At 42.7% G+C, this 51,011-nt stretch overlaps 2 protein-coding genes across 7 annotated transcripts; both read left to right on the forward strand.

Moving 5' to 3' along the window:
- The first annotated feature begins 792 nt into the window (after positions 1 to 792).
- On the forward strand, positions 793 to 26,084 carry LOC106562526 (lactadherin). 3 transcript variants are annotated; one of them, XM_014127457.2, is made up of 10 exons: positions 793 to 989; positions 7,758 to 7,883; positions 9,042 to 9,173; positions 16,536 to 16,649; positions 16,833 to 17,014; positions 17,577 to 17,732; positions 18,004 to 18,148; positions 20,225 to 20,427; positions 22,120 to 22,275; positions 23,579 to 26,084. In XM_014127457.2, exons 1-10 carry the CDS (start codon positions 911 to 913, stop codon positions 23,720 to 23,722), a joined length of 1,437 nt encoding a protein of 478 aa, XP_013982932.1. In that variant the 5' UTR covers positions 793 to 910; the 3' UTR covers positions 23,723 to 26,084. The 3 variants fall into 3 exon arrangements, with proteins under 3 accessions (XP_013982932.1, XP_013982933.1, XP_045545356.1); XM_014127458.2 differs by having other exon boundaries at positions 20,243 to 20,427; positions 23,579 to 25,166; XM_045689400.1 differs by lacking the exons at positions 793 to 989; positions 7,758 to 7,883 and adding an exon at positions 8,585 to 8,660 and having other exon boundaries at positions 23,579 to 25,166.
- A 2,727-nt stretch (positions 26,085 to 28,811) lies between these two features.
- On the forward strand, positions 28,812 to 46,393 carry LOC106562426 (hyaluronan and proteoglycan link protein 3). 4 transcript variants are annotated; one of them, XM_045689397.1, is made up of 8 exons: positions 28,812 to 28,947; positions 32,460 to 32,597; positions 32,889 to 33,111; positions 34,196 to 34,341; positions 34,740 to 35,042; positions 39,642 to 39,920; positions 44,521 to 44,823; positions 45,172 to 46,393. In XM_045689397.1, coding segments are annotated over exons 1-8 (1,683 nt in total). In that variant the 5' UTR covers positions 28,812 to 28,946; the 3' UTR covers positions 45,462 to 46,393. The 4 variants fall into 4 exon arrangements, with proteins under 4 accessions (XP_045545353.1, XP_045545355.1, XP_045545352.1 ...); XM_045689399.1 differs by having other exon boundaries at positions 28,813 to 28,951; positions 32,460 to 32,655; XM_045689396.1 differs by having other exon boundaries at positions 28,813 to 28,951.
- The last annotated feature ends 4,618 nt before the right edge of the window (positions 46,394 to 51,011 follow it).

Here is a 51,011-nt window from a genome sequence, read left to right on the forward strand (position 1 = left end):
TAAAAAGTACAATTACATCTTAACAATACCACCCACTTATGAGTAACCTCTAAATATACATTATTCATGAACAAAACACTGTGTGTATGACTTTGTACTTAAAATAATCTAACTTTTCTGAACACGACAGAAAAAGTGTGCCTACCTCTCATAGTGCATCAAAATGATTTGAGCACGAGCACGAAGGGCAAAACGTATGTACACACTCCCCTACTCCCAGGATGCAGGCATGCATAATAACAAATCAACATGACATATTAATATATGAACCTGGTGAAATTCCCATAGAACTTTAACAACTGTTACACTTAACCCATAGGAAGTCCCTACCCAGTAGACTACTTCAAAATTGCGAAAGTTCTCAATGGCACTGCCCATGCTAAAATGTGCTTTTGGGCACTATAGAGTCCTCTATCTATCTCTATGGTTTGACCATAGCCACAAGTTGTTATATTTCATTGGGCAAAACGTCCACTAGGAAGCGATAAAACTCCAAATGTGGACATCAAACCCCCCAGGTCCAGATCTGCAGAGAGAAGGGTAAAGGAACCCACTATAAAGGGTAAATTAGTTACTTATAGCGAAAAATGTTTGCCTACCATTGTTCTTATACTATAGCCAGACTTCACCAACATAGTAAGTTCTCTGAGTACATATGTCTATTCCAAAGTGTTTATAAAAAAAATATATAAAGTGAAACACAAATGTTAACACTAATTTTACAGTACAAGGTTTATGGATCTATTCCAGCCATAGATGCGCCCACCCGCGCATTAATCCATGGAATCAGCTAATTTAGAACCCGCCTACTTTCCTTGTCAATCTCAGCCGGGAAACTAGCGGTATCGCTGTACTAGGTTATGCATCTGGTCTACTCTCGGAAAGAGTGGGGAATTCTCGAGAAATCAACATGAAACGTCATGGGTTTTTGTGCCCTTTGACATTTATTTGCGCTTGTGTCCTTATCGCTGCCGTCTGCTCAGTGAAAGGTGAGTCCCGTTTATTTAGTTGGTTAACTCATCCAACCCTATCGCAAGAATCTACTGTTAAAACCTAATCCTTCAAAGGGACAATCCGGAGTTCAAACAATAACAAAGCTGCTGATCCGCTACTTGTTTTGGTACACAGCTGAAAGATGTGGCTTGAGAAATATAACCACTCTCAAATTCACAGATCGACTAACCATCCATGAGGACTGACCATCCATGACATCAAAATGATAGTTTTAACCATGTTTTGACGCTATAGATCTACAGTGTATATTTACATTGACTTTGTTTACAAACATTGGAGTAAAACAAGCTTATATTTTGGGTTCTGATGAAGTTCATGAAGCATTTATAAATGCTATTCTTTAATAATCAATGGCTATATGTCATTCATTTAACAGTCCAAAAATGGATGTAGCAACTCCAGATTGTCCCTTTAACATGCAAGGACCTTATGTGTTACATTCAGAGGTAGACTGGCTCTGACAGACAAAACAGCCAAAGACTCCATCTAAGGTTCTAGAAACATAAAGCCCTCTACTTTTATATCAGATACAAATTATTTCACAAATATAAAATATACACTTACTGTACAGTACACCGTTTCAACCAACAATATTTTTGTGTTACAACAAGTTTCTGGCATCCTTCTTCAGTAACACACATACTGGTTACTCACAGGTGTTCATATTTGTATCATTTACCTGTATTGATTTTATTCAGATGACTATTTTTCACTGTAAAAGAACTAAGCAAAGTATCTGTCTGTAGGACAACACATCATTAATGCCAGATATAACTGCTGATTTTGCCTGTCACTCTCATGTCCAACTCTTGTATTTACTGCTCTGGCCCATACCTCTTGCATCAGACACTTATAATGCAATGTCCCAACTTTTCACCTGTAGGTTTCAGTGAAAAGGTTAAATGTCACAGGAGATGGACATCCAAATGTGGGCTGGATGATCAAATCAAAAGCAAATTAAATTTATTTATATAGCCCGTCTTACATCAGCTGTACAGAAACCCAGCCTAAAACCCCAAACAGCAAGCAATGCAGGTGTAGATGCACAGTGGCTAGGAAAAACTCCCTAGAAAGGCCAAAACCTAAGAAGAAACCTAGAGGCTATGAGGGGTGGCCAGTCCTCTTCTGGCTGTGCCGGGTGGAGATTATAACAGAACATGGCCAAGATGTTCAAATGTTCATAAATGACCAGCATGGTCAAATAATAATAATCACAGTAGTTGTCGAGGGTGCAACAGGTCAGCACCTCAGGAGTAAATGTCAGTTGGCTTTTCATAGCCGATCATTGAGAGTATCTCTACTGCTCCTGCTATCTCTAGAGAGTTGAAAACAGCAGGTCTGGGACAGGTAGCACGTCTGGTGAACAGGTCAGGGTTCCATAGCCGCAGGCAGAACAGTTGAAACTGGAGCAGCAGCACGGCCAGGTGGACTGGGGACAGCAAGGAGTCATCACGCCAGGTAGTCCTGAGGCATGGTCCTAGGGCTCAGGTCCTCCGAGAGAGAGAATTAGAGAGAACATACTTAAATTCACACAGGACACCGGATAAGACAGGAGAAATACTCCAGATATAACAAACTGACCCTAGCCCCCGACACAAACTACTGCAGCATAAATACTGGAGGCTGAGACAGGAGGGGTCAGGAGACACTGTAGCCCCATCCGATGATACCCCCGGACAGGGCAAACGGGCAGGATTTAACCCCACCTACTTTGCCAAAGCACCGCCCCCAAACCACTAGAGGGATATCTTCAGCCACCAACTTACCATCCTGAGACTAGGCCGAGTATAGCCCACAAAGATCTCCACCACGGCACAACCCAAGGGGGGCGCCAACCCAGACAGGAACACCATGTCAGTGACTCAACACACTCAAGTGACGCACTCCTCCTAGGGGCGACATGGAAGAGCACCAGTAAGCCAGTGACTCAGCCCCTGTAATAGGTCTTAGAGGCAGAGAATCCCAGTGGAGAGAGGGGAACCGGCCAGGCAGAGACGGCAAGGGATAAACATAATGGGAGGAAAAAAGTTATTGGCACAATCTTTTTAATCAGGAAACAGTCATTTTCTTGTCATTACTTTTTTTGTGTAGTCAGGTCTGTAAAATGAAGGGATGTCAGTTTCTATGATCCATAATTAGTTTATCATTTAACTCTCATCGTTAATAAAATGTCCCTGCATTGCTTAGCTAAGAATTACATTTCAAGTGTGCTTTCAGTCAAGTGATTTTCTTTCTCACCTACTCAAACACACTTTTCAAGCTCTGCTTTCATTTCATTGTGTAAATCATATTTTAAACATTTATCACATATCACCACTGAAAATATTTTGTCTGTCTAATCTTAGCTAAAAAAATCACTAGAGCTTAGATAGTGAAGATTGCTGCTCTTTGCCTCAGACAATTCCTCGATCCAATCCAGAGGGCTGTACCTCTCTCAAATGGTCTAGGTGAGTGGAGTTGTTCACACCATGGTTCTAGTGATGACAACCCCCATAAACCTAAAAGATCATCAAAGTTGGCGCTTCAAAAGTGTGAAGGGTATTATTTCAGTCCTGTCTGCTACTTTTACAGTCAATATATGTAATTGAATGCCTGACTCAGACATATTGTTGCCATGTGATTTTTGATGATAGACTGTCAAGCCTGTACTTAAATGTTAAGATATGGTTAGCAGCACAGTCTTTTTGTATTGACTACAATCACAACTAGTGATTCTTGTAAGAGGCATGTTGTTTACTCTAAATCATTGTAGGTTGAAAAGGAAGAAGAGGAACAACACTTAATGTCTATTTTGTTTTTGGAGAACAGAAATGTATTTTTGTTACTCAACCCACCCCAATGCACACAGAAGGGTTGGAAGCACAGGGTCAGCCACTGTGCAGCACCCCTGGAGCAGATGGCAGCTAGGATATTCAATTCTCACCAGATTTTTACTGTCGGGCCTGTGATTCTACCCGGCAACCCTCCGCTTGCTGGCCTGTTTCTCTAACTCTTTAGGCTACCTGCCACCCCCTAACAGGATCTGTTCTCTACTAGTCCTAATGTACACACAGTATACTGTATTTCCATAAGATATGCTTCACAGAAAGTGTGCCACAGAAAGTGTATAAGAAGCTGTACCGATGGAATAGGAATCATCCGTATCCTGTTCCCACTAAAGCAGCATTATCTGCCTACAAAGCTGCTATCTACAACCTAAAAGGGTCCCCATAGAACTGTTTAAAGAACCCTTTTTGGTTCCAGGTAGAACCCATTTGGTTCCAGGTGAACCCATTTGAGTTCCATGTAGAACACTTTACACAAAGGATTCTACATGGATCCCAAAAGAGTTCTAGAAAATAAAGGAAAGCCGCACACTCTAAGAGCTCAGATGCAAAAATTTAATAACCAACGTTTCGACAGCGAAGCTGTCTTCATCAGGGTATCATCACAAACACTGCGAGATGAGTCATTTATGTAGTGTCAAGAGACACACAGGTGTTTGTAATCATGGCCAAGTATGGCCTAATATCATTGGTTAACTCAAATATTTAAAAAAAATGGCATACAAAGAACATACAAAAAGACAAACAAATGGATAGCATACAATCATAGCATTTGTAGTCCAAAATGCATCCAACAAACAATTACAATAGCAAAATCACAATAATCACAAGAATGGCTTCAGATCAAAGTCTATGTTGAGACCGAAGGGAGCAAGGGTCTTTAAATTAAAGATCCAGGCAGCCTCTCGTTTTAACAATATATTATCAAGGTCACCCCCTCTCCTCGGGAGGGTGACATGTTCGATGCCAATATAACGCAGAGACGAAATCGAATGGTTTGCTTCCAAAAAGTGGGCCGCAACTGGGTAAGTCAAGTTTTTGCACCTAATGGTGCTACGGTGCTCTGAGATACGTACTTTTAATTCACGCTTTGTTTTACCCACATCATTTTTACCACAAGGACAAGTTATAAGATAAATAACTGCCTTAGTGGAACACGTGATAACACCTTTAATTGGGATCGATTTCCCTGTTTGGGGATGTTTGAAGGATCTACATTTATAAGTGCCATTGCATTGAGCACAGCCATTACACTTGTAATTTCCATCCAGTATGGGCCCAAAAGAGTTCTACCTGGAACCAAAAAGGGTTCTCTTATGGGGACAGACGAATAACCCTTTTTCTAAGAGTGTACAGGTGTATGACTGTAATGAAAGGTCTACCTGTAAGCTTAGGCAACAATGTGCTCAATTATAGCCGCATCACTATACAACAAAACATATGTTTCTTTGCAACATCTCTTGGAATACTTGTAATGCAGAGATTTTCAGATCATCTTTAGAGCATTTAGAGAATCAGTTTCTCTCTGGTGATAGAATGAGCTCTGTATAGTCACTCTTATTTGTGTGCTAGGAATGTTTACCTCAACCACCTGTCCATGTTGTGTGTTCATCGGTTCAGGTGGTATACCTGGCTCAAGCCCCCTGACCCTCGACACACCTAGGTCGCATTCCACTGCTTAGACGTTGTCCGATCTTACAACGCCTGTATAGGTAAGTTACCTATCAGATAACCACATCAATCTGTCAGTCGATGACACAGTCAATGAAGTGGCTGGCACGCAGCAACCATTGGTTGATGCATGCAACGTCTGAGCAGTGGAACGCGACCGTAGTGTTGTGTACAAGCATTTCGCTACATCCGCAATAACATCTGCTAAATATGTGTATGTGACCAATAAAATTTGATTTGATGTGATTTGTAAGTGTTGGTCATTCCTGAAATGAGGAAAATGGAATCCACTTCGAGGTACAGTATATCCCTGGTCTGTTTATAATGTTGGGAATCCTGCATTCTTTTAGTCTGGCAGACAAACACATTCTATTAGTGAAGTAAAGCACAGGGGGAGGTGAGAATGAAATGCACAGTCCATTTAACATGTCAGTGTGTCTGTCTGGACCCAGAGCAATAATCTTTGGCTAGTTCTAATGGCAGACTGTTAACATACTGTAGCTGACCAGCCTGCACGCAAGTTTAGGTTCTGGGTTCCGAGATTAAACTTTCGCTGTGTTTAAATGTGTTTCTTCGTATCCAAGCAGCAGGAAAAGCAGAACATAAGTTATTTTGCACCCACGCACTTCATTGTTATTGCAGGTGTAGCGAAATGCTTGTACACAATACGAGGGTCATGTTCCACTTGAATAGCTGACAATTGGTGAAAGAAGCTGAAACAGGTTGATACCATTGATGATTTATTGTCATGAACCACAAACTCAAAGACAGGTGTCACTTCTGTTCCCCTTTCCATCCCCTCCCTTTCCTGAGTGTAATCAGCAGAGGAATTTTTGGGTTCCAGGTAGAACCCTTTTTGCTTTTTGGGTTCCAGGTAGAACCCTCTGTGCAAAGGGTTCTACATTGAACCCAAAAGGTTTCTACCTGGATCCAAATGGGTTCTACATGGAACCCAAAAGGTTTCGACCTGGAACCAAATGGGTTCTACCTGGAACTAAAAATGGTTCTCCTATGGGGTCAGTCAAAGAACCCTATAAGGTTCTAGATAGCACCTTTTTTTCTAAGAGTATAGGAATCTCCACAAAATCATGAAATGCCTTTAACTTGAAATGCCTCGTACACTTTCAACACAACACTTTCTCTCACCCCTATGTCAGCTCCTCAAAGGAAGTGTTTTAACGCTGGTGTTCAAGCTGTAACGTGTCTGTTGTTGGTTGGTATAAAGCCAGTATGCTCACTACAAAAGGTTGACCGAGGCTGTAAAACCCACTGATGAATAGAACAGCCCAGGTGAATGGTGAGAGGAGTGCACCATGCAGCCCTCTACATTACATAGACCTGGGTATCTAAAACACTTAGTAATTACATTGTACCAAGAGGGTAACTACATCAAGTAATCCTGTAACTATATAATAAGCTACTTAGCAATACTTGACAGGGAGCACACCAACTATTTTTGTCAGGCAGGGAGCTTGTTCATGATTGTCAACTCTAATGACCATTCTCAGCTCACCTCTTCAAACTCCTGTATGTCATTGAACCTACCCACTGTAAAGCAACTATGATTCTGTTTTAGTATGCTGGTATATCATGTCATGTCATGGAGGACTGTAAGGTCACTCTTGGCTTAGTGGAACCATAAAACCACCTTTCTCCCTCTTGATGTTTCTGTCCTCTCCTTCCTGTGCTCTGTGAGTCAGGACTTAGGCCCTCTATGACCTCCCAGCTAACATGGGCCCTCAACATCACCACATCTCCTTTGTGTTCATGGAGGGAAACGACACTCGTTAGAGTGCCAGTGCCTGTATTCACAAAGTGTCTCAAAGTAGGAGTGCTGACCTCGTATCAGGTCCTCCCTGCCCGTGTCATCTTATTCATTATGATCTAAAAGAATATACTGACCCTAGAGCAGCACTCCTACTGTGAGATGCTTTGTGAATACAGGGCCAGGAGTCCAGGGACGTCCCTTATCAAGCCTCCAACTCTTCATGCTGTGATGTAAGATATGTTTGATCACATGTAATGGAGAGGCCATTGGGGTGAGGTGTGACTGCCTTTTGACACAGAGATTGTCAAACTGTTTAAAACATGGCAGGTGCATGGAGGATCCATATCGTGCCTTTATGAGGCCACCCTGTGACACTCCTCTCTCTCACCTCATTTTATTTCCTCCCCCCCCTCTCTTTACCACTGTCTCTTCCCCCTCTCCCCCGTTTCCCTCTCTCTCTCTCGCTCCCCCTCTTCCAGGTGACTACTGTGAAGTGAATCTCTGCCATAACGGAGGGACGTGTGTGACCGGGGTGGGGGAGGACCCATTCATCTGTATCTGTGCTGATGCTTTTACTGGAGACACCTGCCACCTCAATGAGACTGGTAAGGAGGAGTAGAGCTAGCCAAATATGGTCAAGGCAGGTCAATGAGACTGGTAAGGAGTAGAGCTAGCCAAATATGGTCAAGGCAGGTCAATGAGACTGGTAAGGAGGAGTAGAGCTTGCCAAATATGGTCAAGACAGGTCAATGAGACTGGTAAGGAGGAGTAGAGCTAGCCAAATATGGTCAGGGCAGGTCAATGAGACTGGTAAGGAGGAGTAGCGCTAGCCAAATATGGTCAGGGCAGGTCAATGAGACTGGTAAGGAGGAGTAGAGCTAGCCAAATATGGTCAAGGCAGGTCAATGAGACTGGTAAGGAGGAGTAGAGCTAGCCAAATATGGTCAAGGCAGGTCAATGAGACTGGTAAGGAGGAGTAGAGCTAGCCAAATATGGTCAAGGCAGGTCAATGAGACTGGTAAGGAGGAGTAGAGCTAGCCAAATATGGTCAAGGCAGGTCAATGAGACTGGTAAGGAGGAGTAGAGCTAGCCAAATATGGTCAAGGCAGGTCAATGAGACTGGTAAGGAGGAGTAGAGCTAGCCAAATATGGTCAAGGCAGGTCAATGAGACTGGTAAGGAGGAGTAGAGCTTGCCAAATATGGTCAAGGCAGGTCAATGAGACTGGTAAGGAGGAGTAGAGCTAGCCAAATATGGTCAAGGCAGGTCAATGAGACTGGTAAGGAGGAGTAGAGCTAGCCAAATATGGTCAAGGCAGGTCAATGAGACTGGTAAGGAGGAGTAGAGCTAGCCAAATATGGTCAAGGCAGGTCAATGAGACTGGTAAGGAGGAGTAGAGCTAGCCAAATATGGTCAAGGCAGGTCAATGAGACTGGTAAGGAGGAGTAGAGCTAGCCAAATATGGTCAAGGCAGGTCAATGAGACTGGTAAGGAGGAGTAGAGCTAGCCAAATATGGTCAAGGCAGGCGGACGTATTTACAAAGCTTTGAGTTTCAAATGGGACAATTCAATATACTCAGTATACTGAGATTTTGGTCTTGTCACTTCATTTTTAGAAGCAAAGCTAATTTCTTGGACTGGCACCCAGGCGCTGGCTTCCATTTCTGTTCGTTAAACCTGACTGTTTTTCATTAAATGAAAGCATATTCTTGATTTTTTTCCTTGAGTGTGTCCCGTCTTTATAATTGGTCAATCCTACCTTAGGTCCCTGCATTCCCAACCCCTGCAGGAATGATGGGTCGTGTGAGGTCATCACTCCGACCAGACGAGGAGACGTGTTCAGCGAGTACGTGTGTAAATGCCAGCCTGGCTTCGAGGGCGTGCACTGCCAAATCAGTAAGTTCCTTACTTGTGACTGTACCTGTCCTGGCCTAATTCGCCCTGCCGACCCGGGCTTTCCTTCCTTCAAGTAATCCCAGATCTGAATTGGTTGGTTGGATTGGTGAAAGTAATAGGGAAGTAGTTGAACATGGCCAACATGTCTGTGCTACTCAGCGTTTCCCCTAGATTGTTGTCTTAAGATACATTTTTAAATCGAAAACAATGAATGCCAAATTGTTTTAGGTGAGGAGAACCAGAGCTTGGCTTGGGTAGGGTCCACTACCCCAATCCTAACTTCCACCATTCTGGTCAAAACAACAAACTGACAGACTGAATGGTGTGTCATGGCAGGTGGTGTTGAGGTATTATTAACATTAATGGGTGTAAAAGTTGGAAAAGCCTGAGACATTTTCCACTCTGTGAATGAGTGTAAGAAAGCATTGTGGTGAGCTCATGATTCATGAGACTTTCATTCAGCTCATTGGAGAGCTATTAGCTAATGAGGAAATGGCAACCCACCTAAGCCTCTTAGAGTGAAAAAGCGCTTTTCAGCCATTTTGACTAAATGCAGCATGACTGGGTGAATCGTGGATATGAATCTCCTTTCAATCTCCTGCTTGGAAGGCATAAGATGTTCAATGTGATCTCAGCTTTTGAAGAAATTGTGATTTAGCTCTTTAACCTTCAATGGGGGTCCAATCTGGTCCTTACTTTTTAAAATTAATGCTAAATATGTGAGTAGTACAGAAAAGACATGATACGAAATGTCCCTTTGGCTTCACACTATGACGTAACATGACATTAAAGGGGCAATCTGTGTTAAATACATCCATCTTTAGACTTTTAAAATGAATTATACATGCCCATTTCTCATGGGTTTAGATCAACTGTCGTACCCTATTAGAACCCCAAATATAAACTTGTTTTACTCCTTTGTTTGTAAACAATGTAATTGCAGTCGAAAACTGTATAGCCTAAAAACATGGTTAAAACTATCATTTTGAGATCATGTATGGACAGTCCTTGTATCCATAGCTCTGTCCATGAATTAGAAATATGTTGATTTCTCCAACCCCTTCCGTCAGCTGTTAACCAAAACAGCAGCTGGGTGGCTTTGTTATTGTATTGAAACTGCAGATTGCCCCTTTAAAAACAGTGACGTCATTATGATGACATTTACAACATTTATTTGGATAACAAAAACCTAAGAATGAGTGTTCTAAACCCTTCTATGGTGAGGAGAGGTAACTCTGCCTGCAGTGCAGCCCAGGGACACACCCAGGATGTGGTGAAGCGTGGGTTGCTGATGGATGGGCTTGAGAGAGAGAGAGAGAGAGAGAGAGAGAGAGAGAGAGAGAGAGAGAGAGAGAGAGAGAGAGAGAGAGAGAGAGAGAGAGAGAGAGAGAGAGAGAGAGAGAGAGAGAGAGAGAGAGAGAGAGAGAGAGAGAGAGAGAGAGAGAGAGAGAGAGAGAGAGAGAGAGAGAGAGAGAGAGAGAGAGAGAGAGAGAGAGAGAGAGAGAGAGAGAGAGAGAGAGAGAGAGAGAGAGAGAGAGAGAGAGAGAGAGAGAGAGAGAGAGAGAGAGAGAGAGAGAGAGAGAGAGAGAGAGAGAGAGAGAGAGAGAGAGAGAGAGAGAGAGAGAGAGAGAGAGAATATTCTGAAAGTATTGGATCCTGTTTGAATAGTTTCCATCCTTCCTCAGAGGAATCACTGATCCAACCAAATTGGATACGTAACAGGCAACAGCATACGTTCCACCACATACCTTTCACCTATCGACACTAAAAACATTCAAGAAATCCATGTACAGTGGGGGGAAAAAGTATTTGATCCCCTGCTGATTTTGTACGTTTGCCCACTTACAAAGAAATGATCAGCCTATAATTTTAATGGTAGGTTTATTTGAACAGTGAGAGACAGAAGAACAACAAAATAATCCAGAAAAACGCATGTCAAAAATGTTATCAAATGATTTGCATTTTAATGAGGGAAATAAGTATTTGACCCCTCTGCAAAACATGACTTAGTACTTGGTGGCAAAACCCTTGTTGGCAATCACAGAGGTCAGACGTTTCTTATAGTTGGCCACCAGGTTTGCACACATCTCAGGAGGGATTTTGTCCCACTCCTCTTTGCAGATCTTCTCCAAGTCATGAAGGTTTCGAGGCTGACGTTTGGCAACTTGAACCTTCAGCTCCCTCCAGATTTTCTATGGGATTAAGGTCTGGAGACTGGCTTGGCCACTCCAGGACCTTAATGTGCTTCTTCTTGAGCCACTCCTTTGTTGCCTTGGCCGTGTGTTTTTGGGTCATTGTCATGCTGGAATACCCATCCACGACCCATTTTCAATGCCATGGCTGAGGGAAGGATGTTCTCACCCAAGATTTGATGGTTCATGGCCCCGTCCATCGTCCCTTTGATGCGGTGAAGTTGTCCTGTCCCCTTAGCAGAAAAACACCCCCAAAGCATAATGTTTCCACCTCCATGTTTGACGGTGGAGATGGTGTTCTTGGGGTCATAGGCAGCATTCCTCCTCCTCCAAACACGGCGAGTTGAGTTGATGCCAAAGAGCTCCATTTTGGTCTCATCTGACCACAACACTTTCACCAGTTGTCCTCTGAATCATTCAGATGTTCATTGGCAAACTTCAGACGGGCATGTATATGTATTCTTGAGCAGGGGGACCTTGCGGGCGCTGCAGGATTTCAGTCCTTCACGGCGTAGTGTGTTACCAATTGTTTTCTTGGTGACTATGGTCCCAGCTGCCTTGAGATCATTGACAAGATCCTCCCATGTAGTTCTGGGCTGATTCCTCACCGTTCTCATGATCATTGCAACCCCACGAGGTGAGATCTTGCATGGAGCCCCAGGCCGAGGGATATAGACAGTTCTTTTGTGTTTCTTCCATTTGCGAATAATCGCACCAACTGTTGTCACCTTCTCACCAAGCTGCTTGGCGATGGTCTTGTAGCCCATTCCAGCCTTGTGTAGGTCTACAATCTTGTCCCTGACATCCTTGAAGAGCTCTTTGGTCTTGGCCATGGTAGAGAGTTTGGAATCTGATTGATTGCTTCTGTGGACAGGTGTCTTTTTTACAGGTAACAAGCTGCAGTTAGGATTACTCCCTTTAAGAGTGTGCTCCTAATCTCAGCTCGTTACCTGTATAAAAGACACCTGGGAGCCAGAAATCTTTCTGATTGAGAGGGGGTCAAATACTTATTTCCCTCATTAAAATGCAAATCAATTTATAACATTTTTGACATGTGTTTTTCTGGATATTTTTGTTGTTATTCTGTCTCTCACTGTTCAAATAAACCTACCATTAAAATTATAGACTGATCCTTTCTTTATCAGTGGGCAAACATACAAAATCAGCAGGGGATTAAATACTTTTTCCCCCCACTGTAGCTTAAATATCCAAATTGGCTGGACTTGAAATGTGGAAATTGTTGAGCTGACATGGAATAGTCTACTAACCTAATCATTTCTGCTCAGTGTGAGTTGAATTTGAAAAACAACTTACCTATTTGTGTTACGAATTAAAACCTTCATATTTGAGTAGTAATGCGTCATATTTCAGCCTCTACTTTTTTGTTTACGACATGATTCCATATGTGTTATTTCATAGTTTTGATGTCTTCACTAATATTCTATAACGTAGAAAATAGTAAAAATAAAGAAAAACCCTTGAATGAGTAGGTGTGTCCAAACTTTTGACTGGTACTGTATGTAATAATGATAAACTAGTCCCTGACAAAAAATTTAATAAAGTCAAATGGAACTTGCAAAGGCAAAAAAATGTACTCACGTTGAGCATAAATCATTGGGTTAATGGGGTATACCATGTCAGCTCAACAATTTCCCAATTTTAAGCCATCTTGGATATTTATGTTCACTTGACTTTTACTATTGTCTACGTTGTAGAATAATAGTGAAGACAGCATAAATATGAAATAACACATCATATATATATATATATATATTATATTATATTATATTTTATTTTATTTTAGGTTCTTCGAAGTAGTCACCCTTTGCCTTGATGACAGCTTTGCACACTCTTGGTATTCTCTCAACCAGCTTCACCTGGAATGCTTTTTCAACAGTCTTGAAGGAGTTCCCATATACAGTACGCTGAGCACATGTTGGCTGCTTTTCCTTCACTCTGCAGTCCAACTAATCCCAAACCATCTCAATTGGGTTGAGGTCGGGTGATTGTGGAGAACAGGTCAACTGATGCAGCACTCCATCACTCTCCTTCTTGGTCAAATAGCCATTCACAGCCAGGAGGTGTGTTTTGGGTCATTATCCTGTTGAAAAACAAATTATAGTCCCACTAAGTGAAAACCAAATGGGATGGTGTATCGCTGTGGAATTGACTTTTTCTAAGTTGCATGTTTTGTGTGTACAGGCTTCTACCAGGTTTTCTGTAATACCCTCCTAGCCAGCCAGGAACTCTCCCTCTGAGGCACCTTTATAGCAATTAGCCATGGTCCACTCTAATCTCAGAAGGCTTTAGCAGAGCAAGGAGAGCGCTGCCAGTCCTGCTCTCTACACAGTAGGCCTAGCTATTGAGAGCCTCAGTGCTAGTTGGGTCAGTAGTTGCCATCTCATTAAAACAAACTGATATTCATGCATGGACTGGTACAAGACTTTTTACATTCCAGATTAGGATCTAGGAGGCTAATGCCACTATAACCCTTGTCCTTTCCATTCATTTCCTTGGTTTGTCCAAGTTTTCCATTGAAAGTCCAGAATCTGATTGAAAAACCAGGCACGCTGATGCGACTACAAAACTGTAGATGATTCATAGCATATTTATAACCTCTAACTGCTAGTCTGACCACCTATTGCAGTGTTATTGCTGTCTGGTTGTCACCACCCACATTTGTTCTTGTGTAGAACGTCATAGATTTTATAGGCCTGTAGGTAGGGTGGATCCCAGTACTGTCTTGTTAGTCCATCGTTTGACATCAACATGGCTGGAATTCTCCTGCTTGGGTAGTGGTTGGATATATTGCTGTTTGTTATGGACCCCATTATTCTAGAATCTTCTGCCCTTCCTTCTAAGAATGGATTAAACCACTCTTGACCTTCTGTCAGTGTCCCTGTCTGTCGTTGACACAGACGTAGACACATACACACATGCAGGCGCACGAACACACACAGTCTAAAGACACACCTACGGCATTTAATCTACCTAATCAAGGTCAGAGATGTTATTTACTGAATAGATTCTCAGAATGACTGGAGGGTGTGTGTGTTTTCTGTGTATGTGTCACCTCCTGACCCTAGTAAGATGTCATTTTCTATAGTAGAGTAGGGCAGGGCGTGACAGGGAGTGTTTTTGGGTTGTTCTATGTTTTCTATTTCTATGTTTAAGTTCTAGATTGTCTATTTATATGTTGGGGTTGTTTGGGGTTGATCTCTAATTGGAGGCAGCTGATCCTCATTGCCTCTGATTAGAGATCATATTTAAGTAGGGTTTTTTTCTCATTATTGTTTGTGGGTTATTGTCTTTTGAGTAGTGTGTTGTTCTCTCTGCGTCACGGTTTGTTGTTTTGTATTTCAGTATATTGCATTCAGTTTCACTTTTAATAAATATGTGGAACTACAAAAACGCTGCATCTTGGTCCGCTCCTTCGAACAGCCGTGACAGTATGTGGATGCACGTGGGTGTGTGTGCTTGTATTTCTCAGTGTGGGGGTGTGTGTGTTGTCACGCCGTTGAGCGGAATGGGTTTTAGAGTTGGGACCAATCCTCTTAGAGTTAACGGGAACAGCAGCTAAACAGAAGATGTAGTGTTAGTGCTGTCTGCCCCGTAGATTACAACCTGGAAGTGGCTCCCAGGGACACTTAGACTGCTATAAACACAGTTTTCAACCACTGTGTTTACTGTTTATGGCCTATTTTTAAATTCCCGGGATGAGTAATTACAATATCAAGATGTTCTATCTCTATGGTTACCTAATGTTTCTGTCCGATGACCCACCAAACCATTTTGGAATTTTCCTGTGACCCACGGGCACTGAATGAACGAACAAAGCAGATTTTTTTGAAGGTCCACACCCTAGAACGAATCAGTAATGACTCACTAACGGGTACCGACCCACCATTTGAGACATACGGTTTTATCAGACAAAAATAATCACTTATACAATTCCCCTGACGTCAATGACTCTGTTGAATCATTTTTGTTGTTGTTGTTCACTAAGAACCAAACAGAAGCAAACAGAGGGACCTACCAATGTTTTCTGTTGCAAAACATTTTGCTATGGTTTGCTATGGTGTGGACTAATGAATACAGCCCAGTTATAAGTCCATGCTATTTATAATACAACTGAGCCCCCTGGTGGGGACTAGAAAGAGCTGCAGCAGTGGACAGACTACCATAGACTTCACCCAGATCACCTCACCCTGCAGGCACAACATAGAACACACCCAAAACCACAACCCTGCCCTTCACCTGTGGTAATTAATGATGCCTGGCCCCAACGTTGCCCCCAGCTGTGCCCCTGTCATCACCCCTGTGTCTTAGAGAACACACATGCAGAGAGGCATTATGGAGGCACGCTGGTGGTATTGTGGTGCTTCAAGGTTCACCCACCTGGCTGATTAGCCTACATGCCAGGTAGTCTTACTACTGGGCTATATCTGACCTACCGTTGGGGTACAAGTGTACTGCATTTAGCCATCAGGGACTGTGTTCTCTCCTGCTCAGGTCCAGGGAGGGTTTTAGATGTCAGATCCAGTGGGCACAACTGGTTCATTCTGATGTATTTTCATTCTTTATGGTCCGGTTGTATAGAGCAAATCTAGTTATATGACCAGATAAGGACAACAATGTTTAGTCTTTCTTGATGTCTTCCTGAAAAAAATCCATCCAGAAAAGCATTATGTGACATAATGAAGTCCCATGTCAGATTCCTATGTTAGGACAAGGTTTATTATGTGACATAATGAAGTCCCTTGTCAGATTCCTATGTTAGGACAAGGTTTATTATGTGACATAATGAAGTCCCTTGTCAGATTCCTATGTTAGGACAAGGTTTATTATGTGACATAATGAAGTCCCTTGTCAGATTCCTATGTTAGGACAAGGTTTATTATGTGACATAATGAAGTCCCTTGTCAGATTCCTATGTTAGGACAAGGTTTATTATGTGACATAATGAAGTCCCTTGTCAGATTCCTATGTTAGGACAAGGTTTATTATGTGACATAATGAAGTCCCTTGTCAGATTCCTATGTTAGGACAAGGTTTATTATGTGACATTATGAAGTCCCATGTCAGATTCCTATGTTAGGACAAGGTTTATTATAATGACATACCCAACTTCTATATAACTGTGTCTTTCTCTTGCGCTTGTCCTGTCTAGATGTGAATGACTGTGAGAAGCAGCCATGTAAGAACGGTGGGATGTGTCGAGATCTGGATGGTGACTACACCTGCCTGTGCCCTTCACCCTACGTTGGAAAGCAATGCCAGCTCCGTAAGTATAGGGCAGGGGAATCACTGCGTAGTAGAGACTGAAACATGTCTATAACTCTGTGTATTACACGTTATGAATTGTCTCTCTTTGTACTTTGTCACAACCAGTATGTTCATATTAGAGATTATAACCTGTTTATGTCTCTATATAAGATGTTATAACATGTGTATGTGTTTGTTCCAGGTTGTATCTCTCTGATGGGGATGGAGGGAGGAGAAATCGTAGAGTCTCAGATCTCGGCCTCCTCTGTACACTATGGCATTATGGGTCTTCAGCGCTGGGGTCCAGAACTGGCCCGGCTCAACAACCAGGGCATGGTCAACGCCTGGACCGCAGCCAACCATGACAAGAACCCCTGGATGGAGGTTAGAGAACCAAGTCAGTTTAGTAAATAATCAGTTGTTGTGGTAATCGTGTTCTCAAATGGTGGGTCATAACCCACTGGTGGACCGTGGCCAGCTCCTCATGGGTCCACACTAAACTTTGGCTTGAAACATGCTTTTCTACTTGATGAAGTCACTCAATCTGGCCTCTCTATGGACATTGTCATGGATAAGAATTGAAACACTTTTTCGATTTGTCTGAACGATGCCACACAGCTCTAGTAAAGTCTAAGCAGGCAGTACACATATAAACAGCCATACACTGTACACTCTCAGAAAAAAAGGTGCCATCTAGAACATAAAAGGGTTATTTGGTTGTCCCCATAGGAGAACCCTTTGAAGAACCCTTTTTGGTTCCAGGAATAACCCTTTTGGGTTCTATGTAGAATCCTTTCTAGCTGGAACAAAAAAGTTGTTCCAATGGGGACAACTGTAGAACCCTTTTGGAACCATTTTTTTCTAAGAGTGTATCATCTAAATCCCAGTGGGGAGGATGATTAGTGGTTTGACCCCTGTCTGACCTCTCTCTGACCTCTGACTCTAGATCAACATGCAAAAGAAGATGCGCCTAACTGGCATCATCACCCAGGGTGCCAGTCGAATGGGCATAGCTGAGTACATTAAGGTCTTTAAAGTGTCTTCCAGCTTTGACGGTAAGACCTACACCCCCTACAGACCAGCGGGACAGAGGAAGGACAAGGTGACTTTACAATATGAGTTTACCATAGTAATATTCATTTATAGTTAGTGACCCAGTGTAAGTTCATTTAAACAGTTGTCCCATTTCCTACAGTCTACAATAACTTATAAAGGGTCAGATAGGTTTCATCCTCTTAATGGTTAAGGTCAGAATTGTGGGAGGTTTAAGCTGTTCCTAGATCTGTTCCTACTGGCGTGTTTTACTTGGAGCTGTACAGTTGCTCCCACATGAATGCCTGTAACAACTTGGTGACCTCACTTCTGTGCCACAGGTGTTTGTGGGTAACATTGATAATGACAGCACCAAGACCAACCTGTTTGACCCTCCCATCGTGGCCCAGTTCATCCGCATCATTCCTGTGGTGTGTCGCAAGGCCTGCACCCTGCGTATGGAGCTGGTGGGCTGTGAGCTCAATGGTAAACAGACACCTCTACCCGGGAAAATAGAGAGGAAAGACGACTAGACTGCATCTCAATAGTTTTAATTGGCTTCCTTTCCTCCTCGTCTCCGTCTGCATCGATCTGGAAACTCAGGACAGGTGATAGAAATATGGTCTGGCTATTTGCTGTCTTGTTTTTTACATCAGATGAGAATAAGGAGATAAAGAGAGGAAGCCACTCCAGACTGTTGAGATGCAGCTGTAAATAAACCCCCATTCAAAACCCCATTCAAAACCCCAGGGACATTCAGAGTTCTCTGCCTGAACCACAAATAGACCTTGAGAAAACTTACAAGCCCACCAAGTAAAAGGCATTAAGTTGGGTACATGCGGTCTCCTTGTGTTGACACTGTGGCTCTTCTGTTCAGCTTGCTGACAGTAAGAGGGGTTTGTTTAGATGGCCTAACACTAGTCTAGATTTAGTTATGGTTAGACCACATATTGTAGGGAATGGTTTGGACAGCATTCAGAGGGAGACCCATGCCGTGCAACAATGGAGATGGAAATCCTGACAAAAGCACCACCCATACACTCACACACACCATGTCCATATGTGTTTCCAGCCCCACCCTATTACTCAGTGTGTATAGAGCTACAGTTCAAATTGACTTGCTGCTAGTAAGGCTATTGGGATTCCCTCACTTTTCCTATTCCCCATTATTTTCCTATTCCCTGCCTCGCCTTTCCTATTTATTTCAATGCCTCCTTTATACAAATGTTTTTTGTTTATTGTCAATATCTGTCTGGTACTTTTCATTCCCTGCTTTGATCTGTCCTTCACTGTTTATGTCATGCTATCTGTCCTTCACTGTTTATGTCATGCTATCTGTCCTTCACTGTTTATGTCATGCTATCTGTCCTTCGCTGTTTATGTCATGCTGTCTGTCCTTTGCTGTTTATGTCATGCTGTCTGTCCTTCACTGTTTATGTCATGCTATCTGTCCTTTGCTGTTTATGTCATGCTATCTGTCCTTCACTGTTTATGTCATGCTGTCTGTCCTTCACTGTTTATGTCATGCTGTCTGTCCTTTGCTGTTTATGTCATGCTGTCTGTCCTTTGCTGTTTATGTCATGCTGTCTGTCCTACACTGTTTATGTCATGCTGTCTGTCCTTCACTGTTTATGTCATGCTGTCTGTCCTTTGCTGTTTATGTCATGCTGTCTGTCCTTTGCTGTTTATGTCATGCTGTCTGTCCTACACTGTTTATGTCATGCTGTCTGTCCTTTGCTGTTTATGTCATGCTGTCTGTCCTTTGCTGTTTATGTCATGCTGTCTGTCCTTCGCTGTTTATGTCATGCTGTCTGTCCTTTGCTGTTTATGTCATGCTGTCTGTCCTACACTGTTTATGTCATGCTGTCTGTCCTTTGCTGTTTATGTCATGCTGTCTGTCCTTTGCTGTTTATGTCATGCTGTCTGTCCTACACTGTTTATGTCATGCTGTCTGTCCTTTGCTGTTTATGTCATGCTGTCTGTCCTTTGCTGTTTATGTCATGCTGTCTGTCCTTCGCTGTTTATGTCATGCTGTCTGTCCTTCACTGTTTATGTCATGCTGTCTGTCCTTTGCTGTTTATGTCATGCTGTCTGTCCTTTGCTGTTTATGTCATGCTGTCTGTCCTTTGCTGTTTATGTCATGCTGTCTGTCCTTTGCTGTTTATGTCATGCTGTCTGTCCTTCGCTGTTTATGTCATGCTGTCTGTCCTTTGCTGTTTATGTCATGCTATCTGTCCTTTGCTGTTTATGTCATGCTATCTGTCCTTCGCTGTTTATGTCATGCTATCTGTCCTTCGCTGTTTATGTCATGCTGTCTTTCCTTCACTGTTTATGTTATGCTGTCAAATCAATCGATCAATCAGTAAGTGGCTAATCTGCATGCCTTGAGCTGCAGTGGTGGATGGTGGAGGGAGAAATTAGGAGGATGGGCTCCTTGTAATGTACCCCACTGAGTGGGTGGGTCTTCACTTGGGTGTGATCATTGGTTTCTCTATTGGTTTTCTGTCTTTCACCTCCACTCCTTTCCTGTCCATCATTGTCTCTCTGCTGTTACGTTTGCAGTATATTCCAACACGACAGGTTGCTCTGAGCCAATGGGCATGAAGTCCCGCCTTGTCTCTGATGGACAGCTCTCGGCGTCCAGTGCCTTCCGCACCTGGGGCATTGATGCCTTCACATGGCACCCACAGTTCGCCCGGCTAGACAAACAGGGCAAGACCAACGCCTGGTCCCCCGCCACAAACAACCGCTCAGAGTGGCTACAGGTGAGACTGACTCCACCAGCCCTAATATAAGGATGAGATCTACTCTTTTAAAGGGGCAATCTGGAACAAACCTCTTGTTTTGGTAAACAGCTGAGGGGTGGGGCCTGGAGAAATTTAACCACACTCAAATTCATAGACAGAGCTATGGATGCAAGGACTGAACATCCATGAGCTCAAAAGCATAGTTTTAACCATGTTTTGAAGTTAGTGTTTGTTTAAAATTACATTGTTTACAAACAATGGAGTAAAACAGTATTTTTGGTTCTGATGGAGTAAAGCAGCTAAACGTCTATTCTTTAAGAACCAATAGCTAGCTATATACACTACCATTCAAAAGTCTGGGGTCACTTAGAAATGGCCTTGTTTTTGAAGGCTACTCCATGCGAGAAATCACCAAGAAACTGAAGATCTGGTACAACGCTGTGTACTTTCTACTCCCTTCACAGAACAGCACAGACTGGCTCTAACCAGAATAGAAAGAGGAGGGGGAGGCCCACAACTGAGCAAGAGCACAAGTACATTAGTGTCTATTTTGAGAAACAGACGCCTCACAAATCCTCAACTGGCAGCTTCATTAAATACTACCCGCAATCTCTTCAGATTACCTCAACAAATTGACAACTACAATGCCAAAGGTCTGCAAGGCTGTAATTGCTGCAAATGGAGGATTCTTTGACAAAAGCAAAGTTTGAAGGACACAATTATTATTTAAATTAAAAATCATTATTTATAACCTTGTCAACATCTTGACTATATTTCCTATTCATTTTGCAACTCATTTCATGTATGTTTTCATGGAAAACAAGGACATTTCTAAATGACCCCAAACCTTTGAACAGTAGTGTAAGTAAAATACATGTACGTACCAATCCCACATGACCATTTTAAACTGTCTTCTTTAACAAAGGATTTCAGGTAGCACTTTATTTTACGCTTTAGAAATGACATGGTAATGACTTGGAAGTTACTTGGTAAAATGGTATTCATACAGTAATAACCTATGAGTTACTTGTTTGTGTCTTTAGGATGGGAACTTTTAGTTACCAGGTAGTTCCCAGTTGTGTTGAATTAGTTGTAGTACGTGGCAGAGTGTACAGATTGTTACCACATCATTTCTTAGTAAATACCATCTAAATATCAATGGAAACAGTGCTTAGAGGAAGGGTCACTTTCTCTTCCTAATATGATTTGTAACACAAGTAATGGATCATTTTTATCATCCCTGTGGGATTCTGACATCTGTTCTTGCTTCATACTATTTTATATGATGAAACAGCTATTCAATATTGGGCAGAAATAGTGTGGTAAAACAGACCCCAGGGATAGGAGACTGACATATGTTGACGTAGTATCTTTGTTTATAAACTTCACCCCGCTTCTTATTCTGAAAAGTGAAGACATTCCTGTGAGGGGAGTCTACCTTTTACTAGTTGTAGGTTTTCATGACACTGATGAAGGTCAGATGGACGAAACGTTTTCCTTTTTTCACCTGAAATCAATGTGTGAACTATCCTTCTCTTTTCTACGATGGTTTTTCTACAGTAGACAAGACACGTTTTGTGATTTTATTTGACCTTGGGAAAAGAGCTACTTTGTAAATACCAAAATACAGGGTTCATTGAATTGAAGGTATTATCTCATCATTAATCTGGTCTATATGCTACTGTCTTGTCCTCCATGATCCTGTCCCAGGTGGACCTGGAGAAGACCAAGCATCTGACAGGCATCATCACCCAGGGGGCAAAGGACTTTGGGGTGGTGCAGTTTGTGTCCGCCTTCAAAGTGGCCTACAGCGACGACGGACAGACCTGGAACCTGGTGAAGGATGAGAACACCAACACAGAGAAGGTCTGTGAACCATTGCTCACAACTTATTCTCATTATGACAGTCTCATATATTGGGGCTCCCCAACAAAATAAGTATTTTTCAGCCTCATAGTTCTGATACGCTTAACTAGCTTCCTTTCCTTGTCTCCTCTCCTTCATCGCCACTGATCTATCTGTTAGATGATTAATGTCTACCCAGCCATTTCAATGTTCGTAAAGGAGAGGAAGCCATTTAAAAGCAAAGGGACACAGACATACTAGAATCTTTTTTACCCTGACTATTTGATTTCGACAGTAGGGATAAGGGGTTTTGCAAACCTCTGCACAGTTTGTTGACATGAGTTGGGACCTGACTGTGTTTTCCGTGCCAATTTACGGACCTCCCTCTCCAGACCCCCACCCTGTGTGTGGAGTGTATCCCCTGGTCCTCTGTGTGTATGATCTCTTTACTTCCTGTTTTGTCCCTGGCTGGAACAGTGCTAGTGACGCTTAGCCCTGTAGCCCCCCTCTCTGTGTGGGATAGTGGAATAGGAGAGGCCAATCTTCACCCCCATGGGAGGGCTGCAAGCAAGGGGCTGTTTAAATTTGCATTGCTATGCTGAATAATTCAATGACCTTCAGTGATGTATAAACAACCAATCTTTTCATTTAGTGTAGACCCTTGACATTATATGACGTAGCCAGGGGCTTCCTCAGAGGGACTGGGAGGGGAGTTGTGTTTGGGTCGTAAGGCTGTCATGAATGAGGTCATAGTTCAGACCAATTTACAACCCTTGATGGGAGGGCTCAGACATTTACCTTTGACCTTTACATATTGGTTCATATTAGATCTGTCCTCCCATTCAGTAGTACCATTAAAAATGACTGTTTCAATGAATATGGTGAATATTGAAGTTTATCTGAACAATAACTGTTACACACATGAAGTAATGTCTTAACACAGTTGGGTAGGAGATTGAAAAACTGAAGTGAACCTTGAGAAGGACTCCCGCACACTGTGAATAATGCAAAAAAAGACATTTGATGAGTCCCTTTCAACATGCATATTTAAATATAGACATATTTGTTCAGATGTAGAATTATTCACACCATACAACAGATTTGGTAGTTAACCGTTGACCATTGATGTGTGTGTTCCCTGACAGATATGGTAGTTAACCATTGGTGTGTGTGTGTGTGTGTGTGTGTGTGTGTGTGTGTGTGTGTGTGTGTGTGTGTGTGTGTGTGTGTGTGTGTGTGTGTGTGTGTGTGTGTGTGTGTGTGTGTGTTCCCTGACATATTTGGTAGTTAACCATTGACCATTGATGTGTGTGTTCCCTGACAGATTTTCCAAGGCAACATTGACAACAACATGCATAAGAAGAACCTGTTTGAGCCTCCATTCTACGCCCGCTACCTGCGCGTTGTGCCCTGGGAGTGGCACGAGCGCATCACCCTGCGCATGGAGCTGCTGGGCTGTGACTTCTAGAACTGCATTACCCATAATCCACCAGTGCTCCACTCAGCCCTCCACCCAGTCTCCATACCGTACCTGTCCACACTGGAATCAGTCACACCTTCCTCTGCACCAGGACATAGAAATCTAATGTTTAGAATGTACATTGGGAAAATGTGTCAGGTTCTAACGTTCCAGGATTTTGCATCAATAGAATATGCTCCAGATTAAGTCTGCTCTACAGCTTGTATTTCTACAAATATTTTTCTGATTTTTTTTTTTGTTTTATTCTCCAGCTAAAACTGATCAATTCCAATTGGTTTTCGATCCTTTCCACAGTGACTGTGGCACAGTGTCAATTCTAAATATATGGGCTCTCACATTCTCTTTGTAGAATTAGGGTATGTCTGAAATGACAGCCTATTCCCTATGTAGTGCACAATTGTTGACCTATTGGCAGTACATGTGCTGTGGTCAAAAGTAGCACAGTATAGGGAACATGTTGGACAAACCCTTCCCCCAGCGCTGCCAGTTCCAACACGTTCTAAACACTCACAGTTCTGTGTGATGTCACTTTGCCAGCCGACCTAGCAGCTGTTTGTCCCGCCGTGCTCTCTGACATTATGTATCCAGGGTGAAAGCCTTCTATTTACAGCAGTGGTATTCAGAGTCAGGGTCGCCAAATAAAAATAACATCCTATCCCAGTCGGCGTGGACTTATCCTAGTTGGTGGCGACCTAAAAAAGGAAGAGTAGCCAACAGATTATTGTATGGGACAATTTACATTTTTGAGAAAGATTGGTTCTCTTCATTTTTATAAGAGAGATGAAAAGACAATGAATTGAAGGTTATTTGTTGATGTAAAAATCTAAACTTAGAGATTTGAAGGTTGTGTTTTTAGATTTGGGTTGGGGTCACCAGAAATTCTGCCGAAAAAATGGGGTCCCTGCTGAAAAAGTTTGAATACCACTGATTTAACACAGGAGGTCGGTGCCACCTTAATTGGGGAGGACGGGCTCGTAGTAATGGCTGTCGCAGAATTAATGGAATGGTATCAAACACATGGTTTCTATGTGTTTGATTCCATTCGCTTCATTCCAGCCATTATTATGAGCTGTCTTCCCCTCAGCAGCCTCCACTGTGATTTACAGTAAACAAAAGGCTCTGTCGAGGACCACAAAAAAGCAGCTTGCAGTCCTGATGTGGACCCCAGACCTGGAGTTAAAGACCCCTGGTCTACCATAATACAGATGGGAGTGTATCGAAGGGAGAGTAGACACATCAGCTGGTCGATATGAGCACTTAGTAGTATATTGAAGCAGGGCCTGTGTGCAATATACTTTTGGGGAAATAGCTGGACATAATAAATTAACAAATTTGTTAAATGACAATGGAATTATTGTACTGTATTTTACCTATACTGTATATTAATTAAAGGAAGGACATTGGTTTTTAAAGTGAAACTAAAAGCTGCAAAGGATTGTTCAGTATGATGGTGTACCTTTCACACTTGATCCATGCAAAGGATTGTTCAGTATGATGGTGTACCTTTCACACTTGATCCATGCAAAGGATTGTTCAGTATGATGGTGTACCTTTCACACTTGATCCATGACTTAAGTTTTTTTTCCAATTTAGCAGATTTGTTTATGTTCTAATAATAATCTTGCATTCCAAGTGGGCCTATAACAGTTTTTTTCCATAATTTATTAGCAGAAATGAAATCATACAGACAAGAGACGACTAGAAATGATTGAGTGAGTAGAAATTATTAGACAATATGTTGTGGTTTTTAATTCTTTTTTTAAAGAAATCAATTATGTTGGTCTTCAACAGACATCATTAATTTAAAAAAAGCTGAAAAACATTGTGTTAAACATTTTGATTGAAAATAATGTTCATTACATAAGACATTGCACGGGTAGACATTGATGTCAGTCAACTTAGAAGTATAAAAAGAAGTGTCCCTTTGTAATTTCACCCTTCTGCCTAACTCTCAGTGACAGGCAGATTCTCTCTCTCTCTCTCTCATTTCTCTTTGTCCCTCTACTACTTCCTACTACTTCCCCCCTTCTCATTTTCTCTCCCTCCCACTGTTTCTTCCTCTTCAATTTGTGTCCATGCCGCTGCCAGGACGTTACAGAGCAGAACTTTGTGTTCCCCCTAGTTCTGCAGTGGAGCCCCATTCTCCTGCCTGACCTGTCTGATCATACTGTCAGGACGGGCGTGTCGTGTATAGCAGAACAGAAAAAAGTTGTGGGACCTGAATATTAAGTGACATCATGGGGGCTTGTTTATGGGGCTGTGTGTGTTAGTGCATACAATCTGAATTGCTTTTATAAAATAAACAGATACTCTTAAACTTCATAGTTGCAATAAACGTGTTTACAGCCAACGTCAGTATAAACTACAGTAATTTAGTTGACTCTTTGGGCGTGATGACTGTCCAGAAATAATGTTCTGTTCCCGACTGTACAATAGCAGAATAATTCATAAAACACTGTCATTAAGGCTAGACTAAATCATCTCAACCTTTTTGAATGAAATTCAATGTCCATTTTGGTGTCCCATACATGTTGGGACTAGGAAGTAGTCTGGCCAGTCCAGTGTGAACCACAGAAGACAACCCATGGGTTTGTCCTAAATGGCACCCTAATACCTTTTGACCAGAGACCTATGGGTCCCTGGTCAAAAGTAGTGCACTAAATGGGGAATAGGGTGCTTTTTGGGATACAAGCCATTGATGACCACTCTACCGCTCTGTTGTAACACTGTCCGACCACTGAGGGATTTCCATTGTGGGTCAGACCGGTCAGACCATAGTCCTGTCTGTGTCTCTCCCATCCAAACATTCCCTGGCTGTGTCCCAAATGGCACCCATCTAAATATGGTACCTTTGACCAGGGCACATAGGGCTCTCTATGACCCAATACAGGACTCTCCTGGCTGGGCAATAGACTGGTGTTTATAGTAGTAATCAGACCCTCTTAGCTCCTCATCTCCCTGATATTAACACAGGCTGGTATGTCTAGCCCCTGGCCAAGGCTTTCAACTACACTCTGACTATATGTTAGCACTGTGTGTGTGTGTGGTTTTACTATCCTTCTCACAAAATGTTACATATAAATAAGATGTTTGGTGCAGTATTTCTCAATTGTAAAAATGTGCATGAAAACGAGTCATCTATAATTGAATGACAACAAACACTTAATTGGAGAATCCCTACTGTTGACCAATGACCGACGAAGGGCCGTAGGCTCCGAACATCGTCTTTCCTTGAAAAAAAGCTATGTGCACGAACGGCCCTAAAAACCCTTGCCGAAGAACAAAACGAACAAAAACATCACAAAATGTAATAATATATAGTGCCCTCAAAGTATTAATCAATACAGAAATATCTAATTACATAAGTATTCACAACCCTGAGTCAATATTTTGTAGAAGCACCTTTGGTCCGATTACAGCTTTGAGTCATCTTGGGTATGTCAGTATCAGCTTTGCACATCTGGATTTGGGGATTTTTTCCCATTCCTCCTTGCAGATTTCCTGAAGCTCTGTTAAATTAGATGTGGAGTGGCTATGAACAGCAATCTTCAAGTCTTTCCACAGATTTGGCTGGGCCACTCAAGGACTTTCACATTCTTCTTCTGAAGAAATTCCAGCATTGCTTTGGCTGTATGCTTGGGGTCATTTTCCTATTGGAATGTAAATCTTCACCCCTGGTCTAAGGTCTTTTGCACTCTAAAGCAGGTTCTCATCAAGGATTTGCCTGAATTTTGCTCCATTCATTGTTCCCTTTATCCTTACCAGTCTCCCAGTCCCTGCCGCTGAAACGCTTCCACCACCATGCTTCATGGTAGGGATGATGTTAGACGGGTGATGAGCTGTGCCTGGTTTTCTCCAGACATAACACTTTCCATTCAGGGCAAAAGGTTACATTTTGTCTCATCAGACCACTGAATCTTTTGCTTATGCTCTGTCTTACAGGTGCCTTTTTGCAAACTCCAGGTGTGCTGTCATGTGCATTTTTCTCAGGAGTGGCTTCTGTCTGGCCACTCTCCCATAAAGCCCAGATTGGAGAAGGGCTGTAGAGACTGTTGTCCTTCTGGCAGGTTCTCCCATCTCAGCCAAGGAACTCTGTAGTTCTGTCAGAGTGGTCATTTGGTTCTTGATCACCTCACTGACCAAGGTCCTTCTTGCCCGGTTGCTCAGGTTGGTCGGACGCCCAGCTCTAGGCAGAGTCTGGGTAGTTCCATACTTTTTTCAATTTCCCCATGATAGAGACCACTGTGCTCTTGTAAACTTTCAACATTCTAGAAATTGTTTTATACCCTTCCCCAGATATATGCCTCATCACTCATCTCGCAGATCTACGGACAGTTCCTTGGACTTCATGGTATAATTTCTGCTCTGACTGTCAACTGTGGGACCTTATTTAATCATGACCAAACAATTGAATTGGCCACAGGTGGACTCCAATCAAGTTGTAGTGACGTCTCAAGGATAATCAAAGGAAATTGGATGCACCTGAGCTCAATTTGGAGTGTCATAGGGGTGTGAATACTAATGTAAATGAGATATTTCTGTATTTAATTTTCAATAAATTTGCTAACATTTCTATAAACATGTTTTCACTGTCATAATGGGGTATTGTTTGTAGATCGGTGATAAAAATTCAGGCTGTAACACAACAAAATGTGGAATAAGTCATGAATACTTTCTGAAGGCACTGTATGCACAAATAGTTTCCAACTGTTTCAGATGGGGAGCAAGCGGATGCACACACACACACATTTTGAATGGGAATCAACTGTTTGGTCCACACAAGGATTTTAAAACAAGTGTGTGTGTGTGTGTGTGTGTGTGTGTGTGTGTTTGGCAAGAGGAGAGACAGAGAGTGTGTGTGTGCCTGCGTGTGTATGTGTGCCCATGTCTGTGTATGTGCACGAACACGTGTATGTGGACACAGTGCAAGTGCACCGTAAAAGCAAAGGTTGCACACAGAAACAACAGTTGCCAGCTGGAGTGCTCCATGCATCTGGGATGAATAACATCTGCTTTACAGTGTGTTTAGGATAGATGGATCAGAAGAGTGTAACCCTCTCTGTTCTCTCTCTGCAGGCTGCAAACCAACCCTCTACTCCCCCAACAGCTGGCCAAGATGAGCTCATTTGTTATGGTTGGGGTTGTGATAGAAGATAGGGATTCTGTAATGAGAGGGGCCCCATAACTACACAGCAGGCAGAAGTCAACAGAAAGTGAGTAAGTAAAACAAGCTTACATTTTCATTTTGGGTTCTGATGGGGGTGCAATAGTTGAACTAAACTCAGGAGGCATTTCTAAGTTATATTCTTCAGTAGTCAATAGGTACAGTGTTGGGACTGTGACACATTTTTTGTTGTTTTGGCTCTGGACTATGAGGTTAAAATGCAGACTGTCAACTTTAAGGGTATTTTCATCCCTATCAGGTGAACCATTAAAAAAATTACAGCACTTTTTGTACATAGTCCCCCCATTTTAGGAGACCAACATTTACTTTTGTGTGCTAAAGTAGTAAAAAGTTAAGTATTTGGTCTCATATTCATAGCACACAATGACTACATTAAGATTGTGACTTCACAAATTAGTTGGATGCATTTGCTGTGTGTTTTGCTTGTGTTTACGATTATTTTGTGCCTAATAGAAATGAATGGTAAATAATGTATTGTGTCATTTTGTAGTCACTTGTATTGTAAATAAGAATAGAATATGTTTCTAAACACTTTTACATTAATGTGGATGTTACCATGATTACGGATAATCCTGAATGGTGAATAATGATGAGTGAGAAAGTTACAGATGCACAAATATGATATCCCCAAGACTTGCTAATCTCTCATCATTACAATAACAGGCGAGGTTAGCATTTGGGGGGAGGTGGGGGGGTGATATTTGTGCATGCACTAATATTTATTCACAATTCATTCAGGATTATCTGTAATCATTGTAGCATCCACATTAATGTAGAAGTGTTTAGAAACATATTCTATTCTTGTTTACAATGAAAGTGACTCCAAAATGATGCAATATGTTATTTACCATTACTTTCTATTGGACACAAAATAATCGTAAACACAACCAAAACAAACAGCAAATGCGTCCAACACATTTCTAAAGTCACAAGCTTGATGTAGTCATTACGTGCTAGGAATATGGGACCAAATACTACACTTTTGACAAATGTAATCCACATATACTGTAAATGAATTTGTCAAAATGCTTTTGATCCCCTAAAATGGGGGACTATGTCGAAAACGTGCTGTTATTTATAAACGGTTCACCCGATATGGATGGAAATACCCTCAAATTAAAGCTGACCGTCTGTACTTTAACCTCATAGTCATTGTATCATCGAAAATCCAAAGTTCTGCAGTACATAGCCAAAACAACAAAAAGGTGTCACTGTCCTAATACTTTTGGAGCTCACTCTATATATCATTATTTAAAAGTCAACAAATAAATGTATGTAGCAATCGCAGATTGCCCCTTTAAAGTTTTAGAGACTCTGGGGAAAGTGACTCAATTCATGCAGTGTATTAGAGCATGTCAGTCATTATTTCTGCTGACCTGGCAATTATGCATTGGATCCGTTTATAATGAAAACAAATGGTCAGATGGATCGGCTTTGCTTTGTTTCTAATACATTCACACAACCGAAAATTACTTAAGGTTTTTGGGAAAACTTGTAGATATTTTCATATATTCTTTTGAAGCCAAGTACTTGGATATGGTTTTTGTGTCATCATTGCGGTCAGAATCCATAGTGCCACTATAGCCACAGGCGGGTACCTTTTTTGAGGACGGTCCAAGAACTCCGCATACTTACCATTTTTTTCTGCTTAACATCCATAAGAAGCTGCATCTCTCCCTTTTCTTTTATATAATATTTTGGGGTTTAATAAAACTCGAAGAAGAAAAGTCACGCGGCATTGTACCAGCTAGTTGTAAAACTGTAAGTAAATAATAATCACCACATGAAGAATATCATAAAACAGATGATACATTAACGGTGTCAGGTTGAAAAAGATTATTCTGATTCAGGTTGATAAATTGTATTACTCGTATCGTCGCTACGTAGTTTGATAAGTTGTTTTACTGGAATCGTCCCTATGTGTAAGTAATGTCAGGTGTGCAGAACAGGAGGCAGTATCATATTCCTTACCGACTTTCTGGGAAATTGACTATTACGGTGCATATAGCCTCTATAGGTTTCTATGTTATAATCAAAGACTATTAAGATCCACAAGTCTAATTGAGATGTTGAATCAAAACACATGTATTGTTGCCTATTGAATATTTTGAGTACAGTTTTTTTTGTAACCAAATGTAATTATTTATTTTTTTTAAACACTGTAAAACACAAAACACATTGAAATGTAATAACCTACAAACACAACAACCCCTACCCTCCACCCCATGGCAAACCTCTGAGAAATTAACAGGAAAAAAGACTATAGACATTAAATTGAATTGCCTTTCAGATCTAGTATTCAGGGAAAAGAACTGCAGTCAAATGTTTTAGATGGATTTAATTGTATTATGCATTTAGTTCCCGTATTCACCCTCATTAACTAGACTGTATTTGGGTCAGAAGCACAGACATCTGGAGCAAGAGCACAGACAAATTATTGCTAAATTAAGATGTTGTTTTCACATCAGCTTTTCACTAGGAGCCAAAGTTTACTACGTAGTAAATAAACCAAAACCAAAATGTTAATCTACAACCATTGCAATGCTCATGTGTGTATTCTGATCTTCAATCTGAATATGCTTCCTAAGGCATCCCTTCCCTCATTTTAGAGATACAAGGAATAAACCAGTATATATTGTTAATAGGCAGATTTAATTAAAATAAAAAATTAAAATAATAAAAAATAAATAAAAAAAAAAACATTGCAATGCTCAAACAGTGACATAAACTTCTAATTTTTTCTTAAATCTTTTGTGAGTTGCAGATTTGCCATACAAAACATATGATACTGCCACCTATTGGCAGTATATAGATACGACTACTGTTAATATGCAAGTGGAACGTAACAGTATTAGGGCTAGGGAGATAGGCCAACAGCAGGGGAGAGAGAGGCTAGTGCTAACTGGGATCCTTGAAGTTTAAATGTTAAATGGTTAAGATAAGGTTAGGGTTATCGTTAGGTAAGGTTTATGTTTATGGTTAGGGTAAGGGCTACGTTTAGGGTTAGGGTTTAGGGTAGGGAGATCCCAAGGATCCCGGATAGCACTAGCTGTGGAGAAAGGTCAGGGGGCTGAGATTGGGGTCAGTCAAAGTCAGTGGTTCCCACACCCTTTACAGCTCTTAACATTTTTTTCTTAGACCCACCACATAATCTAAATCAATGTGTCTGAACAGGCCCCAGTCTTTAGCCGCGACCCAGAGGGAATTATCTGTGACCCTCCTCTGGGTCCCGTCTCACCATATGGGAACCACTGGGAAGGGGGTCCAGTCAAGACACCATCCCAACTCTATTTGTGTACCTTCTCCCTGCATTGTGCACCTTCTCCCTGCATTGTGCACTGGTTCGTTCCCACTCAAGGATTTAAAATAATTGAAATGGTGGTTGAATTGGCTGGACAGTAATCAGTCCAGTCCTTTTATATCCATGAGGGGAGTGAACAAGTGCACACTTCGGGGAGAAGGGAGAGTATTATAATTAGGCTAAAGACACTATACTCGTACCCCAGAGCCTTATATTTGCTTGTATCCTCTGTGGTTCAGTGACAAGGATGATGGTGGCTCACCCTCTCCCACTGTTGGCGATATTGCTGCAGCTGCTCCTCTCCTGCTTGCCCGCCCTCGGATACTCCAACAGATTCTTCTACCAAGAAATTCTCAACGGAAACGGCAATGGAGAGAGTAGGAGCATACACTTATGTTTTATGAATGAAGAGTTGAACATGAGTACATGCCTTAGGTAGGGGCAATGCATCCACCTTCCATGTAACATACACATAAATGTTTTGCAACTGAAAACGATAGTGAGCCTTTCTTATTGAACAAGTCCAGGTAGTTCCTCCCTCTTTCAGGCCCTTGGTGCCTAATGAACACGACCCATAAATGGCTTATCAATTCAAACTCTCTGAGGAGGTTGCACAGACCCAAATGAAGTCTGACTAACTGGTGTTTTATGTGTATTTTCCTTTGTAGTCCACTTTAACGGTGTAAAGCTCCATGTGGACTCCTCCCAGCCCTCTCTGTTCGCTTTGCGGGGGAGTAACGCAACCCTATCCTGCCGATACTGGTACGAGCCAGAGTTGAGCTCCCCCAGGAGGGTGCGGGTGAAGTGGTCCTGGCTGCCCGTCATGGGGGGCCATGAGACAGACGTTCTAGTGGCCATCGGGCCCCGCATTCACAGCTTTGGGGATTTCAGGTACTCTAGCTATTCTTGATGCAGTCCCGTTCATTCTAAAACCATTATGATAATTTGTGTATAGTGAGTGTTTTTATTTCTATACTGTAGTTCTTAAGCTCCCGCCTTTGATTTTTATAGTTCATTTTTTTAAATGTTGTATTCCTTTAATTTCTATACTATCATTCTTTCATTGTTATAATTGTGTCACAAATTCCTTATTATGTACCTTGCATTTCTTTTCCTGCATTTTTGTGAATTCAGGGCTTCCTCGCAAAGAGACATCTGTCGAAATGGGACTTCACTGTATAAATAAAGGTTAAATAAAAAAAGGCTTAATTCACACTCGGCAGAGGTGGAAAAAGTACCCAATTGTCATACTTGAGTAAAAGTAAAGCTATCTTAAAACTTTTTCAGGATTGGTGGGTCCCCTGCAGGACGTTTGAGCTAACGTAGGTTAATGTGATTAGCATGAGGTTGTAAATGACTCAAGAAAAAAATGTAAGCCACCCAGTAAAAGTCCAAAAGTATCTGGTCTTAAATATACATAAGTATCAAAAGTCAATGTGAATGCGTTAAATTCAATTCCTTATATTAAGCAAACCAGACTGTCAGATTCTTGATTTAAAGATTTAAAGACAGCCAGGGGCACACTCCAAAACTCAGACACAATTGGCCAACGCAACATGAGTTTAGTCCAGCAGAGCAGACATGGGGGTGATTGTGTGTTAAATTGATAAGTGTGTGAATTGGACACTTTTTGCTGTCCTGCCTGAGCATTTCAATGTAACAAGCACTTTGGGGTGTCAGGAAAAATGTATGGGACTAAAAAGTGTATTTTCTTTAGGAATGAAGTGAAGTTAAAGTTGACAAACATGAATATTCAACTAAAGTGCAGATACCCCAAAAACTACGTAGGTAGTACTTCAAAGTATTTTTATTTTGTTACTTTACACCACTGACACTCTGGGCTGTATAGATGAGGAAAAATGCATTTCACACAACTGTTGTGATACAATGGATAATTTTGAGTTTGCCTGTACAAAAATGTTTATACATCTGTTGAACACATTGATGATAACAAAGTCCTCTATTTATCTCTCAGGGACCGGGTGCATCTTAGACAGGACTCACCAGGAGATGCTTCGCTGGTCATGACTGAACTCCAGCTCAATGACACGGGTCGTTACCGCTGTGAGGTCATCGACGGGCTGGAGGACAAGAGCGCCACTGTCGACCTCGAGCTACGAGGTAGACTATATTATAGTGCCGTATAACAACCTCATTTGTGAGTGCCATCCAGCCCCTCCCATCACTACTGTACTCACACACATTAAAGGTGCAATCTGCAATATTTACAGCTATTATGTGGTCATTTAAAATAATTAAATATTATTAAATATTTGATTCTTAAAAAATATAATGTATGTGCTTAGTACTGTTCATCTGCCTTACCCCATCTTATTGATGTCATGTACTGTCATGCACTACATCTAAAGTTCCCTCTATGGGTTGAAGTGTTACATTGGTCCAGCCCCATCTCTCAGCTTCAACTAAGTTAGGCTAACCAAGTAAGGCTGCTGTTTGGCTGAGAAACTAATGAAGGATTATGCCTTTAAAGTCATTACATATCTCTTGCTCCCCTCCAGGTGTGGTATTTCCCTACCAGCCTCCTCACGGCCGTTACAACCTGACCTACCATGATGCTCAGCAAGTCTGCCAGGAGCAGGACTCCACTCTGGCCACCTTCGAGCAGTTGTTCCAGGCCTGGGAGGAGGGGCTGGACTGGTGCAATGCATGTTGGCTGGCTGACGGGACAGTGCAGTACCCAATCACCAAGCCCCGGAGCCCCTGTGGGGGGCTGGGCCTTGCCCCTGGGGTTAGGAGCTACGGTAGACGCCACCGCCACCTCCACCGATACGACGTCTTCTGTTTCTCCTCCTCCCTCCGAGGTGAGACACACACACACACACACACACACACACACACACACACACACACACACACACACACACACACACACACACACACACTATACAGGTACACACACTATACAGGTACACACACTATACAGGTACACACCATACATGTACACACTATACAGGTACACACACTATACAGGTACATACACTATACAGGTACACACACTATACAGGTACGCACACTATACAGGTACACACACTATACAGTTACACACCATACATGTACACACTATACAGGTACACACACTATACAGGTACACACACTATACAGGTACACACCATACTAGAGGTCGACCGATTAATTGGAATGGCCGATTAATTTGGGCCGATTTCAAGTTTTCATAACAATCGGAAATCGGTATTTTTGGGACGTTTTTTTAATTACACCTTTATTTAACTAGGCAAGTCAGTTAAGAACACATTCTTATTTTCAATGACGGCCTAGGAACGGTGGGTTTGCTGCCTTGTTCAGGGGCAGAACGACAGATTTTTACCTTGTCAGCTCGGGGATTCAATCTTGCAACCTTACGGTTAACTAGACCAACGCACAAACCACCTGCTTTACATTGCACTCCACGAGGAGCCTGCCTGTTACGCGAATGCAATAAGAAGCCAAGGTAAGTTGCTAGCTAGCATTAAACTTATCTTATAAAAAACAATCAATCAATCATAATCATTAGTTAACTACACATGGTTGATGATATTACTAGTTTATCTAGCCTGTCCTGCGTTGCATATAATCGCTTAGGTACACGTTGCTCCAACGTGTACCTAACCATAAACATCAATGCCTTTCTTAAAATCAATACACAAGTATATATTTTTAAACCTGCATATTTAGTTAATATTGCCTGCTAACATGAATTTCTTTCAACTAGGGAAAATGTGTCACTTCTCTTGTAACAGAGTCAGGGTATATGCAGCAGTTTGGGCCACCTGGCTCGTTGCGAACTGTGAAGACTATTTCTTCCTAACAAAGACAGCTGACTTCGCCAAACGGGGGATGATTTAACAAAAGCACATTTGCGAAAAAAGCACAATCGTTGCACGACTGTACCTAACCATAAACATCAATGCCTTTCTTAAAATCAATACACAGAAGTATATATTTTTAAACCTGCATATTTAGCTAAAAGAAATCCAGGTTAGCAGGCAATATTAACCAGGTGAAGTTGTGTCATTTCTCTTGCGTTCATTGCACGCAGAGTCAGGGTATATGCAACAGTTTGGGCCGCCTGGCTCGTTGCGAACTAATTTGCCAGAATTTTACGTAATAATGACATAACATTGAAGGTTGTTCAATGTAACAGGAATATTTAGACTTAGGGATGCCACCCGTTAGATAAAATACGGAACGGTTCCGTATTTCACTGAAAGGAAAAACGTTTTGTTTTCGAGATGATAGTTTCCGGATTCGACCATATTAATGACCTAAGGCTCGTATTTCTGTGTGTTTATTATATTATTATTAAGTCTATGATTTACATTACATTACATTTAAGTCATTTAGCAGACGCTCTTATCCAGAGCGACTTACAAATTGGTGCATTCACCTTATGATATCCAGTGGAACAACCACTTTACAATAGTGCATCTAAATCTTTTAAGGGGGGGGTTAGAAGGATTACTTTATCCTATCCTAGGTATTCCTTAAAGAGGTGGGGTTTCAGGTGTCTCCGGAAGGTGGTGATTGACTCCGCTGTCCTGGCGTCGTGAGGGAGCTTGTTCCACCATTGGGGTGCCAGAGCATCGAACAGTTTTGACTGGGCTGAGCGGGAACTGTGCTTCCTCAGAGGTAGGGGGGCCAGCAGGCCAGAGGTGGATGAACGCAGTGCCCTTGTTTGGGTGTAGGGCCTGATCAGAGCCTGAAGGTATGGAGGTGCCGTTCCCTTCACAGCTCCGTAGGCAATCACCATGGTCTTGTAGCGGATGCGAGCTTCAACTGGAAGCCAGTGGAGAGAGCAGAGGAGCGGGGTGATGTGAGAGAACTTGGGAAGGTTGAACACCAGACGGGCTGCGGCGTTCTGGATGAGTTGTAGGGGTTTAATGGCACAGGCAGGGAGCCCAGCCAACAGCGAGTTGCAGTAATCCAGACGGGAGATGACAAGTGCCTGGATTAGGACCTGCGCCGCTTCCTGTGTGAGGCAGGGTCGTACTCTGCGAATGTTGTAGAGCATGAACCTACAGGATCGGGTCACCGCCTTGATGTTAGTGGAGAACGACAGGGTGTTGTCCAGGATCACGCCAAGGTTCTTAGCACTCTGGGAGGAGGACACAAGGGAGTTGTCAACCGTGATGGCGAGATCATGGAACTGGCAGTCCTTCCCCGGGAGGAAGAGCAGCTCCGTCTTGCCGAGGTTCAGCTTGAGGTGGTGATCCGTCATCCACACTGATATGTCTGACAGACATGCAGAGATGCGATTCGCCGCCTGGTTATCAGAAGGGGGAAAGGAGAAGATTAATTGTGTGTCGTCTGCATAGCAATGATAGGAGAGACCATGTGAGGATATGACAGAGCCAAGTGACTTGGTGTATAGCGAGAATAGGAGAGGGCCTAGAACAGAGCCCTGGGGGACACCAGTGGTGAGAGCGCATGGTGCGGAGACAGATTCTCGCCACGCCACCTGGTAGGAGCGACCTGTCAGGTAGGACGCAATCCAAGCGTGGGCCGCGCCGGAGATGCCCAACTCAGAGAGGGTGGAGAGGAGGATCTGATGGTTCACAATATCAAAGGCAGCAGATAGGTCTAGAAGGATGAGAGCAGAGGAGAGAGAGTTAGCTTTAGCAGTGCGGAGAGCCTCCGTGACACAGAGAAGAGCAGTCTCAGTTGAATGCCCAGTCTTGAAACCTGACTGATTAGGATCAAGAAGGTCATTCTGAGAGAGATAGCAGGAGAGCTGGCCAAGGACGGCACGTTCAAGAGTTTTGGAGAGAAAAGAAAGAAGGGATACTGGTCTGTAGTTGTTGACATCGGAGGGATCAAGTGTAGGTTTTTTCAGAAGGGGTGCAACTCTCGCTCTCTTGAAGACGGAAGGGACGTAGCCAGCGGTCAAGGATGAGTTGATGAGCGAGGTGAGGTAGGGGAGAAGGTCTCCGGAAATGGTCTGGAGAAGAGAGGAGGGGATAGGGTCAAGTGGGCAGGTTGTTGGGCGGCCGGCCGTCACAAGACGCGAGATTTCATCTGGAGAGAGAGGGGAGAAAGAGGTCAAAGCACAGGGTAAGGCAGTGTGAGCAGGACCAGCGGTGTCGTTTGACTTAGCAAACGAGGATCGGATATCGTCATGATTTGATGGAGCAGTCTGACTGAGCGGTGGTAGGCAGCAGCAGGCTCGTAAGCATTCATTCAAACAGCACCTTCGTGTGTTTTGCCAGCAGCTCTTCGCTGTGCTTCAAGCATTGCGCTGTTTATGACTTCAAGCCTATCAACTCCCAAGATTAGGCTGATGTAACCGATGTGAAATGGCTAGCTAGTTAGCGGGTGCGCGCTAATAGCGTTTCAAACGTCACTCGCTCAGAGACTTGGAGTAGTTTTTCCCCTTGCTCTGCATGGGTAATGCTGCTTCGAGGGTGGCTGTTGTCGATGTGTTCCTGGTTCGAGCCCAGGTAGGAGCGAGGAGAGGGACGGAAGCTATACTGTTACACTGGCAGTACTAAAGTGCCTATAAGAACATCCAATAGTCAAAGGTATATGAAATACAAATCGTATAGAGAGAAATAGTCCTATAATTCCTATAATAACTACAACCTAAAACTTCTTACCTGGAAATATTGAAGACTCATGTTAAAAGGAACCACCAGCTTTCATATGTTCTCATGTTCTGAGCAAGGAACTTAAACGTTAGCTTTCTTACATGGCACATATTGCACTTTTACTTTCTTCTCCAACACTTTGTTTTTGCATTATTTAAACCAAATTAAACATGTTTCATTATTTATTTGAGGCTAAATTGATTTTATTGATGTATTATATTAAGTTAAAATAAGTGTTCATTCAGTATTGTTGTAATTGTCTTTATTACAAATACATAAAAAAAACGGCCGATTAATCGGTAGCGGCTTTTTTGGTCCTCCAATAATCTGCATCGGTATCGGCGTTGAAAAATCATAATCAGTCGACCTCTACACCATACAGGTACACACTATACAGGTACACACCATACAGGTACACACTATACAGGTACAAACACTATACAGGTACACACCATACAGGTACACACACTATACAGGTACACACACCATACAGGTACACACCATACAGGTACACACACTATACAGGTACACACACTATACAGGTACACACACTATACTGGTACACACCATACAGGTACACACACTATGCAGGTACATACACTATACAGGTGCAGATATAGAGATAATTCACCCTACAACTAGAGTCAAGCACAGTCCATCTATTGTGTAACATTATGTTATATGCATTTGAAGAAATCTGCAATTGACTCTTACTGTAACTTTCATTTTGTGGTGAACCTTCATTGAGCTCCTTTAGATGCATAACTTTGAATTGATCACCTTATACACCTCCAGTCTCTGCCATGTCCTCTTCTCCAGGTAAGGTCTACTACCTCCAGCACCCCCAGAAGCTCAACCTCACTGAGGCCCAGCAGGCGTGCCTCAACGACGGGGCCCAGATAGCCAAGGTGGGCCAGCTCTACGCCGCCTGGAAGTTCATGGGCCTGGACCGCTGTGACGCCGGATGGCTTGCTGACGGGAGCCTGCGCTACCCCATCACCAACCCCCGCCGCAACTGTGGCCCCCTGGAACCAGGGGTGCGCAGCTTTGGGTTTGCCCCACCGCACCACAAGCACGGAGTGTACTGCTACAGTGCAGGTACGCGGTAAATCTGATATACGTGATAAAAGTACATACCACCCTTAGGTCATACCATTTACATCTCTCGTAGTAGGTAGGGGAACAAAACGAAATCCACATGAATGAATGTTGACATGCATAGAAATTCAAGATGCTATGGTGAGAGGGCTGTGTTATGATGTAACGTTATGGTATGGTGTGTGAGGGCCTCTACTGTGGTGAAGGCTAGACAAAAAATAATAATACTGGGATATGATGGCCTGGTGGTTGTGTTTCAGGGTTATAGTCCTCGCTAGTCTGTCAGCCTCCCTTGTGATTTAGACAAGCAGGTTAGCACCATGGTGAACAACATGCATGTTCCACACAGGGTTAGCCACTCACTGTAACAAAAGGAACATTTTGTTCAATGACTTCTCCCTGGATTGGGATAGAAGTTTTACCTCATATTCATTATATCTAGGACAATACCAGTCTACATATAGAAATGGAGCGTTTCAATGTTTTGTAGTCAAAAAGATGGAAGAAAGGGTTGTAACCAAATTACTCCCAGTGATGTTGTCTGTCATTTTCAAATAAAAACAAAGACTTTCATACAATGACTTTCCAGTCTTCAAAAATCCTTGTTTTAATTTGAAAATGGCTCCCGGTGACATCACGGGGCGTAATTTTCTCAGAAACTTTTCTTCTACCTTGGGTGCATTCGTAAATTCACTCTGGCTATCAACTCCGATTTCAGAGCACTCTCATCTGAGTGTGCCAGAGCGCAGAATAACTGATGAATTTGTGAACTCTCAACACCTGTTGATTTTGGCCGGTGTCAGTAAACGTCGGCAATAAAGCATAATTAAATTGTTGCCAGCAGCACAGTTACAGTCACCAACACTCTGGATAACATGGTCAGAGGGAAGTGTTCTCTCATTTATGTCTGGAAGTAGCTAGCAAGCTAGCTAACTTTAGCCAGTTAGCTTGGGTGCTTGACTGCTGTTGTGAGGCCAGAACGCTCAGAACAACCCTACTCCTCAGCCAGAGCATCCAGTGTTCGCTCTGAATGCTCCGAGAGCGAAACACTCTGAATTTACGAATGGACAATCTGACAACTCTCTGAATTTACGAACGCCCAGAGCACACTCTGAGCGCTCTCTAGCACTCCAGAGTGAATTGACGAGCGCACCCCTTGTTGACTACAAAACCATTTCACATATGCAGACACTGGTATGGTGCTGGATGTAACAAATATGAGGTTAATCTGTGAAGTGTTCTTGAATTAATCTATGACTGATCCTCTAATGTCACGTATGAATAGTATTCTTAATAATAATAATATTATAATATTAATATGTTTTACCAATAATTCTGGACACACCTAAATCTTGCTGTAGGCTATAATGTGATCCATCACTAAGTATGAATGAATCTGTATTTAAACTCTGACCTCAGCTTCAATTGCAATATTATGCATTTTTTTATTTATACTTCATGTATTGTATTTATCTGCTGTACTCTCTTTGTAAACATATTTGTGTGTGACATAGGAGCTGAACTCAGAATTAATAAGTAATTAATTAATTATCAAGAATAACCAGTTCTGTGATGATTTATTAGCTGTTATTATGTTTATCTCAAAAACCAGGACTTATCTTTTATACTGTATGACCTGTACCTCACTTGGTTGGTTGGTTTGATTATGTAGGTGGTGGGTTTTAATAACATGGTTTTAGATGATGATGGACACGTATACTAACTTATTTTTGTAAAATAAATAGTCAACATTTCGATTCATGTGTTAATGATTTTGCGTACTTTGGAGGCATACTTGGTTTGTTTGTGTTTTAATAACGTTCAGTTCAATTCAAACATTAAATCCTTGCACATGTACAAGGCTTAGCAGTGTTGCTTCCTCGCTCACAACATACTTACCAGTACTTGATCTTGCGCCCTCTGCCTCGCCAACACAGGTGACTACCCTGCTTGACAACGTACTAACCAGTTGCGCCACAAAAAAAAAGATCCAATTCAATGGCACTATTGGCAACATTTCAAGCTGCGGAGTGAGCTAACAGCACGATCTTATCACCGAGCTAACAGCACGATCTTATCTCCGAGCTAACAGCATGATCTTATCACCGAGCTAACAGCACGATCTTATCTCCGAGCTAACAGCACGATCTTATCTCCGAGCTAACAGCACGATCTTATCACCGAGCTAACAGCACGATCTTATCTCCGAGCTAACAGCATGATCTTATCTCCGAGCTAACAGCACGATCTTATCACCGAGCTGACAGCACGATCTTATCTCCGAGCTAACAGCACGATCTTATCTCCGAGCTAACAGCACGATCTTATCTCCGAGCTAACAGCACGATCTTATCACCGAGCTAACAGCACGATCTTATCTCCGAGCTAACAGCACGATCTTATCTCCGAGCTAACAGCACGATCTTATCACCGAGCTAACAGCACGATCTTATCTCCGAGCTAACAGCACGATCTTATCTCCGAGCTAACAGCACGATCTTATCTCCGAGCTAACAGCACGATCTTATCTCCGAGCTAACAGCACGATCTTATCTCCGAGCTAACAGCACGATCTTATCCCCGAGCTAACAACACCATCTTATCACCAAGCTAACAGCACGATCTTATCTCCGTTACACTTACACCAGAGGAAGCTGGTGGGAGGAGCTATAGGAGGACAGGCTCATTGTAATGACTGTAATGGAATGAATGGAACAGAGTCAAACGTCGTTTCCATATGTTTGATGTGTTTTATACAGTTCCATTTATTCCATTCAGCCAATTGCAATGAGACCATCCTCCTATAGCTCCTCCCATCCGCCTCCTCTGACTCACACACAACCCAGCTAACAATTCCTATGTCTGAAACCTTTGTGGAATGTTATGTTTTAATGTTCTAATGTGAAAGTGACCAGTTCTTTGGGAGTTTTGGCAATGTTTCATTTACGTCAATGAGCACATCACAAGATTATAATTAGCATGTTTTGCCATGAAGTTTTTAACATGTTCAGAAAAACGTTAAGGTCGGGATCCAATGCATTTGCGGGTTATAGTTATTGAGGCTTTTAAAGGCAATGTTCCCGCGTTTGCGAAGATCCCATTCATGATAAACACTGTAAATGTTGGCTCAATCGTAAATTGCCTTTAAAAAGTGCAATGCCTATAACCCAGGATGGGATTGAATCCTGGTCTAACACTTTGTGTCCTGCTCTACCTCAGCATCCATCTGTTCAAGCATTGCAACACTGCTATTAACAACTTTAATACATGATTACACTGCTATTAACAACTTTAATACATGATTACACTGCTATTAACAACTTTAATACATGATTACACTGCTATTAACAACTTTAATACATGATTTTATTTATTTATTTCACCAGGTAAAATAGTTGAGAACAAGTTCTCATTTACAACTGCGACCTGGCCAAGATAAAGCAAAGCAGTGTGACACAAACAACAACACAGAGTTACACATGGAATAAACAAGCGTACAGTCAATAACACAATAGAAAAAAAGAAAGTCTATATACAGTGTGTGCAAATGACATGAGGAGGTAAGGCAATAAATAGGCCATAGTAGCGAAGTAATTACAATTTAGCAAATTAACACTGGAGTGAGAGATGAGCAGATGGTGATGTGCAAGTAGAAATACTGGTGTGCAAAAGAGCAGAAAAGTAAATAAAAACAATATGGGGATGAGGTAGGTAGATTGGGTGGGCTATTTACAGATGGGCTGTGTACAGCTGCAGCGATCTGTTAGCTGTTCAGATAGCTGATGTTTAAAGTTAGTGAGGGAAATATAAGGTTTGTAACACAGTGTCCAAAGAAGGGCCAGATGTATACAGAATGGTGTCGTCTGCATAGAGGTGGATCAGGGAATCACCCGCAGCAAGAGCGACATTGTTGATATATACATAGAAAAGAGTCGGCCCGAGAATTGAACCCTGTGGTACCCCCATAGAGACTGCCAGAGGTCCGGACAACAGGCCCTCTGATTTGACACATTGAACTTTGTCTGAGAAGTAGTTGGTGAACCAGGCGAGGCAGTCATTTGAGAAACCAAGGCTGTTGAGTCTGCCGATAAGAACACGGTGATTGACAGAGTCGAAAGCCTTGGCCAATTAGTGAGGGAGAGCCTCAAATAACCCCTTAATTTGTATATATCCACTGTGTACATTAATTGCGGCAAAGTTGGTCAACATGTAAGCGCAAGTCTCACAATTTTTATCCCCATAATGCAACACACTTGGAAAGGTGGTGACCAACAATGGTCAACGACTTTATAAAACAGAGTCACTCGTGCACACGTAATTCCTAATGAGCCATGTACAACTGCCTTACCCCATCACAAACCCAAAATATGTTGTTTTACTCCATTGTTTGTAAACATTGTCTTTGTAAACAAACAATGTATCGCTTCAAAACATGGTTAAAACTATCATTTAGATCTCATGGACTGTCTGCCTTTGCACCTGTGGTTACATTGCTCCAGTCCTATCCCTCAGCTTTATTGCAATTCCAGTGGCAGGGCTGTTGTTTGGCTGAAAAATCGAATTACATTACAGTGATTACATATCTCTTGCTCCCCTCCAGTTGTGGTGTTTCCCTACCAGCCTCCTCACGGCCGCTACAGTCTGACCTACCATGATGCTCAGCAAGTCTGCCAGGAGCAGGACTCCACTCTGGCCACCTTCGAGCAGCTGTTCCAGGCCTGGAAGGAGGGTCTGAACTGGTGCAACGCAGGCTGGCTGGCTGACGGGACAGTGCAGTACCCCATCACCAAGCCCCGAAGGCCCTGTGGGGGACTCGGCCTCGCCCCCGGGGTTAGGAGTTACGGTAGTCGCCACCGCCACCTCCACCGCTATGACGTCTTTTGCTCTTCCTCCCCCCTCCGAGGTGAGAGATTTTTTTACTTCTGTACATCCCATAGAGAAAGATCAACACTGTAACTGGATGTGTGTACACTCTTAGGAAAAAAAGGTTCCAAAAGGGTTCTTCGGCTGTCCCAATAGGAGAACCCTTTTAGGTTCCAGGTAGAACCCTTTTGGGTTTCATGTAGAATCCTCTGTGGTAAGGGTTCTACATTGATCCCAAAAGGGTTTTTCAAAGGGTTCTCCTATGGGGACAGCCGAAGAACAATTTTTAGGTTCTAGATAACACCTTTTTTCAAAGAGTGTAACTCTTTGATAAGCTAAGCTTGGATTTGGATGGGTAGACAATACAGTTTCCCTTTCTCTTCTCCAGGTAAGGTCTACTACCTCCAGCACCCCCAGAAGCTCAACCTCACTGAGGCCCAGCAGGCGTGCTTCAACAACGGAGCCCAGATAGCCAAGGTGGGCCAGCTCTACGTCGCCTGGAGGTTTATGGGCCTGAACCGCTGTGATGCCGGATGGCTCGCCGACGGGAGCCTGCGCTACCCCGTCACCAACCCCAGCCGCAACTGTGGCCCCCTGGAACCAGGGGTGCGCAGCTTTGGGTTCCCCCCTCCATACCAGAAGCATGGGGTGTACTGCTACAGTGCAGGTATGCAGTAAATCTCATAGATGTGATAAATGTACATATCTCACATCTCTTCTAGTATGGTAACAGATCACAATCCACAAGTGAATAGGTGTATCTCATGAATATACATTCTATACTTACTATATTGGGGTGTGAAGGTTGTGTTATGGTGTGAAGTTGTGGCATTGTGTGAGGATTTCTAATGTAGCTGGGGCCTGCTAAAACAACTGGGAGAATTATCTGTCTGTACTTAGTGGCTGTACATGTTTACTATGGTCCTCCTTGTGAGCAGCCTCCCTTGTTATTTACACCAGCAGGTTAGCAGCACCATGGTGAACATGCATTTCTCACACAGGATCAAACACTCACTGCATCTAGCCTGTGGTCAATGAGATCAGGAACATTTGTCATAGTCCACCGTTCAAGGACTTGAGATTTCCTTGCTCTGTTTTTTTGGCTGTATTTGACAGGGACAGATATAATCTAGAGATTGAATGAACAGTCAGATGCAATGCACCATCATACCTGAGCTTATTTCCAGTGGTTGTCCTCAGATTATCATTGAAGTACACTAGTTAGTATTAAAACATCTACACAGTTGTTCTGTCATGAGCCAGATCTTTACAGTATGCATATCTATGACTGTTGATAGATGTGTCACAGTGTTATATTGTAATATAATGTATGAATACTATTCTTACATTTTGGACCAATAATGGTCAACAACTTTAGTACATTATGGACCCACCTAAATCTTGCTGTAGCCTATAATGTGATCCCTCACTATGTGTGAATGAACCTGTAGTTAAACCCAGACCTCAGCTTCAACTGTAATATTATGCGTATTGTTAGTTAAACTTCATGTATTGTATGCATTTACACTTCTCTCTTTGTAAACATTTTCCTGTACGACATAGGAGCTGATCTCAGCTGATATTTTTGTTAAATAAATTGTCTACCTTAAGAGGCTTTTGTTTGTGTTTTTAAAACCATTCAATTCAATCCAAAAATGTAATCCTTCACACACAATACGCAAAGCAGAAGACAGAAAGGAATAGTAACATCCGTGTTTGGGAAACAATGTCTAATATTGTAGTATAGAAAACGACTAGAAACAACTTATTTCTTTATATCCCTGCCTTGTTTTCCAACCATATAGACGGATAGAGGACACACTTGCTAGTTTTTGCAAAGCCTGTTTTTGCATGGGCAGCGCCAGGGATTAAAGAGGCAATCTGCAGTTGCTACATTCATTTTTAGACTTTTTAATGAATTATAATTACCCATTGATTCATGAAAAATATAATTTATACAGTAGATTAACTTAGTTTAACTGTCGCACCCCATCAGAACCCAAAATGTAAGATTGTTTTACTCCATTGTTTGTAAACAATGTACATGTAAACAAACGCTTTGCAGCCTCAAAACATAGTTAAAACTATCATTTTGATATAATGGATGGTCAGTCTTTGTAATCCTTAGCTCTGTCCATGAGTTTGCGAGTGGTTACATTTCTCCAGCTCCATCTCTCAGCTGTATACTAAATCAGTGGTGGGGTAAACGCTTTGTTATTGTTCAAACTGCAGATTGCCCCTATAAGGTTTTCACTATTTTATAGAAGTAAACTGCATGGGACTTCCCAAGGGTTAATGAGGGATCACATAATTCCATTTAGGTACGCAGGAAGGAAAAGACAATGAATTATAGTCCTGAGCAAACATTCCAGCACTGCAGATGGAAGTAAATGACCAACCTTGGCTTTATGCCTGTTCACACACTCCAACACAGTAGCTGATGGTATGCACGTTTTCAGTTTATTGATGAAACCACCAATAAACTCATAGAATAAAGTAGAAGAAATACTTTAAAATGGAAGTATTTTCTCTGGCGCCGGGGAGGGCTGCCGTCTTATTGGCTCTTAACCAACCATGCTATTTTGTTTGTTTTTTTGCGTTGTTTGTAACTTGTTTTGGTCATAATGTTGCTGCTACCATCTCTTATGACCAAAAAGAGCTTCTGGACATCAGCACTGGGATTACTCACCTCAAATTGGACGAGGAGTTCTTCTTCAATGAGTCGGACATGAGGGATATACTACAGACACCAGACCAGGCCCAGATCCCCGTGATTCGCTGGAAAAGGAAATGTAGGTTTCGTGGAAAGACATTGGGATGCCTTGTGAGGATCAGGTGACGAGTGGCTAATTTGCCCTTGCCTTCCATTCTGCTAGCTAACGTTCAATCGCTGGAAAATAAATGGGACGAACTGAAAGCACATATATCCTACCAACGGGACATTAAACACTGTAATATCTTATGTTTCACCGAGTCGTGGCTGAACGATGATATTAAGAACATACAGCTGGCGGGTTATACAATCTATCGGCAGGACAGAACAGCAGCCTCTGGTAAGACACGGGGTGGGGGCCTATGCATATTTGTAAACAATAGCTGATGCACAATATCTAAGGATGTCTCAAGGTATCTCATGATAAGCTGTCGACCACACTATCTACCTAGAGAGTTTTCATCTGTATTTTTTTTGTAGCTGTCTACATACCATCACAGACCGAGGCTGGCCCTAAAACCGGACTCAATGAGTTGTATTCCACCATAAGCAAACAGGAAAACACTCACCCAGAGGCAGCGCTCCTAGTGGCCCGGGGACTTGAATGCAGGGAAACTTAAATCAGTTTTACCTAATATTTATCAGCATGTTAAATGTGCATCCAGTGGGAAAAGAATTCCAGACCACCTTTACTCCACACACAGAGACGCGTACAAAGCTCTCCCTTGTCCTCCATAGGATAACTCTATCCTCCTGCTTCCTGCTTACAAGCAAAAATTAAAGCAGGAAGCACCAGTGACTCGGTCTATAAAAAAGTGGTCAGATGAAGCAGATTCTAAACTACAGGACTGTTTTGCTATCACAGACTGGAACATGTTCCGGGATTCTTCCGATGGCATTGAGGAGTACACCACATCAGTCACTGGCTTCATCAATAAGTGCATCGAGGACGTCGTCCCCACAGTGACTGTATGTACTGTACATACCCCAACCAGAAGCCATGCATTACAGGCAACATTCGCACTGATCTAAAGGGTAGAGCTTCCGCTTTCAAGGAGCGGGACTCTAACCCAGAAGCTTATAAAAAATCCCGCTATGCCCTCCGACGAACCATCAAACAGGCAAAGCATCAATACAGGACTAAGATCGAATCGTACTACACCAGCTCCGACACTCGTCGGATGTGGCAGGGCTTGCAAACTATTACAGGCTACAAAGGGAAGCACAGCCGAGAGCTGCCCAGTGACACAAGCTCACCAGACGAGCTAAATTACTTCTATGCTCGCTTCGAGGCAAGCAACACTGAAACATGCATGAGAGCATCAGCTGTTCCGGACGACTGTGCGATCACGCTCTCCACAGCCAATGTGGGTAAGACCTTTAAACAGGTAAACATCCACAAGGCCGCTGGGCCAGACGGATTACCAGCACATGTACTCCGAACACGCGCTGACCAACTGGCAGGTATCTTCACTAACATTTTCAACCTCTCCCTGTCTGATTCTGTAATACCAACATGTTTCAAGCAGACCACCATAGTCCCTGTGCCCAAGAACACTAAGGTAACCTGACCTAAATGACTACCGACCCGTAGCACTCACGTCTGTAGCCATGAAATGCTTTGAAAGGCTGGTGGCTCACATCAACACCCTTATCCCAGAAACCCTAGACTCACCCTAATTTGCATACCACACCAACAGATCCACAGAAGATGCCATCTCTATTGCACTCCACACTGCCCTTTCCCACCTGGACAAAAGGAACACCTATGTGAGAATGCTATTCATTAACTACAGCTCAGCGTTCAACACCATAGTGCCCTCAACGCTCATCACTAAGCTAAGGACCCTGGGACTAAACACCTCCCTCTGCAACTGGATCCTGGACTTCCTGACGGGCCGCCCCCAGGTGGTAAGGGCGGGTAACATCACATCTGCCACGCTAATCCTCAACATGGGGTGCGTGCTCAGTCCCCTCCTGTACTCCCTGTTCACTCATGACTGCACAGCCAGGCACGACTCCAACACCAACAGAGACCTGACCATGTGGTGCAAGGACAACAACTTCTCCCTCAATGTGATCAAGACAAAGGAGATGATTGTGGACTACAGGAAAAGAAGGACCGAACACGCCCACATTCTCATCAACGGGGCTATAGTGGAGCAGGTTGAGAGCTTCAAGTTCCTTGGTGTCCACATCACCAACAAACTAACATGGTCCAAGCACACCAAGACAGTCGTGAAGAGGGCACGACAAAACCTATTCCACCTCAGGAGACTAAAAAGATTTGGTATCGGTCCTCAGATCCTCAAAAGGTTTTACAGCTGCACCATCGAGAGCATCCTGATGGGTTGCATCACTGCCTAGTATGGCAACTGCTCGGCCTCCAACCGCAAGGCACTACAGAGGGTAGTGCGAACGGCCCAGAACATCACCGGGGCCAAGCTTCCTGCCATCCAGGACCTCTATACCAGGCGGTGTCAGAGGAAGGCCCATAAAATTGTCAAAGACTCCAGCCACCCTAGTCATAGACTTTTCTCTCTGCTACCACACGGCAAGCGGTACCGGAGCGCCAAGTCTAGGTCCAAGAGGCTTCTAAACACCTTCTACCCCCAAGCCAAAAGACTCCTGAACAGCTAATCAAATGGCTACCCCTGACTATTTGCATTGCCCCCCCCCCCATGCTGCTGCTACTCTCTGTTATTATCTATGCATAGCCACTTTAAAACTCTACCTGCATGTACATAATTAGCTCAATTACTTTGACACCTGTGCCCCCACACATTGACCCATTGATTCTGTACCGGTAACCCCTGTATATAGCCCCGCTATTGTTATTTACTGCTGCTCTTTAATTATTTATTATTCTTGTCTTTTTTTCGGTATTTTCTGAAAACTGCATTGTGGTTAAGGGCTTGTAAGTAAGCATTACACTGTAAGGTCTACACCTGTTGTATTCGGCGCATGTGACAAATAAAAATTTATTTTATTTGGAAAAGCCTTCATTGGCGTTGCCTATGCTTTCAATAATGGGCTCTGTTTCTATCTCAATATTTCCAACCGATCAGCTTCATGGAACAACCAACAGAGGGTGCAACAGGCAAGAGAGAGATTGTCAGATAGTGATAGAGAGGAAGGGAAGAGAGAGAGTGTGTTGGAGAGAGAGTATGGGAGAGAAGGTGTGGACAGAGTGACTGTGAGTGATTGGTGAGAGAGTGAGAGAGACAAACAGAAAGAGAGAGAGATGGGAGAGAGAAAGAGCACACAGCCAGGAGTTCTGGGCCAGGGAGGTGAACCGGTGTGGCCAGACAGAGAGACAGTCAGTCTGGGGGAGGGAGGGAGGGAAGGAGGTAAAGAGGGAAGGAGGGAGTAGGCAAGGCAGAGAGGGGACCACAAACAGGCCTCTATTCAGTCACACTCACAGGGCTAAACTGACGGCAACCCACCCTGTTGGCAAATAGAAATGTACCATAATTTGATTATTTCTCATGACTCTAAGTCATATCCTGTTTATA

Source organism: Salmo salar, chromosome ssa11, assembly GCF_905237065.1.
Source record: "Salmo salar chromosome ssa11, Ssal_v3.1, whole genome shotgun sequence".
Lineage (NCBI taxonomy): Eukaryota > Metazoa > Chordata > Actinopteri > Salmoniformes > Salmonidae > Salmo > Salmo salar.

Excerpts from the sequence above, each read along its gene's own strand:
- LOC106562426 (XM_045689397.1), top strand. Across the intron at positions 39,921-44,520 it reads AGTGTACTGCTACAGTGCAG|TTGTGGTGTTTCCCTACCAG; the intron begins GTACGCGGTAAA and ends GCTCCCCTCCAG. Across the intron at positions 44,824-45,171 it reads CTCTTCCTCCCCCCTCCGAG|GTAAGGTCTACTACCTCCAG; the intron begins GTGAGAGATTTT and ends TCTCTTCTCCAG.
- LOC106562526 (XM_014127457.2), top strand. The coding sequence starts at position 911 with ATGAAACGTCATGGGTTTTTGTGCCCTTTGACATTTATTTGCGCTTGT. Across the intron at positions 18,149-20,224 it reads GGTGGGCTGTGAGCTCAATG|TATATTCCAACACGACAGGT; the intron begins GTAAACAGACAC and ends TTACGTTTGCAG. Across the intron at positions 20,428-22,119 it reads ACCGCTCAGAGTGGCTACAG|GTGGACCTGGAGAAGACCAA; the intron begins GTGAGACTGACT and ends ATCCTGTCCCAG.